General features: G+C 33.0%; 4 protein-coding genes across 10 annotated transcripts in view; 3 read left to right on the top strand and 1 right to left on the bottom strand.

Annotated features, from left to right (window-relative positions):
• The first annotated feature begins 4228 nt into the window (after positions 1 to 4228).
• Positions 4229 to 8738, top strand: LOC130810490 (protein DYAD-like). 2 transcript variants are annotated; one of them, XM_057676575.1, is made up of 8 exons: positions 4229 to 4341; positions 5135 to 5252; positions 5377 to 5480; positions 6308 to 6933; positions 7001 to 7390; positions 7499 to 7613; positions 7703 to 7786; positions 8193 to 8738. In XM_057676575.1, the coding sequence occupies exons 2-8, from the start codon at positions 5150 to 5152 to the stop codon at positions 8472 to 8474; spliced, it is 1704 nt and encodes a 567-aa protein (XP_057532558.1). In that variant the 5' UTR covers positions 4229 to 4341; positions 5135 to 5149; the 3' UTR covers positions 8475 to 8738. The 2 variants fall into 2 exon arrangements, with proteins under 2 accessions (XP_057532558.1, XP_057532557.1); XM_057676574.1 differs by lacking the exon at positions 4229 to 4341 and adding an exon at positions 4384 to 4639.
• A 656-nt stretch (positions 8739 to 9394) lies between these two features.
• LOC130810489 (BEACH domain-containing protein B) lies at positions 9395 to 50720 on the bottom strand. 6 transcript variants are annotated; one of them, XM_057676571.1, is made up of 41 exons: positions 50485 to 50720; positions 50000 to 50229; positions 47838 to 47901; positions 45592 to 45826; positions 45286 to 45462; positions 41987 to 42307; positions 38864 to 39086; positions 35058 to 35126; positions 34291 to 34731; positions 33837 to 34146; positions 31967 to 32398; positions 31708 to 31848; positions 31352 to 31501; positions 30357 to 30512; positions 30107 to 30148; positions 28860 to 29204; positions 24612 to 24785; positions 24305 to 24465; positions 23883 to 24198; positions 23368 to 23800; positions 22942 to 23278; positions 22498 to 22686; positions 22153 to 22414; positions 21881 to 22072; positions 21575 to 21793; positions 19709 to 19885; positions 18807 to 18922; positions 17418 to 17882; positions 17125 to 17338; positions 15392 to 15613; positions 14818 to 15291; positions 14427 to 14744; positions 13887 to 14339; positions 13745 to 13791; positions 13194 to 13287; positions 12757 to 12963; positions 12548 to 12673; positions 12009 to 12380; positions 11697 to 11928; positions 10570 to 11281; positions 9396 to 10058 (listed from the first exon to the last, which is right to left on the bottom strand). In XM_057676571.1, the coding sequence occupies exons 2-40, from the start codon at positions 50113 to 50115 to the stop codon at positions 10581 to 10583; spliced, it is 9723 nt and encodes a 3240-aa protein (XP_057532554.1). In that variant the 5' UTR covers positions 50116 to 50229; positions 50485 to 50720; the 3' UTR covers positions 9396 to 10058; positions 10570 to 10580. The 6 variants fall into 6 exon arrangements, with proteins under 6 accessions (XP_057532555.1, XP_057532556.1, XP_057532554.1 ...); XM_057676570.1 differs by having other exon boundaries at positions 10544 to 11281; XM_057676568.1 differs by having other exon boundaries at positions 10544 to 11281; positions 31708 to 31866.
• A 5720-nt stretch (positions 50721 to 56440) lies between these two features.
• LOC130810871 (uncharacterized) lies at positions 56441 to 57505 on the top strand. The gene is made up of 4 exons (XM_057676996.1): positions 56441 to 56728; positions 56816 to 57038; positions 57095 to 57260; positions 57313 to 57505. The coding sequence occupies exons 1-4, from the start codon at positions 56441 to 56443 to the stop codon at positions 57503 to 57505; spliced, it is 870 nt and encodes a 289-aa protein (XP_057532979.1).
• A 9836-nt stretch (positions 57506 to 67341) lies between these two features.
• The window catches only part of LOC130810491 (serine/threonine-protein kinase CTR1), a 10104-nt gene continuing 5356 nt past the window's right edge, over positions 67342 to 72089 (top strand). Inside the window, exons 1-4 of the mRNA XM_057676576.1 lie at positions 67342 to 68020; positions 68107 to 69071; positions 70840 to 71138; positions 71233 to 71377. Coding sequence (XP_057532559.1) covers positions 68208 to 69071; positions 70840 to 71138; positions 71233 to 71377 — 1308 coding nt within the window. The 5' untranslated portion in view covers positions 67342 to 68020; positions 68107 to 68207. The remainder of the gene's footprint in view (positions 68021 to 68106; positions 69072 to 70839; positions 71139 to 71232; positions 71378 to 72089) is intronic.

A 72089-nucleotide genomic window follows, 5' to 3' on the forward strand; every position in this document is an offset into this window, starting at 1 on the left:
AAAACTAGACATGATAACCTATTATCAAAAGTAAAGACCGGTTAAAAATAATAGCTAAGACCCATTCAACAACCACTATTTCTATTTTTAGCAAATTCAATATTTACTAAAAATAGATCCTAAAATAAAGGATTATTTTTAGAAAACCACACGTAAAGGATTTTTAGAAAAACTTTTTGCCAATTAACTATAATAAATAAATGCAACAAATTAATTTAAATACATTAACTAAAAAATAAAAATCAGAATTTATTAGTTAACGTAGGCTGACTTTGGTTTGGGAACAGTGCGCTGTTTCCAGAGTCCAGTTTTGCTAGAACATCCAACTTTGGAACAGTAGACCTGCTGTCTCAATTTTACATCCCAAGCGATATACTTCTTCTAACATCCCTTGAATCCTTTTGACACGTGCATTCCCATGAACTAAGCCATAGGTACTATCAACGATCACAATTAATCAGATATCGACCTGCACACAATCTCTAAACACATATTTGCTTAAGTGTAGTCATCATCAAAACTCAAGAGGTTCAACATATCGCCACCCCTTTTTCATTTTATTGTCACCCCCTCAAAATTACTTATTTGTCCCTGGAGTTTAAAAAATTACAAAATTGCCACTGCACTTAAAACTTAATTAATAAATGTAAATCACACTCAATAACACTATTAACAATTTAATGGGGAAGATTTGTCTATATATATCGAATTCTGAGATGCGTATGAAGTACGAAATCAAACACGGTACTATCTCTCTAAAAACTCTTAAAGAAGTTGTCACCCGTAATTGGTTAAATATGGCTAACGAAAGCGACTATGAATCGGATGCGGTAAGTAAATTTTTTGATTTGAATCGTTGAAAATTTTTTTAAAAAAATAAATAAATCGCACAAAACTGGGCGATTGAACCATGGTTCAGTTGCATAAAATTGGGCGACTGGACCATGATTCAATCGCACAAAACAGGGTCACTGGACCATGGTTCAATCGCACAAAACTGGACGACTGAACCATGGTCCCCATTTTTGTGCGATTTCTAATTTTTTTATTTTATTTTATTTTAATTTACGTATTTTTTTTAATTATTATTATTGTTGTTGTTGTTTTAGTTATCGTTATTTTTTTTATTATTGTTATTATTATTATTAATATTAATAATATTATTATTAATATTAATATTATTATTATTATTATTATTATTATTGTTGTTGTTGATAAATTTTTTTAAAAATTTTTTTTTCAATTTTTTATTTACGTAATTTTATTATTATTATTATTATTATTATTATTATTATTATTATTATTATTATTATTATTATTATTATTTTTATTATTATTATTATTGTTGTTGTTGTTGTTGTTGTCATTATTTTTACTTTTCGTTATTTATTTATTATTATTATTATTATTATTATTATTATTATTATTGTTGTTGTTGTTGTTGTTGTTGTTGTTGTTGTTGTCATTATTTTTACTTTTCGTTATTTATTATTATTATTATTATTATTGTTGTTGTTGTTGTTGTTGTTGTTGTTGTTGTTGTTGTTGTTGTTGTTGTCATTATTATTATTATTATTATTATTGTAGTCATTATTATTATTAGTATTTTTTTTATTAATTTTTTTTAGTATTAGTATTGTTATTAATTTTTGTTATAATTATTATTTATATTTACGTCATTAATGTAATTAATTTATATTATTTATATTTTAAATTTGCAGGAGTTTGAAAACTTTGGAGACAACGTAGACTACTCCGGTAGCTTTGTTACGGATAGGGAATTTATTTCCGTAGATGAGTTACATAGTTGGGCCGATGCGATAGCAATAACAATCGGTTTTCAATTTACACGTGCTTCTTATAAAAAGAAAGGACGTTCTAGAGTTAGTGTCTATTTAAGATGTCACCGCTATGGTAATATTAGGGGTGATGTACATAATTTAGATAATACTGCCCGACTTGGTTCTAAAACTAGAAGTTGCGGGTGTAAATTTATGATTGTAGGAAGTAGTCGTAAACTAGGAGAAAGACCTTGGACGGTAAGAGTGTGTCCTGGTGAAAAAGGAAAACATAACCACCCGTTCTTAGTGTACAGAGATGGTCATATAAGGGCGAATAGGATCAATGTAGATATTCGGGAGCACATACGACAGCTTAGTGCAACCGGAATGCAACCGGCCTTTATTATGAATTCTATTAGAGATAATTTTCCTGATTTTTATGCTAGTATGAATCATATATATAATATTAGGCAATCAATAAGGAGGGAAAAGATGGAGGGTAGGACTCCCCTTCAACACTGTCTTCATATGGCCACAGAACTTAATTACGTGGTCTAGACAGACTTGGATATCCAAGGGCAATTGAGCAAACTTTTAATTGCAAATCCTACCTCTATTCAAATGATACGTACGTGGCTGTATGTTGTGCTGATAGATACAACGTACAAAACGAACAAACAAAAGTGGCCACTATGTGAAGTGATCGGAATGACGCCAACCAATCACAACTTCTTGGTTGCGTTTTGTTTGATGCGAGATGAGGCGGCTGTGTCGTATTTGTGGGTGTTGCAGGGATTGAGAGATATTTTTGGCACTGCTCAGACTCCTAGCGTCATTGTAACCGATCGAGACGAAGATTTATCTGCAGCTATTCGTGACGTCTTCCCAGGTAAAAAGGCTTTGTTGATTCATTATTGTCGTTATATCTAATGATTATGTCTTAATTACGTTCAATGTGTCTCGCAGCCTCTTCCTGCCTAGTCCTCCTAGCAGAACCTGTTACCCCCCTCTCATGCGGGTCCCCTCTGAGTAAGGTAGGCCTAGAACTATTACCTCTCAACAATTGTCTAAAAAAACCTTTTCCTTTTCCTTGATTACTAGCCATTTTCTACAATTTTTGACAGTTTCATTAAATATAAAAAATAAATGAACATAATCAAACTTTACGTTACATTAACCAGATGAACAAAAAACAATATTGATTTTCTAAATTGACAATAATCATAAAAATAATAACAACATTAACAAAAGTAATAACATTAATAATAATCATAACAATAATAACACAAATAATAACAATAATCACAACACTAATAACAAAAAAAAATTATAAAAAACGTTAAAGGATAATATAATAACAATAATAATAACAACAACCAATATAATAATAATATAACAATAAAAATAATAAAAAAAATAATTATAACAATAACAATAATAATACAAATAAAAATAATACTAATTTTTCTAAAAAAAATAATAATAAAAAATTAAAAATGAAAAAAAAAAGAAAAAAACCAAACAACACCAATAATAAAAATAATTTTCAACACAACATACAAAGTTTATTATTAATAATAATAATAATAATTATAATAAACATATTTAAAATAATAAATTAATAATTAATAATTAAAAGAAAAAGAATAATTTAATAATAAAATTAATAACAATCACAAAAATAATTAAAAAAATAAAAATAATATCAGTAATAATAATAATAATACCAACAAAAATAAAATTAAAAATGACAATAATAATTATCAAAAACAATAAATGAATCGCCCAGATCTGGGCAATTCGTTTAATTTTTTTTTAATTAATTTAATTTCGAAAAATAAAAAATAAACACAACAACAACAATAAAAATAAAAATTGTAATAATAATTATAACAAACATATTAACATTAATAAATTTAAAATCAAAACATATAAATATATTTAATAATAAAAAACAATAAAAATCACAACAATAATAACAATAATAATAAAATTATTAAAATAACAGTACCAATAATAATAATAATAATAATAATAATAATAATAATAATAATATAATTAAAATTTATAATAATTATACAAAAACAAATGAAAAAAAAATTTTTTTAAGTTGAACCGCCCAGATTTGGGCGGTTCAACTTATATTTTTTTTTTGTTTGAAAAATTAAATTAATTACATTCGAAAAGAAATCACCTCGATTAATTGTTTGCGGATTGAACTTAGTTTTTTCTCCAACAATTTGCTTTTGTAAGTTGGTTTTTAAATGTGGTAGGAAATATTCTAGTGAGAATGTGGTATATATAGAGAATTTTATGTTCGATGGCAAAATTATTATTTTTTGATTATATAGGGGCAAATACGTAATTTTCTTAGGAGGTAGCGATAAAATGAAAAAAACGACGATATTTAAGGATTGGTTTTCCTAAACCTAAACCCACTTGAAAAAACCTCACGCCTAATATAAATCACTATCTACTTTTTAAATTTAAGAACCTTCATAATCCGCTTTCTCTCTCCTAATTCTTGCGCAAAACGTTGGATAATCCTTATTCATTCCAGGTATTCACTTTTACCGCTTCTTTTCTCTACCGTATTTTCATTCTTTTCTGCTCTTTGATTTTCCGATTCTTTCATCTATATACGATATCAAACATTGCTAGAATCACGCATTCTTATTCCTTAACATACTGGAGTTTTGTTATCGTTGATTTGTTTGATTATTAATCAATGTCGTGAATCATTATTTTGTTACCGTTGATTTGTATGATTTTCAGTGTTAATGGAGGTTTTGTTAAGTTTTACTGTGGTTTCGTTTTTGTAAAGATTAGATTATGGCCTTATGGGTTTTCAGAACAAGGTTTATTCTACACTATTTAAATTTCTGGGTTTAACGGATTTTCTTATGTATATTTTGTTTGTTTTCCTTGGGTTCAAGTTTTTGGCGTTTGTATTTCCCGATTTTCTAGGTTTAAGCTTTTACTGGGTTTAAGCAAATTTTTTTTCGTAACACTGCGTTTTGGTCGTTGCGTTTGTAAAGTATGTTTTTCTTCTTTGTTTTGCTACTTATACACCCCCAAAAATTCGTTTTATATTTTGATAAACCCTAAAATCTACTATTTTTTGTTTTTTCTTAATCTTTTTTGCAATTTTTTTTTTGAAGAGAAATGCATAACTGATTCTAAATAATGCAAAATGTATTGCGATTTTTTTTTTCTTTTTATAATCGTTTTCCCTATTTTATAGTCAATTAGTCATTAATCTTATCTATGTCGGTAATCATTTATTTTTATCAAATAAATTTTACTTGGTTTGACGTTAATGTGTTCTGAAAATCTGAGTATTTTTGCTGCAGGAAGAAAATAGAAGAATGACTCGAATGATAGTCCCAAAACAGAGTAATTTAGGAGTAGTGGGAAATGCGGTTCTTCAACGTCCTCTCCCCAACCAGATAGTATCATTCAACCCCAAACGTAATTCCTATGATTTTTTTGCTTCTTTTATCTGCTTAATTGCTTCGTTATCTTTTACTGTTGTCATGTTGGGTGATTGGGTCTACATTGTGAATATTTTTTCACTCATTATAACTTGTCTCAGAAGAATCAATCGACACTATTTTAGAGGGGACCTTCTATGAGATTGATCACGCAAAGCTACCTACTCGATCCCCTGTCATGCTCCATAATGTTCGAGCTGTTATGGTAATTAATCTTGGCCTTGGTCTAATACATTGTTTCTTTCCTGCGTTTTGTACATCATTTACTCTTTGTTTGAATAACAATTTGGGAAAGGAAATGAAAGGAAAGGAAAGATGAGAGATTTAGAGAATGATAGGGGATGTCTCCCTTGTTTGCTTAGGAGATAAAGGAAGGGAGAGGAAGAAATAGCATTATACTTCTAAATTTTTCCATATTTGAAGTGATTTGTAATCACTTCAAATCTCTCATCTTCGAACTTGGATCCAAACAAAGGAAATTATATCCTTCTAAATCCCTCGTCTTCTTTAACCCTTCAATTCCCTCGATCTAAACGAAGTATTAATGATTACAAGCAAAAATTGGAGAAATATTTAGTTTAGTATGCATTAGTATTTGTTTTCCTCTTTTGTGTTTTCTTGCAGAGTTTCATACTATGTTTTGTCCATTCTCCATCGAGCAAAAGATTTATACTTTTGATTTTGAATTTACTATACTAAAATGGCTCATGATTCATGTGTACTTCTTAATGATGTAAAATTGTATATGATATTTTCTATTAAGGGTCGGTCGAAAAGCTTTTTTGTAATTATAAGGGTTAGGTTGTAAACATCCCAGACCGTGCTTAGGTGGGAGTCTATATGGAAGTTGGTTATTGACATTGGGGTTATGGAATTTGAGTAGAGTTTTATACTTTGCAATTGCAAGATTTAGAGATGATTTAATAGTGATGTTTGTCTTAGCTATCTTGTTTTTGCTGTGTTTATATTTTCCAGAAATTTGGCCGCTGGGAGAACTGTAATAATACTTTGTGTTTGTTTAATGGTTTTAAGGTAACTGCAAAATCTGAGCTGAATGTGACAGTTAGATATCCTAGCACTCAATCTCTGGAGGCGTATTTTGGCAATTTAAATTGTATGGCTCTTAGACAAGAACTTTACCCTGCATTGGATGAAAAATTTATCATGGGACCAAAGTCTGCGCTTGAAGTTCTAAGACGTAAAATTCCTTCTCGAGATTTTGAGGAGCTCAGACACTCCATAGCCTTCTGGTTAGTCAAGTCTTCTAGCAAATTAAATCAGCTTACCCTGCCGGGAGAGAGCTATGGTACCGAGTCCAAGCAAGGGCCATGCTTTTCTAAGCTTGAAAGCAGCGGAATTAAAGGATGGGGTTTAACAAAGAAAGTTGCTTATCTTCCAAATTCTGAAGAGCTGAAAGACCATTCTGCAATGAACAGTTTGACTTTCGTAGAGAAAAATGCTTGTGTCAAAACAGAGGAAGACGATGAAACTAATGTCCAGAAGGTCATTCAATACAGTAGGAAGAGGAAGCGTGGTAGACCTCCACATTCTGAAAGCAAGAAGAGAAAAGCAATTTCCAAGTTAGATGCTATTGAGGTTAAACCTAAGATCATTGCAAACATAAAAAACGAATATGTTGAGAGATGGACTCTACAAAGGTAAACTTACAAGAACTTAGGCCAACATTCTTGACTGCTTTTACTAATTTACTACTATAAAATACAGATATGAGACAGCTGCAACAGAATTGTTGGAGGTTTTGAAGAATAATGGAGCAGTTCATGGGAATCCAATGTCCCGTACAAAGCTAAGGACTGAAGCAAGGAAAAGAATTGGTGATACAGGTCTGTTGGACCATCTGCTCAAGCACCTTGCTGGCAAAGTGGTCCCACGTGATGGAACTGATCGTGTTCGTAGGAGGTGTGATGCTGATGGTAAGATGCAGTATTGGGTTGAAAATGCTGATCTTGTTAACATCAGGAAGAAGGCTGGGGTTGAAGATCCTTACTGGATCCCACCTCCCGGGTGGAAGCTAGGAGACAACATAAACATTCCTAGTTGCATGTGTCGTCAAGAAGTAAAGATGCTTAAGGAGGAACTTAGCATCTTGAGAAGGTATACTAAAACATACTCTTTTTTTTTTTTTTTTCTGGAACCTTATATTCGAATATGTGGTGTATATTATAATCAATGTCTTTTTTTTTTTTTTTTCTGTGTAAGCAGTCAATTGGCAGAGCTGAAATGCAACAATGTAAATGAGCTGCCAATTACTGCGGTGATGCCAGATTTTACTGCTACATCCTCTGGGAGGGTTAGAGATGGAAACCTTAGCAAAAAGGTCAGTATTGAATTTCTTGATAGATGATCATATATTGATCTTTTTTTAGGAGCTGAGCCTTATACCTTTTTTTACCATTCTCATTGAAGGAAATCCTTGAGGTACTGAAGATGAAGAAATCACGTCTAGATGAGCAGGAACATCAACTTTCAAAACTGTTAATAGAACTAGAGGTCTGTGTGCTTACATAGATTCCTATGTTATTGATTTGTTTGAAATGTATTTAATATGCTTAGTTTTGTGCAATGCATTCATGTATAAACCTTTTTGCGTAATGTGTTTAATACAATCATTTGCATGTTATTGATTTGTTTGAAATGTATACCCTTAATATGCTTAATTTTGGGCTGTGAATTCATGTTTAAACCTTTTTGCATAATGTGTTTGATACAATAATTTGGATGTTGAAGGTGCTAAAAACTATTTTATAAATGCACCAAACTTTCATACTTTGTGATTCATATACTGCTCATGCTAGTAGTCTTTACTGTATAGGTACGTCTACTATATAAGTTCATCAAGATTTTGCGTACTCTATGTTATGCTAATCAGAATAAATATTTCTGCTGTTGGCTGTAGGAAGACATGAAAATGCAACCTTACACAGCAGAAGCAGCAGCGAACCAAGAGCTGAAAGAAGCCTTTGAAGATATAGCTGGTGGAGAGTTGAGTGATAGTTATTATGGAGAAGAACAAGAGAAGGAAAGCCAAGACAAGAAAGTGATTGTGAATCTGAGACCGTGCAGGCATCAGGATAACATCGACAATACATCATTGTGTGAAGCAATAGATGATTCGGTGCAGGATTTCATGGCACCAACCTCTGCTTCAGGCTCCCCTCTCTCTACAACCACTTCATAATCTGATTTTAAGCTTGTGTAAATGAGATGAAGGCTAGAAATCCTTCAAATTTTGGCCACTGTAAATGTTCCATAGAAGCTTAGTTTTGACAGGGTCTGGTCTGGTAAGTAAACTATTGGAGTATGGATGAGAACACCTATGTTTATGGTGTTGCAATTTCTGAATATTAGTAGGAGTATATATAGTTTAGTAACAACTAATTCTGCTCAATCTCACTGAGTTAAAGTTTCCTGTTTTATAATCCACTGCAGTATTCTGTCCTGATTTGTGTGCTTGTCAATTCGGTCAGTTCGATTTCAATTTAGTCATGTCGACCCAACGAGTTATAAATTTATTAGTATTTTATTTAGTCATGTCCTGATTTTTGTTTAATTAAAATATTATCTCCAATTAACGACTTCAAGAAAAAAAGCTAAAAAAACAACATTGTTGGCCTTCTGCTTTGTTGTTTTTCACGGAAGTATTTTCTTTCTCAATGCAGTCAAGACATTCCGTCATCTCTGTTAATGGTTCCTCATTTTACTTACAACTTGTTTGATAGATGGTAATAAACGGTGATTATTAACACTTGTCAAACGGGCCATGAGAGATGGTCATTAGTCATTTGGTCTTGTAGATACTCATTCTAATTTTGCTACACAGTAATTTTTGTGTACTTTATCCGTTTCATTATACTTGTTATTTTGACTTTTTACACAATGTAATGCACTATTTTGATCATGTATATATGATTAACTTTAAAAGAATATTTTTAAAGTATGTAATTTGACGATTTAAATAAACTCAAATGATAAATAGTATCAATAACCACAATATAACAAATATTTCAGAACAAATTAAGTAATAAAATTAAAGGGACAAAAGATTAAGGTTGTATGAGTAAGTTGTATGCATTGATTTGCTTGCATTACATCGTACTCCCTCAATCTTTGTGAGAAAACATCTTACAGCTTTTGACGGATTATGATTGCTTGGTTGTATTACTTCGTACTCCCTCAATCTTTGTGAGAAAACATCCAAAACTCTTAGTGTAAAAATATTTGTAGTTGAAGAAACATGACAAAAAAACATTATATATGGTAAAAAAATTAAGGGTAAAAGGAAGAAAGAAAATAAATTTGTAAATAAAATTAAAAGAAAAAGAAATAAATCCATTGCTAAAAAAAAAATAAAAGGGAGCTAATTGAGGATACACCAAAATAGAAAAGCTTTCGCCTAGGGATGAATGAGTAATTATTATTGTCCTGGGTTACTTTAAATATGTACCATTTTTTATCGCTAAAGTTTCCAAAGCCTCTGTTACAAGTATAATTTACTTATTGTTTTTGTTTACAAATATAATATATATCCTGTTTGGAATTGAAAAATTGGAGATGTCTTGAGTTCTTCGATGTTGAGTCGCTTCTAACATGACATGATTTGCTCCCTTCATTTTTCGGGAAGCGGTTTTTACTACTGTTCCAATTAAATTTATCTTTATGTATGAACACAAACTCCAAGCAAAAACGCAAATGATGGCCACCAGAGATGCAATTTTACCAGGGACAGCCAACAGTCGTCTCCAAATATTACCAGAGAAGCAACCTTGTCAATAGAGATATTAGTCAGTCCTTTCCATCCAATATTTATAACACAAAATTTCAACAGTATCTGAATCTAAAAACAACAATGTGTCAAACTAATCGGATGATCCATAATGATTTCATGATGCTAGTTGGGAAAAGTAAATTAGTAAATTGCATTTATTCCGTTCTAAAATAATTGCAATATTTGACTTTTCACGTAATCCAATATACTAATTCAATCGTTAATATCTCTAAATAAAATTATAAAAATCTGATATTAATAATCTTTGTATTGAGACTAATTAAACAAGATCCTACTTGAGTATGTTTTAAGTGATTAAGAAAAAACTAATCATAAATTAAAATGATGAATGAATAGTGCAATATTTCTAATGCTGCAAGTAATTTGAAATAGAGGAAGTATAGTACAAGTAATAATAATAATGATAATAATAATAACAGTAAAGAACCAGAAAGCTAGAATTACCAGCAAAGGGAGCATACCATAAATAAAAACAAATGTTGCTTACACTGATAGAATCTATCCTGCCATTAAGGATTTGGATTTTGTATTCCGAGGGAGGCTAGGTCTTCTCAGTTGAGGATTTTCTATAGAATACACTAGAAGGCTTCCTTCTTTTGTGCCAGCCAAAATACATTCTTCAGGAGTAACCCTGAGAGATGTTATAATCTTCCCTATTCCAGGGTATTTTTCTACTACTTCCAGGGATTTCATAGAGCGTAAAACTATTTGTCCATGATCACCTGCGCAAACCAAAAAATCACCACAAGAACTGAGTTCTACACAACTGAGGCGTCCATAAGACTCCGAACTTGCGATGTGCTTTCCATTTATTGAGTAAAGGTGCAGGCTTAAATCATCATCAGAATATAACACAATCCGCCCATGGCGTGATACGACAAGTTTTGTCAATGAACTGCCAGATGGATGGCGAAGAGACCTTACGTATCGTCCCTCTCGTAGAGTATGAAAAACACAAGTTCCATCCTTGGATCCGCTGATAACTACGTCAAGCTCCATGCTAACGTATAAGCATGTAATTATATCATCGTGTCCACACATAACATGAAAGGGTGACTCAGAAATGATATACTCTTTACGTACAATCTCATTTTGACTGCTCCGAAATCTCTTTTCCATCATTCTAGAACGACAGACTTCCCACACCATCACTGTAGTGTCATAGCTCCCAGTAGCAAGTACACTTCCTTCAGAGGTGACTACAGAAGACCAGAGGCATCATTAGCTTTATACAAACAGTGAAAACCTAAATTTAGAAGTATACTCAAATGGTTTACCATCAATTATCACTTATAAAAAACAATGATGTATCGTTGGACAAGTATTTTCAAGAAATCAAACTTTCATCATTTGTTATTTTGTTACATTACATAACAGAAATATATAAGGCTAAACATTTTCTATGGAGAGCACCAAAAGTCATTGGGGCAAACCATAAGGATGGAGATTGGAGGGAGTAGTACGTAGCAACTCAAAAGTCAGGAACGCTTAACATATTGTATACTTAATATTATAATGTTTAGACAGTTGATCCACGAGTTTGCTTTCATATCAAGTTTATGGAAGTCCACAAATTTACAATATAAAATGGGCATATAATCATCAGATGAATACCTGCAACACAGCTAACCACATCTTTATGGCGTCTGATGCTCTGAACCACTTTCCCATCAGACAAAGATACTACCTGAAAGCTATTGTCCCAATTGCCACAAGACACCAAAAAATTTTCCGTAGGTGTTTGTAAATTAGCAAAGCACTGTGATCCAAGTTGAATAGCTTCAGACAAAGCACTTCCTATTTTACGAGGAGGGAGGAGATCAGAACCAATCTCAAAGAATGGATCCTACATAAGTTGGACAAGTTATTCAGATTACAATCATTAACAATAAGCTTTAGAATTAAAAAAGTTCATGATCAACAAACCTGTGAACTAGAGAATGTGAAATTGCCACCAGACTGCAGTTGAGTTGTCAACCACATCTTAACAGACATCATGAGACCTTGATTGACTAGGATAACATTAGAGTCTAACACATTTACATATAATAGAGCAGATGGAGTATAATTGAAGCTGGAGATAATTGATGTCAAATTTATAGAGCCAGGAGCAAAACGTAAAGGCTGAGCAATTGGAATTGGGGGTCCTCTTCTTGGATGCTTCTTACGAAAAATCTGGATAGGGGTTTGGCCAAAATTTGCGATCTGATCTTCAATGGCCGATCTTTGCAATTCGTCTTCCATGCTTTCAAGGTCAACAGCACCTTCATAAGTCAAATAGTAAAAGATATTTGCCGCCTGTAACAACCAAGAATAAAAGCTGAAATAAGGATGACCAGAAAACTTTTTAGTGTCCGTCAACATCCTCATTTTCAACTCTTCCAAACAGAGTCGAAGGGAGGGGGGGGGGGGGGGGGGGTGGTGGTGTGTGGTGGTGGGAGGGATCGATTCAATGATGTATATACCTCAACTGCTGGTTTTCCTCTTTGCTTGAAGCCAAAAACTAGGTCAATCCACAGATGTAAATTTGAGCTAACAAATTCACTTTCTAGAGCCTCTCGATTTTGGTAAATAAATTCTTCTGGAGATCCCTGAATATATAAGTTTATCATAACTTTAGATTTCAAGAACAATCAGGTTTATTTGCATGTTACAAGTAACAAGAAATCAAAACCTTGGCCCACGGAGGAAGGCAAACATCACCAATAGGTTCTCCATCCTGTTTAATACCCATATGGTAGGAATTTGAATTAACAAGAAACTCAGGCATGTAAAAGAACTCAGGAATTAGTTCTTTCACATCACTCGTATTGGATAAGCAGTTGCGGAATGTGCCTTCAATGCTTTGGAATAGACGATCTGCATGATCAAATTTACCACCCTGACCAAATACATATGTAAGTTTATTAACGAAGTGGTAAAAGCAATTAATATTTGTTTCTGGCGTCAACACAAGAAACAATACAAAGATGAAATTAGTAAACAGGATGTATAATAAGTTCCAAAAAACGCTTGAACAGAAAAAAATTACAGTTCCTATAAATATGCATAGCAAAGTGATTGAACAAAAGACGCGAGTGGCCATATACAATTAGGCTGTAATCCAGATACCTGAAGATTCCGATGCAACGCAGTGAATGGTTCCAGCCTGATGAGGTAATAAAGAACAATCCCCATGCTTGAATAATGAGAACCATAGTAGAAACTGCAATGAAGGAGATCTTTCCCATGTTAGGGTTTGATTATAAGCTGTCCTTTAGAAATCAATTTACAATTATATTCTTATTTATAAAAAGCTCTCCTAAGTGTGCCTAAAGCTAGTGCCGATGGCTGGCAATGAGTTATACACTTTGATAGAGCTAGGCGAGGCGGCGAACGCCTCATGGCGCCTAAAGACGAGTTCCAGAGCCTCTAATGGTCTTAGCCTCAGAAGGTTATTTGACGCGAACAGCCGAACACCCATCATGTATTTTTCTCTTTATTTTTCTTTTCTTTTTTTATAACCATCTGGATTTTTTAGGATGCTTAATTTATTTTTAGCTTGAACCTTAGCCCCGCGCCTAGAGCCAAGGCTCTAGGGGCCCTTAGTGCCTTGGATGACCTCACACCTTTTAAGACTAAGATCATGAATTTGATTATTTTCTATCAACCGTGTATATTACCTGGGAATATCAGGATCAGAAAAATTTTGGTATCTATCCTCGAAAACCTGCAGGAGAAGTTACATGTGAAATTAAGAATCAAGAACTGCCAAATCCTTGATATTATTCATTAAGTTTCTATCTAGAGATTATATTCACAGACCTCAAATCTCTTCGGGTCCAAAGCTCCAACAGGTTTTGACAGATCCCTAAAAGTTGAAGATTTGTTGTAATCAAGTGTCTCAGAGGAATAATCAGCCAATACCCAAGGAAATATAGGATATTGTGTCAAGTCGTTATAAGACCTTCCAGCAAGTGTATTCAGAATCATAAGATATTCAAAATTGGTGATTTCTCTCCTTCTCCACCTCTCCCTGGCACTTTCAGCCATCTCTTGGGCCACACGTCTGTCGACAAAGGAGATGGGCTCAGTCCTGTCTTTAGCACTTCCCTTTGGAAACAGTAACTCATTTCTGGTGGTAACTATTAAGCTTCCAATATCTTTTGCCATTTTCTGGGAAGAAAAATTGAAGAACACTGGAGCAACAGAATTGCAGAAGAAAATCTCAATTGCAGAGTATTGAAGTAGATAGCGAGTCCAGTGCACTGCTTTAATCTACAACCAGAAGGTGAAACAATTGTAAAACCAGCATTACTGCACATAATATCAAAATTCAAAGGCAAAGATAAAAAGGCATTTTACCTTGGAGATCTCCCATCTCCGATGTCGTTTGATACCTTTCAGTTGCTTCTCCGAAAAACCAATAGAATTATGCTTCTCAATAACCAGACTGGTATCTGATGGCAATCTCAGAAATTTCAACTTCTCATCTTCATTTGGTTGATCTGATTTCTCTGAATCAGAATTCTTTAAAGAATCAAAAGTTCTGAAAACTGAGGAGCCTGCAGTGCCTTCCACCAGAAATTCAGCATAGAAATGTAAGACATTTTTCAACACTGCCAAGTGACCAGCTAGCTTTCTCTTTGGAGATACCATAATGCAGGGTACAGTCACAAGAACCTGTGTATGAACTCGAAACAAGTGAGAATATAGTATTAACATAAACTATTGTAACCATTTGGTTCACATATACCTGGCCACTATCGATTTCAAAGGCAGGTGAAGGAGTGTCTTTCCTTTCTTGAACTGCACCCTTTTGTTCATCATCTTTCATCTGCACTGATGTCAGAACATCTGGAACCTCTTCAGAGCAGATCTCCTTGGAGCATCTTGATTCATTGTCACTTTCACTGGCTTCAGGGTATACTTCTTCAGTAATTCGACGAATTCCTTTTAGCAAGAAGCGCTTCATTTGTTCTGGAATTGGTACACCGTCACCAGATTCGTTTTCACAAGTTGCAACTACAGCTTCTTTTTCAGAAGCACTGGATGAAGGGTGACATAATTTTTCATCAAAATGGTAATTTTGTCTTAACTTTTGTCTACGACGCCATGTATCTTCTGTCTTGTCAAGTTTCCAATGTCTTGTAGCACGATTTGGGAAAGGCATAGCAGACCATGGCCCTCGTTCATCGATCAAAGAACGGAAGACATGCATCCATTTTTCCTGATCAAATTAAAATTGTTAAAAAACTGACATTACAACAATGTATCCATTATGATATCAAATCAATGAAATGCGAAACATTAGACAGCAGCGTGCATACAGCAACTACTTGTTGTTCTTCATCACAAGCAAGTTGGAATGCAGCTCTCCTGCTATCATCTGAAGCAAGAATTCCTCTTAACATGATCTGCAACTCATTTTCAAATGCCTTTTTCTGGCTAGATTCTGCCATTACATTTTCATCAATCCTAGTCCGCAAGTCAGCCAGCTGTCTCAGGCGATCTGTCTTCAACGATTTAATAAATTTTGCTTCATCAGATGCCTGCAGAAATATGAAACATGTTCTCACATCAAAACGAAATCAGAAGAGGAAAACTTACTAGGAATAGATATATTCTCCCATAATTTTTGATAAATGTATGACTGTAACAATCACGAAACCGCATAAAATTTATTGCAAATTTCTTTCCTATCCAAGAAAGGTATAGATTTTTCGTATCGGCAAAGAAACTTTACAGGGAAAATTTCACAAAAGCAACTCAACTGACGACTCTCAAGTCTATCTATTATGCAATATAGAGTATAAGATAAAGAAAATCCCATCCCAACAAAGAATTACTAGTAATTTTAAATAGTTGTTTCATACACACCTCCAATGAGAAAATTAATCTTGTTAAGCCAAGCGTTAACATAAAATCACATATCAGCTTTCGGATTATTGAAAATCCTCAATGACGTTGTTCGTCTAAATTTAAACATCTCTATTCTCCAATTCTATAGTTATTCTTTTCTTTTTACTTTTATTTGAAAAAAAGAGAAATATAAGACACTGAGATGGGATTGTGAAGTTTATGGCAGTAAGGCTATAGGAGATTAATGACGTTGTGGTGAGTAATTAAATATGGGAGACAAAAGAGGATGTGGGTGGCTGCAATAGGAATAAACAGCCACCTAATAGCTTGTTGCGTGTATGTTTCCTTTCATAGCCCTTATGCAGAAAATTTTAAGACAAAAAATTTGCCATAAAAATTTGTAAGTTCAAACTTTCCCTTGGTCATTAGATCATTTTAAAAACAGGTGAGAGGCCTCACATTTGAGACTCAGAGGTTAAAGGACACTACCCAATGTGTATTCGTGTACCCTAGTTCCTATATGATATGACTTTACCGTGCTCAACTTCTGGAAACGATACAGCCTCATGAAAGTCATTGGATCACTCATGAATTCAGTGACCAGAGAAGGTCCCCTTTTCTTTAGAGAATACCAAGCTAGCACACTCTGATGCACATCACTACCGCTAATGATCATGTAATATATGGACATAAATGATATGGACTAGTGCTTGTAAGTGTTTTCTCAGATGCACATCACTAATGCGTAATGATCATGTTTCACCGAATTTTCAGCAAGAAAGTTGTGGTGCCTTTCACTACAAAGTCAATGGTGCCACGTAATAAATAATTATATAAGGCACCCTTTACCTACTACCTCCCTTTTGTAAGATGTAACAAGGAGAGAGGCGAGGATTTTAAAGAAATGCTGGCTACTCTCCTTGCCAATTAGGCTGAACCAATCATATGTGGTTGTTTAATCAAACATACTTGGAAAATTAGGCCGAACCAATCATTTTAAACCTCCACCCCTTTGCACAAGCAACAACCACCAAAAACTGCTCTCACATGAGTTGGGTGGTTGTTTAAATCTAAACTCAAAGGTTTGGAAGCAGTAGTAGATTGCATCTACTTGCAAAATAGCATCTCTAGATTTTGATTATAAAGAAGAGGTCTTTGTATAATAGAAAAAACATATATAGCGTAATTAAACAAGACCCACCGCTATAAGTACTCTGTCTTTCTGAATCAAATTGTGCACAGCACCCATTTCTGATGGTGCACTGCCAAGGTCCGATGAGTCGTCACTACTAATTATGCTAGAAGCAAGCAACGATTTGCCACAGTTGACAGTTTCTCTGATCAAGTGGGATATAACATGAAAACGATTGCCATCATCAAGCATTCCATACTGATACCTGACAGCCAGTAAAGACCTGCTCAAACATACGCAAAATGTCATAGAAATCCCAACAATTCATAAGACAAAATATTTCTGTTGTAACATGAATATACCATATGAAAAGCTGCAGCCGGTTTTTGCTATGCTCGTCATCAGCCAACAAAAGAGACGGTAAAAGTGGAACCACTTGCTGGACACCTCGAGATGCTCTCTGTAGTGATGCTCTGCAAAGATATAAGACAACCAAGCGAAAAACTACTCTTGAGCACTTTTCACCTCTTAATAACATAGCTTTGTCAACATTTTTGCTTGGTTTTCCTCCAAGTGCATTCCCAAGTCCTCCAGACACAACTACTGCAGCCATTTCAGCTGCAGGGATATTCAATGATTCAACCAAGCCACGTGCTCTTTGTCCAAAGGATGGTGCAGCAAAAGAGGTTGATTTAGGAAGTGGCTTACTGGGGCCCTTCCCATTCATCTCACTTATAACAGCCCAAAGACTGTCATACAGGATCCACCAGTGTTCATCAGCTATGATTTCTTCATTAGTTGCAGGTTGCTTGCACACTTCTGGAATTCTGATGAGGAAATCAAGCAAACGTCGTTAGCATAAAAATGATAGATGGATTTGATGCGAGTATGCAATAAGCATGCAGCAAATTCTGTGCACCGTTCAAAAGGAATAGAAATTATTCAACTGCTGGCAAGCAATCATAGAAGTAGGAATAATGCGGCTTGTAACTCTATAGAGTGCAGATATAATATCCCACTTTTGAAACTTTAAGACTTGGTTCACATTCCATTTTATTACCCCAACGCCATTAAGGGCTCCCACCTAGGGTGGGCTTTGGAAGGGTCAGATATACCGTATACGCAACCTTACTCTTATTAATGATAAAACTAACAAAGAGGTTGTTTCCGATTGACTCTTGGTAACAAAAATCATGAGCAACTTCACACATATAAGAAGTGCACATGGTTCAATGGGCCATTTCGAGACAATGTTTTCTGAATCAATGGGCCATTTCGAGACAATGTTTTCTGACTCTCTCTGCATTTACAGAGGAGAAAAAGGCTCCAACAAGTCTAAGTCTAAGAAAAGTGTGAATAGCAGTGTCCTTGACAGTGAAAAACCACAAAAGAAAACAAAATTTCTAAAATTTACTTAAATAAGAATATAAAAAAAGTGGACAAGGTTTTTGACAAAACTAAATGAAAAAACAAAAAGTGAAAGGAATAGCAACCAAGCTTCAATCACACAGCATCCGCATAGCAAAATCTAGAACAAAATCAATATACTCATGAAATCGAAAAAAATGAGCTCCGACTCAAAAAATCTTTAAAAATTTTCACACACATAGCTGGACAGAGATCAATAGGAACATATGATAAAATTGCACATAGTACAAAAAAAAATTAAGATAGAAGCTAATATATAACACTTGACAAGATTTAAACACGCATGAATTAAAAGATATAAGCGGACAACCAACCAAAATTACCTAGACGTTCTTTCAGCAGATTCTCCTTGCAATGCATCATGCAGAGCAGCACCTAGATCATTAAAACCCTCAAGTTCTAGCAGATCTGGAGAAAACTCTGAACTAGTTGCTGGAAACTAAGGGAGAAAATTAATTAATTATCAACAATATCAAATCCATAGCTAAATCATGCTAACCAAAAGGAACAATAATGCATTTATAATAGCTTAAAGTTTTGTTGATAACTTGCATTTAAGGGTTCATAAAACAGGTGCAAATATTAACATTTCATTTAAATGAATTGTATGAATCAGCGGTACAAACTAAAATCAGAAAGACAGTCTCCAGCACAAATTAGTTGTAGTGAAACAAATAGTGAGAACTACTCTTATTGGTACAAAAATGATTAACTGAAATTCATCAATGCAATGTTATATTAAATCCTAACAGTTTTTGTTGTCTACTATAAATTTGTTTCAGTATCTTTTTTTGCAAGCTTGCTAACAAAAAGCATTGAACTTAGTAGGATACTAGGATGAATTATACAGGATGGAACATAGTTACATGGAAAGTCAACGGAATGCGATCCAAAGAGCTCAAGGGGACGTTCCGGAGTACAAACCTTGTTAAAAAGGTATTGGCCTTCATTTACAAATCAAAGAAAAAAGGGAAGAAAAACTAAGATGAAACCTAGAAAACTAAAGAAAATCCACTTAAAACATTTTTTAAATGAAAAAAAAATTAATTTAATTTTGTTTTCAAATATTTTTTTATATATAATATATCTCATACCCAATCGTTCTGAAGTCAATCTAGGCTGCATTCCTTATTCCCGTTCCCCGTTCCAAATTAAATGTCGTTCTAGGTAACAATAGTATGGAGCTTGACACAACTTTATTACTTGACTCAGAAAGATTGCTTACCGGAAGCTTATGATCAATCTCAGATAGAAGAAACTCATCAATCAATCTCATGAAATACAAGGTATTATCTCGACAAGGCTGAGATGCCAAAATGTTTTCCTGATGTGACAACTCGACCAGTTTCTCTAACAAATCCTCAAAAATATCCCGCAGAAAGTAGTGGTATGATACGCCAGCCTGCAAGATATCGAGCTTATCAGGTTCATGCATGACAACTTGAGTAGACAGAACCAAACAAAATTAGGTCAGTGAGATAGGCTTAAGATACAATAAAAAACTAAGGGACTAAGAAATTGCTGGATGTTTTCGAGCATAGTTTTACTTTTACTCATTTGTGGTCCCCCTCCAATAAAAGGGGAGACAAAAAAAAGCTTTAATTGCATGAAGTTCCAAGGAATTATAATGGATTTAAACTCAAGGTGATTCAATTAAATAAAGACCAATCTATAACAGTTTAAAAACTGTTACGTGCAAATTGAAAACATGTATTCGAAATCAACAGCTAGAGCACTCAAAGACAACCAAGTTATCTCATGAACCATTAAACTAATAATTGATACTTTAGATACATAACTAAGAGAACTTTGAATTCTACGTCAATATAGATGTTTAAAATCGCTTATTTCCTTGCAAATAACAAGGTCCTAAGAATTAGATTTTCAAGTATAACTAAAAATATATTTAAAACCCCTTTAAGAAGAATGATGAAGTGGACAAGGTTTTCGGTTTGTCAATTCACACAATAATTGCCACAGTTTAGGATGTTGTAAAGGCAGGATTTAGCTTGTGCAACACTATGACCATTACCACAATCGTGACTGGAGTCTATTAGTTTAGGGAGCCAGAGAACAGAGTCCACAGTAAAGATGTACAAAAAATACACTAGTTACATTTCAGAATGTTTAGTACGGTTTCACAAAGATTAAGAAACGTAGATGACCCTTACGAAATAGGTTTTTGGTGGGGTAGAGGATTGAACAGACAAGACAAAATAAATAACGAAGGCCATCAATTGGATAGAATTCAGGACAGAAATGAGGAAAACCCCTTTGAAACAAATAGACAATTATTGAATAAATCTCATATCATCAAGAAAGCTCTCAAAATCACTTGATGAACCCTAATAATACACCAGGAAAAAAAACAGAGCAATTGATTTTTTATTACTCCCATTAAAATTTTTAAATACGAACTTAAGATAGAAGCACTTCTTGCACCTGAAATGCCTGCAGGCGCTCAAAATTGATCTAACTTAAAAAAATACTAATAGAATATCATCAATTTCTTATCCAAATGGGAGATAAGTATTGAAAAGAAAGAAAAGACATTCAAGAAGCACGTGAGATGTTTATTAGCAGGGAAAAATAGGAAGGTAAGGAATGAAAACATCCAAGCCAACATTTCACATTAAATGTAGCTTAGAGAGCTTCAATATATCCTGAAGGATAAAGCTAAATATTGCCCTTGAAAAATGAATCATGGAATGAATGGAAGGAGAGGATGAGCTTGTACTATTTCAAACCCTCTAAAAATATCAAAACATAGACCAAAAATATTTTTAGGAAGACGGTCACCCTTCTATTGTATAAATGCAGAAATGAATTTATTTTCCATTTGTGTAAACTTCATCATGGATTGAATGAGCAGCAGAGAGGGGTGAAAACAATGTTGTTCAATTCAACGAACTATATGTTTTGCAATTAGTAACTGGTAACTCTGGTAGAAAAAATTATAAACACCATTTAATGTAAAACTAACGCATTGAGAAAGTTAAAGAACAGACCTGACTGTTATTACAATCATATTTGAAGAAAGAAAGAAATAAACATTGAAATATAAAACAAAGGACAAAGAATGCAGGACCACCTTGTCAAAATGCATGAGTATGAAATTAACTGTTTCCTCCAAATGCTGCCAACCACCTTTGATAGAAGTTAAACAATAGCAAAGAACAACACAGAATAATGCTCTCACAGAATTTTGTTCGATAATTTTGCTTTCACTTTGATCAACTGTATCAAGTTTATATTGCTTCACCACTTCAAGCTCCATTGAAGCTGCCAACCAAGCAGTCCATCCATACTCCTACATAGGCAGAAATTATATTATTAGTGAATGTGTAAGCCTATAAATAAATGCCTGGATAAAAAAAGAAAAGCGAAAGAAAAGTACCATCAATGATTCAATATTAGACAGACTTGAGTCAAGAAGATCAAGGAGATCTGTAATTATTTTGACACGGGCAGATACATCTTTGCAACCGGACATAAATTTGAAAATCAGAACCAAAATCTGAGGAACAAAGAACTGACAACTATTTCCCTTGTTTTTTTGTCGTTCGGGTTGAATCTGTTTCTGCAATACCTATAAAGTACAAATACATGCCATAGATCAGTCAAAAAGAAGCAAGAAAATTAAACAAAAAAGTATCAACAAACAGTAACCTGCTTTGGGCTGGCACCACCAAGGAGAACATCAAACAGAGTGGCACATAAATGTTCTGTTAGAGGAAAACTAAACAGTCTATCAGAAATGGCAAAAGAAATTGGCTGTATTCTTGAATGGGTCCTCCTATTGATTTCAGACAGAGATTTAGATCTTCCAACAGTGAGATTAAAAATCTTCAGTCCTTTCCTTTCAGCTGGAATGCCAACTAAAAGCCTACCAATGAATTGCAAGCTAAGTAGTCTTATTGGCTCGCGTCCTCTGATACAAGGGAAAGAACATTCATGAAACTGAAGTATTACCTCACAAATGACATCTCAGAAGATTTGGTAAATATATCATACCTCTGCAAAAGATTTATGAATACATGACACCCACCAATGGAGTTCACCTGTTCAACAAATGATGCCATAAGTGATTTCTGAGAGATAGCACGTATAACCATATGGAGAACATCCTCAACACATGCCATATCCTGGCTTGTCTCAAAAAAGGCAATAAGTGCTTTAACATCTGGTTCATCGATACTTTGCCTGCGAATTGTGAGAATAATTTAGGCATTTCAAGATAATTAATTTGAAGAGTGGGAGTAAAAAAGCAGCAATACTATATATAATAGAACCAGGCACATGAATAAACCAACCCCTTCCTGAACCTCGCTCCAACAAAAAGAATAAACTAGACTACACAATAAAAGCATGGGTTGCCAGAGAAAAGGTTGTTCTTCAAATGAATTGGCCGGATATATCTAACCAACTTAGTCATACTGCAAAAGAAAATCCTCCTACCTAAGACTCATTTCACCAAGGCTTAGCAAAAGAAGACGAATCTTATGTATTTCTTCCTTACTAGGTCTCCGTCCAACAGCTTTTATTGTTAGAGGGTGCAAGGGAGGCCTCCCTCCACCAGATGAACGGCATTTTGCATTATCCCAATAAAACAGGCGTATAATATCCAGGACACGTGGTAGCCTGCACAGGCTCTTCAGCAGCCTTGGATCATTATCGAACTGCTGGATTAAAAACATATATAGTTCTCGCTGAACTTTGTAATCGGTGAACACCCATACACGAGGATTAAGAAATATGGCTGCTATAGCATCTTTTATGAGAAAGTCCGACAAGCCTGGATCCAAAAATACTTGTTCAAAAATATAAACTAGTCGAGTAAAAGGCAGCTCAAAATTCATGGAAGAAAGGGAATGGTGTAATTACCACAATTTGAAATAACATTGAACAAATGTTTCAAAGCTGAAAGAGTTTCCAAATTCAATTGCTCAGATGGAACTGATTGCAACAGGAACCCCAAAATCGGAAATCCAGAAACAAGATTCATTTGTTGTTGATTTGCGACATTTTCATCTAGAACAGAGGCTATAAGTTCAATAACTTCTGCTGTGAGACGCTCTTTTTTGATAGATATAAGCAATGGACTTCTGTCATCAACTTGTTCTTCATTTTTATACCAGTGAGATTGAGTAAACAGAGGAAAAAATACAGATATGCCTCCGACACAGTAAATGATCTGTTGTAGCAAACGCCGAGAACAAAGTTGCGTGCCTGCCAAAACGGTAGCTTCAAACTGGTTCCTTTCAACAACATGCTCCATTTGGGGTGCAACATTGTACAACAATCTTTTGTTACTTGCCTGTCAAATAAAACACAGGTGAAGTTTGTAGCGAACACTGGCAACTTTTGTCCTTTGGAACAAAATACAGATAGAAAAAAACCTGTGCATTGAGTCCAAAAACTATTTTGGGTGCAAGACCATCTTTTGCATCAAAAATTCCACCAGGCAAGGGATTATCAGATGACAGTGCATAATCATTATCAAGAAATGAGTACATGTAACTTGGACCCAAGGAATAGATACCCACTACTTGCTCCAGAGTGATGGCGTCATTAAATAGATAGATTGGGCCCACCTGACCAAGAAATGGTGAGATATCTTTCGTGGACACAGAAGCATTTTCTTCATCGTTGAAAGGAAGAAGAATCTTAGCACCAATTGCACATTTTGTCAAGGGATCATGAACTTTTGGATATCTGGAGAGTAACATAAGAACGAGAAGATACCATGAGTGAGAGAAAAGAATAATATTCCTTCTTTGACAGAAACCCACATAGATATGAAACAAATTTAAAGAATCACCTGCATCTTTCAGAAGATACAATATTGCCATCCAGATAACATCTTAACTGGCTTCCCCCGGAGAATGCTCTGCCAATACTATGAGTTATGCAAAGATAATGCCATTTCTTCTTATTGAGACTGACATTAAGTGATACGCCATGTCTCTTCTGGTTAACAGTCTGAAGTGGATATCGGGAAAAGAAAATTAATTAATAGTGCAATCCAGACAGCCAAAACACTCAATAATGCATGCAATAAGAACTAAACCAAAAATTTAAAAAGCAAAAATCAGAAAGACATGGTAACAGTTCAATCAAAAAATTACCTCATAAATGAGCTTGTCCTTGGAAAGTACAGAAAAGCAACCTCTCCCATTTTCAGTAAGGAAGGAAAAGATTCCCATAGTTCCACTTCTGGGAAAGTTCTCTACCCTAAGCCAACAAGAGAAAGTAAAGCCCCTGTTAAGAGGCCACTGCAAAGGCGTTCTGAGTATGATTCCCTGCCCATTAATAAAATGTAAAAATGTCAGGCTAAAACATCAAGGCCATCGTCCCATAAAATAATATAAAGAACTACATACCCTACCCATAAAATTAAATAAAAAGTACAAGGTTCAGATAAATACACGTTAAAAAATTACAGTAAAAATAAGTATATCCAAATATGCCAATTGCCCTTTTTCAACAATAGAGAAAGAATGCAAACTTCTTTTGGTCACAAAGAAACCAATTAACTTGAAAGTTGAAACAAAAACATATGACAGTTTTATTTTCAGGTAAATAGGATACAGGACACCAAAACATAAATTCTACCATGAAAAGTATACAAGAAATTACTTCCAACACATTGCCCAGTTAGTTTACGAAGAAGTGATAGGTCAAAGAATTCATTTAACACCTAAAATACGCAAGCCAAGTTTCTCTACATGTTTCCACCAACTTTTACATATCTTGATAACATGATCAAATAGTTAATTTAGCAACACAACCACCTGATAGGAATGTGGAGAACAAGCCAAATGAAAGTCCCCTACAAAACAGCCTGAACGAAATAGAGTAGACTGCAGTAAATTGACAGAAGACAGACCTTCAATCAAAGTCTTTAGACCTTCGTATAGCTAAGTTTCATAATTTATAGTTTCATAATTCAGTCAGATTCACATTAACAAAAATAAAGGCAAAAGCAGCAACGCACCCTATAATAGGGACATGAAGAAAATAGTAAATATATCTTTACGTAAGATTCAAGCCTTCATGTACTTTTCTAATGGGCTACATTGAAGAAACCCCTCTTTACACTCCATTACAGTTTACAAGATAAGGCAAGCTGTGAATTGTGTTATGCTTACCTTATTTAATTTTGGTAGGTTAAGTTTGATTGAATGAAATTTATTTTAACTCATTTGTTTTTCACTAGTTTGGGATGATTGGTGTAGGTAGATGCAATCTTTTTCTTTTGGTTCTCGTTATTCCTTAAAATATTCTTTTAGCATAAATAGTAGTGAATTGATACAAGATTCATATTAGTTGTTGAATTTTTTCTTTGTTGGAGTTTCAAAGAAGATAAAAATAGCCTTTTGACTTTATGTCTCGATCCAAGGGCCTCAGTCGCCACAAGATCCTTATCTTCTTCGATAAGGGTATGGTCTATTGTTTTCCATCCCTCCCCAAAATCTGATCATAGCTTTTATGACAGGATTTACCGAGTATGAAGATGATGATGAATTTGACGAGCAAAGTCTAGTAGTGACATAGTGTAAAAATGTGGTAATGGACGCGATCGCGGTAATAGAACGGTGATGCAGTAACGGGAGTGATACGGCCTAAAATGCGGGTTTTTTACACCTTTACAATGCGGGGATATCAGTTTGTTTATATTGAAAACCTTTACAAGGCGGCCACTGCGAAGCGTGCGACCTTGTTTTTACACTATGAGTAGAGGTGCAAGTTTGTTTTAAAGAAGCCGTATTTCTCTAGGTTCGATACCAATGAGTAACTACGACTACTCGTTGTTTACTTTGTTGTTGAAGACAATAGAAGTTACATGTTGAATTAGTAGATGTGATAGTTTGGGTAAGTTCACTATGAAACATATAAAAAGCCAAAAATCGAGCTTTCTAAAGGAAGTTGGTAGCACTTATTAGCGCTGATATGAAGGCAGGCAATTACATGCTTCAGAGTTTATGGTCGGGATGTATCACAGAAGGCCTGATGATCTTAAGTTAAGTGGAACCAAAGTCGAGATGACACTCAGAGATATATAGTAGGACATAGCTGCATCAAAGTGAGGTAGGTATCCGAGGTTAAGGTATAGCAACGCATAATTTTTACTTGGTTAAAAGTCAATCTAGGAAGATCTGGTCTAATCTACATTTGAAAGTGTCAAGTACTTTGAATTTTGAATGTGACTTTTTCGTAGCAACTAAGCCAATTTAAAAAAAGTGGTCCATGCAGTTGTTAGATCGACTTCAAAAGTCATTTTTTCTTTTGATAGAGAAAAATTTTATTAATGAAGAAACTTCGATAGTACATTATAGGATAGAGATCCTTTGAAGGGCGGTTATCTAACTACATTAGCATGTTCCAATCTCCTCCACATAACTTGTTTAAAGACCAATGTTGAAAAAGGCCATTAGCCTTAGCCCATAACAAAGCTAAAAATTTCTCCTTATCCCAAATTAATTTAAGGACAAGAATCAATTGTTAAAAATCCACATATTTCTTTCCAACCAGATAAACCATAGAATTGCATACCACATCCATAATTCATTGAGGCCTCTATAAACAACAAAAATTAGTAAGTAAGAAATCCCTAATTCATCTCGGAGCAAACCACTCTTCCCCGCCAATCATAAAAAGCCAAGTCCAAAGACCCTTCGCAGAACTACAGTGCATAATATGATGATCATTATTTTCTCCATCCATCAAACACATAATGCATCTATGTGGATTTAACGACTAATTAGATCTCCTAGTCTGTAAATTCTCCATCATATTATGATTCGCCAAAACAACCAACCAAACAAAGGCTCTAACTTAACAAGGAATTTTGTTTTCCAAATCAATTTGGCTGTCAAAAAGAAAGAAGATGTTGGAGAAGGGGAAACAAGGCAGGAATAAAATGAGGCATAGGAAAAAATTTTTGATGGATTGAGACCAAATCCAAGTGTCTAGTAGAGAAAGAAGTTCTTCAAACAAGACACTTGATTAATTCTCACGTTAACTAAATCACAGATAGAAGATGTTAATAAGCACATTAAGGATAAACATGTTGAATTGTTAAATTAACTCCCATATTTTCTTTTTTTCGGAAAGTTCAAGATGTAAATGTGGAAGTTTAAGCGGAAGTTGTCAAAGAGGTGACTCCGATTGGACGTTTCATTGAAGATGTCCAAGAAGAAAGTGTATTTAATCATGATGCATTTATGAAAGTAGTTTATAACATTCTTGTTGTTGCACATGTTGAACATTGGAGCAATACTTTGATACACTTACTCATCGAAATTCCTTCCTAGTTTCATGATGGTTGACAACATAAGAGAAGAAAATCCTAAAGAGACTACAAAAGAAGAGATCAAAAAGAGAATTATACATGTTCGCAATTATACATGTTTTAAGATATGATATTGATGGAGCCATGTAGGAGAGATTCAATTCCATTTTCTAAGCTATTCATGTATACCTCTACAATATTTGATTTTTTTTCTAGGGGGGAGTATGCACCGATTCACATGGGTGCATAGCAAAGAAGTCAAGATGGATAATCTAATGAACATGTAGAGCTGGTTGATGAAGAGGAGCTAGTAGCGTGTGCAACCGACAACTCATCAACCATGACCTGAAAACTCTTCAAGTACACTATAGGGTCCAAGTACAAGTGAACCACCGCACGTTGCCCATAAAATAGGCAGCATCAGTGACAGCTTGTTGTCCAAGCACCTAGGCTAACAACACGTCACCTAATTTGTGAGACGCAGTCATGTACGCATGTAAATCCATTGGCGGGCAGATGACTCGTCAAAGCCATATGAAGACTGGTCAAAACAAGCACTACACTAGTTTTGTTTGAACAAAACAGCGAATTATGTACTTGCACATGTTAGCTTGGACCATTAGTGTTTATTACCTATCATATCAATAGTATTAAATGATTATGGGGATGTAAATCTATGTTAAAGTTGATTAGTATAAATACATTGTTTTAGGTTTGTAAAATGTATTTTTAATTACAGAATGTATCATCAATGCTAAAACATTAACAAGAGACATTTACAGACTAAAACTTGTAAAATGCTAAATCAGGTTATCTAATTACAGAATTAGCTTGTCCGAAGATACCACTATAAAGAATTTGTATATTTTTAATGAGAAGAATTGCGAATAATCATCTTGTCATATATGAAATTTAGCCATCATTCAGAGAAAAATAAGTTAAACGGTTTAAGCACTTCATCTCTCTTCTCCCTTTGATTACCCTCTTTCAGGACTAGACTACAGCACATAGCATATAGTGAGTTAGTGACCAGTAAGCATGCACCAAAAATAATAAAAATGTGAGGACATAGAAAACTGACCGAGTCACTGCCAACGAGGTCGAAAAATGAAGTTGGTCCTTTTTCATTCAGCATTGCCAAAATGCAAGTCATTAATAAAGAACAATACTGCTGATGCTTCCCAACTTTTTCACTTCTAAGAAGCATAAATATTTTGCGGATATCCTTCCCTGATATACTATGGCAACCAATCACTTGAATAAGCTGGGCAATTCTCAAGATGACATTATTGTTGTCTTCTTGTGAGAACCAATCAAGCAGAAAATTGAGCATTCCAGCACTCACACAGGATGCTCGATTGGATATGGAATCCCTCAGTAGCTGAAGAAAAATATTAAGCCCCTCTAGCTGCATGGAATCACTGCTCTGCCAGTCACAAGTTAACATTATCAGGAAAACAAGACCATAGTAACACTCCACAAAAAGTCCTCCAACTGATGATAGGCATTAGAGTACGAAGGATAGAGCGAAGAGGTAAACACTGAATCAAAATTGATATCAACATATTCAAATAAACCTATTCGTAGGGAAGAACACTTTGCAACTTCAAACTGTAAATATAAGATTCCCCTTCTCCTAAGGATAATTTAAAAATTTAGACCCTTAACATAGGATGTTTAGTCACCTACAGCCTTGTTTTAATTTTTGTTTTTTCAGGGTTAATTACTTCCAATTGAAAAATTGTACACTCATATTATGACTTTAAACCTTTGATTAAATTCCGAAAGTTGAATACGCAATCTAATTCACTAGCGTCAAATATATACCATAATATGCCCAAATCTCAAGAATAGAAATTTTGTAATCAAAGAAAACCAATAGAAAAGCTAATGGAGGTAGTAATATATACTCCCTCTGTCCCTCTCATTTTATACCACTTTCCATTTTACTTTGTCTCATTGATTTAGTACCCTTTCCTATTTTGGCAAAGATCCCACTCATTCTTTTAATCTCATCCACAAACTGTTCTCCCTCCATCTTGACCACTCATTTTTATTCTCCGCTTGTTTTTGTTTCATTCTCCTACCCAATTTCCCTTTCCACTAAATTACCCATTTTACAAAGGTGCAAAATGAGAGGACAGGGACAGATGGAGTGTATATCTATGGGGTTTAAAAGGCATTAATTCACATTAAGGAAATAAGCAGAATAAGTGCCTCGTTTGAAAACTTAGTTCATAAACTTTCTTTTCTCTTCAATATGAACAGCCAAATATAAATAAGAATTCTAAGATCAAAAAATTATTCCAGCCAAGCTAGAATGCAAACCTCTTGTAGGAGACTCAAATAGAGAATTATTGCATCTTCATTCTGCAAAAAGTAGAAGAAAAACTGATCATACGGAAAGCATAAAAAGGAAAAGCTCAAGGAATGAAAAATACAAACAAAAAAGTCTGGTAATGGTAACTTATAAAGAAGTAAAGATATTAGAGCCATATGTCCCTACTTCCATATAAATTGTCAATAAACCCACATCATCATACAGCAGCAAAAGACTAAAAAGGAAAAGATTGCATACTTTTATCGAAGGGTTTCCTTTTACATCAAACTTGCCATCCACAACCATGTCAAGTATTGAATTTAAAAGGTACTCACTAGCATGTCCATGAAAGTAATCCAGCAACAAACTTTGCAAAGTCTGATAACCCTTCCCCACAAGATCTCTGAACAAGGCCTAAAGGGAACAAACATGTAGAAGAAGTTAAATGACAAGCAAAAGCACCAAAAGAAAATTAATTTCCTTTTTAGTTTTGGAATAAATCCATCAAAATAAAACAGGATAGTAAAAGCATATATCTACTCAAATTCTATTGGAATGTTTCTAGAATAATAGAAAATATTATCAATACCACCTCAAAAGAAGAGCTATTTCCTTAACCAAGAAATCAAAAACAAATAAGGCCATTTCCATCCAAGGACAAAACTAAACAAAGCCAAAGGTTTAAGGGATGTTTGGTTCTTAGCTTTTTGCTTAGCTTTTTTGGTTGGTGTTTGGCTTTTGGCTTGTTGGTTGATTAAACAGCCAAAAAAAAATTTGGTAAATGGCTTTTAAAGAAGCTGTGGCTTTTAAGCCAAAATGAAAAAGCTGCTAAAGCTAGCTTTTTTGGTTGACTTTTAGCTTGTTGGCCCAATTTTTTTCTCTAATAAACAACCAACAGCCAATACTCAAATTTATCAAACATCTCCACAAAGCCAACAAAAACAGCCCAAAATTTCCAGTTGGTCAAACCAGCTTGGCCAACAGCCAACAACCAAATACCCCCTTTATAGTTTTAACACAGTTCAATTCTTCCAAGCCAAAGACTAGAGTTTTTCAAACCTTAAAACCTCTAACATTCAAACAAGGTTTGAAACAGAAAAAAAAAAATAAAAGATAAAACAAATGACAAGAATAATCAAGGAACATAAGGGAAAATTTAACAAATCAATAACAATTTGCAAACATGAAAATTATAAATCATGCACTTTCTTATGACCAACTTAACGCCTCAACAAGCTAAGTGAGGTTCATACCTTTGAAACATCATTATTGGAAAGCAGACTCGTCAGCGTTTGGAGCACATCAAGGATCAATCTCTCCGCATTCACGGTATCCACAACTCCATTGAGTAAGGAAACAACATGAACAAAACATTCTGCATCGCGAAACAGTTCCTGATAGTGCTGAACACAAAATTTGGCAAGATAGAGACATCAGGCCAATATGGGATTAAAGGATCAGAACGGTATAAGACATCTAAGGTAAAAGAAAAGAGAGACAAGCGTGATAGTGATAGAACAAATCAGTGTTGCACAAAACAAAAAAAACACTGTTATAGAGTGATTTTAAAAACAGCAAACAAAACGAACTGAGGAATATAGAAGAATACCACTTGATCCATCCGCAACATCTCTCTCATGCCGGTCAAAAGCTCAATTGACACTTCAGTAAAATCATTTTCCATCTCTTTCACCTGAGTAAAAGTTTGCAAGTACCGAGAACACAGCTGCAACTTTGCTGTTTGATCATCCTGAGATATAGAAGCCACCTGCTCTTAGAAAAGCAGACCCGGGCATTGTGATAAATAAATTATCAGGGAAACATTACTCATAGCAAAAAAAATCAGAAAAACAAAGTTAGAAAATCACCTTCATCAGATTGAGAATATATCCAAGCATAAGACTTCTTAAATCCTTATACCAGAATAAATCAAACAAACAATTGATGCACTCTACATTATGTAACAACAAAAATTTTGCATCATCTGCAGTACAAAAGTATGCCTTCAAGAGCTCCACAGATGCTCCCATTCGCCGATTCAATTTGTGTAATGATGAAGTGTTACCACCTTCAGATGGGGTATCCTCCATAATTATCTCTTTTTCAGTAGAGGTTGTGTCTTGAGCTTGAATGCAAGCAACTTTGAGCAATCGGGTCATTGCATTAAGCTCCTTGAAAGATACAAGTGTTTTTTCTGGTGCACGTTGCAATATTTGAAGCAGACTGTTTGAAAGCAAAGTCGCAATCTCCCAATTGCTAGCAGAATGCTCAAGCGCATCTAACAAAGCTGAGCACTCTGGCTGTCATTCAGGAGAAAAGAAATATTAGCATGCATTGGTGGACAGCTTTTGAGTAAATTTTTGTCAAATCCAAAGTTTACCACTTAAAAGTACTAAAAGCAGAGTATAGATATATAAAAAAAAGCAGTAACATATGCACAAAAGATCTTATAAATTATAATTTAAAATATGCATATAAAGGGGTAAAGCACCAAGTCCTTAATAATTTTTTTTATGAAGCTCATCAATTTCTAAACCCTCTCTGGCATTAGCCTTCCACATGATAGACATACTGAAATTCCAGGAACAAGTACTCGGGTCCACAAAGACCACACTACCGGACTAAGGGAACAGAGTAAGACAAATCATTCAGAAGTATAGTGCAATATATTTCCATTCATTTGTTTTCCAACTTCAAGAGGGACTATCCTCAAATTAAGGAAAAAGAGAAAATTAGAATATAAAGACATTAACTGAACAAAATTTTACGAATTCAATACTTTTCCCAGAATTAGGAATTTAAAAAGTAAGTAACATGATATAAAATATGAAGCTAAGAACAGCACATTCAATCTAACAGAATCATCTCATACAATCAGAGATAACAAAAGAGCATCTCAATCAAGACTAAACGCACTTCAAATAATGCAAATCTACAACTATAATGGGCACGCCGAAAACTAATTTCAATACTCAATAGTTACTAGTATAAAATAAAACTTCCCCGTTATGTTACATAACACCCGATATTATGTAACCTGTTTGAGAGTTGTCGCAACGTCAAATCCCGTTATATAACGGTGCATGACTTTGCATGGCAAAAACTCCGCGTTGACCTTTATGTTACGTGTAACACCCGTTATTTTACCGTTACATTGATAATTCACCGTTACAACGTTATTTGTCTCCCCATTAAAATTCCAAGGGTACCCATTAACTTTAACTATTACTGATCAATTAAATTATAGTTACACATAATTTTAGTCGTTAAACTAAATTAATTAATAAGTTAGTTGAACTTCAAAAAAAATAATAAGTTGATTAATTATCCACCAAAAGTACCTCATATGGTGAAACTATATAGTTGCACTATATGAAGTACTTTTGGTGGATAATTAATCAACTTATTATTTTTTTTAAGTTAATTAACTTATTAGTTAATTTTTGTTTAATGGCTAAAATTATGTGTAACTATAGTCTACTGGCATAATATTGCATAATAATAGTAGTTCAAGTATTCAACGAAAGAAAGCAATTTTAAGTTCAAGAAACTCCTTGTATGATTTTTTTTCAAAAATTCACACTGCATAAGCTGCAATTAGCGTTATTACTTCGTTATAGTCATTTTCCGCTACACCGTGACCATTTTTGCAAATGAATCAGCAACCGCATTTTTTTTCCATGGTTACAAAAGGCCCAAGTTAACAAAAAAATATAAAAAGGCTAAGAACGAACTCACCAAATTATGTGCATTCTCCGAAAGAGTTGCAGATAACTCAACAAATGAGATAATTTCCAATTGGAGATTTACTGCTACGGGAACTTGTAATTGATTATTATTTCCACTGGAGATAGATGATAAGTAAGAAAGGTTCGTTGCAGAGCAATCAACAAAAAAGTCTTGTGAAGCTGCTCCAAAAAAGAAGTTCTCTGAGAAGACAAGTTCCCAAATTCGTTCTGTTCGTAACACTTCAAGCAACATTGGTAAGGAAATCAAAGCCTGCCTTAATGCTCGCAGAACTTGATGCTGTAAGATCCATACAAACGTTCTACAGGCAAAGGATAGTCATAAATAAATTACTAAAAACAAAAAATAGAGAATACCAGGAATCAAAACAGTAAATTATGGTTGACATTATTGACAGCACCTCCATTCCAAAAACAAAAGAAAACATAATTGGATCAGTAGTAACCTTAAATAAGTAGGTAGGTCATCTTGATTTGAGTAAGCCTTGATGCAAGGAAAGACAATCAGAAAAACCCTTAGGATCCATCTAACTGAAATTTCGGAAAACAATGAAGAAACTGGCAATCTTTCAACACTGTCACATTTAGTGTCTTCTAAAGCAACAATGAACGAACATAAACTCTGACTCAATGTCAATGCATAATGATGCCAATATTTGATAAATTCTCCTGCAGACAATGCTATTGAAGACTCTTTTCTCCATACTTTCTCATCAATTTTATGCTTTGAAGTGGAAGCTAAATTTCCCAAATCATCTTCAACACAAAGTTCCTCCTTCCGTTGCTCAAAATCATATAGTGCAAAAGCAGGAGTGCAGAAGCTGTTTGCAAATTTATGCACTCTTCCATCCTCACACAAGAATTGCAAGTTGTTCACATTTCCAAAACTGGGTACTCGTTAAGGAAACAATAGCTAGTCACACAAGAGTCAAGACTACAAGAGAGGTGACTGGAGTAATACGAGATGACTAATATAACTAAAACCTGGATAAATATACAGCTCAAGGCAGCAAACAACAAACCTCACATTTCTTAGCATACAGAAACACATCTTACTACGTAAGCACAACTGTGATCAATGGATACACTATTTAAATGCGTAGAGAAAAATCCACAAAATTCAATTGGTATACTTTTCAAATTCAACAAGTACAGCCATAACACATTGCTTTGCATTAATGTAATAAGAGATTTTGAAAAGTATGAAGGATACACTGCTTCTCTAAGAACCTCCAAAGAAAGAACATGAAGCTGAAATAAGGTCAGTAGAATATTTTCATACCTGCAAATTAAATCACATTAATTAGAGACTGCCACGCTGATGACATAACAAAATAAATTCCACAGGTCCCTCAATCAAACACCACAACATTTACATTACCACACAGCCACAACGCAATTACGACTGAGACTGCATTGTTGCACTATGCTATATTATATTGGCCACGTTTACTGTTACTCATTTTATAATATTTTAATAAAATACACCGCCTGATAAATTCTAAAAATTTCACGATATGGGAGTGCAGACAATATGGTGGATTGTAAAAGTAAGAATAATATATGATGGACTGCGAGAGTTAAGTGATACAGAAGAGTGTGCAACAAGTTAGTAAGTACTATTATCACTGGGAAAAGGGAGGAAAATCAAATAAGAAAAAAGAGTCTCATCAGATATGGTGCAAAAAATCAGAAAATACAAGCTGATCTCAGAAAAGAAATAGATTAAGAAAACAGCAAACTAGTTTTCAAATTTGTTCTTTCAATAGTCATCGCTGTTGATGCATCACCTGGCATTTTCTATCTTTCTATTTCTGTTTATCTTCCTAGGAACGTTCATCAACCATGCATAAACAATCTTTCATCCAATAAACTAATCGGAATGAATCCCGTCGGATTTAGTAAGAAAACTCGTACAACCCTGCTTGTCCGATATGATTAAGATTACTATCTTCCTGATCACAAACCTGTTTGTGAAGTCAAAAGCAAGGTGCAGCTGCTCCAACTCCCTTATGACAAGGGATTCTTTTACATGTCCGCATGACCATCAAGCCACAGGTTAGAAGCTATCCATAGTGGACAAGAGGAAGTTCTATTCTCATTGGCATTCAATTCATATCATATAACATAAGATGATTGATTTTCTTTCTTTCTTCAACTCACTAGTTGTTTTCAAATTTGATTTAAGTATTTTATTTTTTCTTCTACACATACATCTGTTCTACATATAAGAAATCAATGACACCATACAAAAATTATGAAACCATTCTCCTTTCCTGATTTTACTGAACTTAAATGTTTTTATGTAATGTTTATTATAAATTCAACAATTTTCGGGACGAGAAAACAAGCCCAAAGTATCAACTTGTCGTGAGGAACTGGAGCTGGCAGTAAGAACATTTTGTACAATCTCAGGAGCACAACCAGACCTTTGGAGTTTGGAATCCATTTTACACCTAATTGAGTCATTGGCTAATACTCAATATACATTCAACACATAAGAAACTCAAGTGATGTCAGAAACATGAGAGCATCTCTACTAAGTTCTTTTAACAACAAACCATCTGTGTTTAAATAATAACTCTCATACAAAAACTCTTCCTTGCAAGCAAAGCTAAAGCTCTTTATTTTAGTTTCTTCAACATTGTGCTAGAACTAGGCCCACTCTGTTCAACTTTACTCAACACAACTATTTGTTAGTAATGTAATGAAAACCTTCAACTATGTGAAATAAAATAAGCATCTTCTTTTTATTCTTTAATCTAATAGCTTTACATCTGAAGAGCGAGTTATGACTTTAAAGACAAATAGATTGCAGTTTAGTATGTCTATATTCTTACTTCTAAATGGCTTAGTGAAACTTATTTCAGGAAAAATGTTTTCAAAAAGGGCTAATTAGCAGTAATTCAAGTTCAATTCACTGCTAAAATAAGTTTCAATAATTTCATATAAATTGAGATATGCTAAATAGAACACAACCTCGATCCACTAGTAGTGATTGTTTAAGAAAGTTTTTTCACGTTAAATATATTATTGTAATCATTTATTTGGGGGGAAACTTAATTCAGAGTCACACACCTGTATAAAGGAAGATTATGTTTTCACACGGCTGATACTATAACCTAGAAAAAGTTAGAGTATGGGAGTGCAATGGAGAGAAGCATGAAGAAACAGATGGGATTTAAGAGAAAATGTTGATAAAAGTTGACAATATTTTTACATTTTTCAGTAGAAAGAGCCTGACGAATCAAGGTCTCTATGTTTTATATCATGTGCATAATGCAAGTATAGAGATCTCATGTACATTGCGGATGCAAAAAATTTAACATTCCCTTAATTGATAACCTTCAATCAAACATTTGCATGTATGTTATGATGTGCATAAGTTCAGACAAAAGGGTGCTACAGCAGACTCAAGGCCTGATAGTGCCTCTAAACTTTGCGGAAAGAACCAAACACTCCTGATGAACTTTCCTTATTCTTTGCATGAAAATTGAAATAGAATCAACAGACATATAGATCAATCAGATACAGCTAACAATATTAAATAAATTAAACTCGGAAGTTAATGTCAATCAGAAAAAAAAAATTACAGATTAAACCGGGTGATAAAACAGGGTGAGGGAAAACTACAATCAAAAACATAAAAGCAATGGGAACTAAAAAACAACACCAACACAATGGATGTCCTGTTTAGACAAGCCAGGTTGTAAAGCATGAGTTCATGAGTCCAAATTAATAAATTTCAAGGATATTTACACTCTTCCTCAAACATATAATGTCAGGCAGGGAGAACGTCTAAGTAAATCAAGTAAGCAAAGATTTTTGTATAAGTATATTCCTATATTCCCTTTAGCTTTTCCTGTTTTTCCAGATACAAGAAAGTTCAGTTGATTATAGATTTGAATTAATCAACTGAATACCAAAAATCTCGAAGCCAATACGAAAACAAAAGTGGTGTAATATCATGGATCATCTCTACTAATTGCACTCCTCCATTTACTGAACATTTATTCAACAAGTAACCCATAATTTATTGCAATTAAACTATTCAGTTACATTGTCCCTTAGTTTCAACGGTGCCAAAGATTTAAAGTTTTTGTTTCGGATTATAATGAACTAAGGTAAACTCATTAAATCATGTGCGATTCTTATTTATCTGATGTGAAGTTGCAAATGATGTTTGCTATCAAGAATCAATCAGAAACCACCTCTTTGTATCACTAACAAGAGTATAACAAGGGTAATGTTGCCTACATCCAGCCTCCTCCCAAAAAAATTCACCCTAGGTGAGAACCAACTAATGGCATAGGGGAAACGAAATGTTATTTTATGCTAGTATGCTACATAACATTTAAGTGAAGCATTCTCTTTGCCATCTCTACATCCCTAATAGCTATCATTACTTAGAAAATCATTCATAGCCTTTGCTTGTCCAGCTAGCTTTCCCCTTCTAATCCTCCCATTACCCTTCATCTAAACCCTTTTACCCAAATATCATGAGTGTGCCCAATAAGTATCCTAATAATATACACAACACAAAGTAAAGACCACATTGTTTTCATGAATCCTTCCCCTAACGTAAATAAATTGCTCTCCCTCCGTTCTTTTTTGTTCTTCTCATTAACATTTTGCACAGTTTTCAAAGTAAATTTTGGGTCTTAATATCTCTTAATACGCATAGTAAAAAATTATAAAAAACACATAATAAAAAGATATACATTAAAACGAATCTAACGAGATCACACATGGATATATTTTATCTTCTAAATATGTCTCAAAAACATTAATCAAATTTCTCTCTCCTTAAGGTGGAATATTCCAAACGGGAAGAACATTAGAGAATGGAGGGAGTATGAGATTAAAATGGAAACAGTCAAGTTTATTAAGACAAATAAGCAGAGGGATTAATGACCACCAACTCCATTCACAGAAACTCATAATAGTTCTTCCAAAAATCGATGGCAAAAAACAGTAAAAATCAAAGAAAGAGGAAACAGATGAATTTTTTCAGTCTACCTTTGTTTCATCAAAACATTGGTTGTTTGTGATGCCAATGCATTGGGCGATGGAAGACCAAGCCCATCTAATAAAACTTCAAGTCCTCCAATGCTTCTAAAATGATTCTGGGCACGAGAATTTTCAGATAAGGCTGAATGAAGAGCTCTTAAGGTTAAATAACGAAGTGACAGATTCGTCCACTGTTCTTTTATGCTAAACCTTCTCATGACACGAAGCAACTCTGAAATAGCATAACTGAATGTTATACAATTTGAACTTGAAAGCAAGAGACACATGCTTTAATGATACAGCCAATAGTAAACAATAGGACAAGAAGCTACTTATTATAACTTGTAGAATGTGGACTAAAGCATCTACTAATTAGAACATTTGCAAGACTGACATATGCATTCAAAAGGAACAAGGGCGCATAATTTTATAGCCATTAGTTATTGTTGCTTTAAGTGGAAAATCCAGCTAGAAGTTTAGACCTAGGCAAATTCAACATTTGAGTTTTGGAAGATACAAGAGGCATAAAATCTTGTGGTGCTAAGCTTTATTCAGTATTTTGTGCATGATTTGATTGCACGGAATTATAGAATGTACATCTTCTAGAAAGACATGTTTCTTTGAGGAAGCAAAGGTGTTTAACACTTCAAATACAGTTAAGGGCTGCCTGGATTGGGAGAACTAGGGGGAAATAGTAGAGGAGTGAATAAAAATATTTTATTAAAATGTCTGGATTCAAAGGAAAATTTACTAAAGTAATGTAATAACCCCCATTTATAGAGTAAATATTTCCCCTAGCCTCCACTAGGGTATATATTTCTCCATCTTCATCCTTATCTTGTATTATTGTCTTCTTTCATAAGCCTCCTCCTCTTCTTCCCATTCTTCATCTTTCTCTATCCTTTGATTTTTCATGTTCCTCTCATCCTCCATCTTTTTCTCTCCACCATTTTCTAAAACAATAGTGTTGATTATTTACCAATTGCTTGCCTCTCCATTCTTTAATTTTCTTCATCAAACATCAATCCATTCCTCCCTCCTTTTCCTCAATTTCTTCTGGTTCAATATTCAATTTGTTGCTAGTCTTCCCTCTACCTCTTCTATTTGTTCCATGAGTTGCGGACTTGAGTGGAAAGTGATTATGGAAAATTAGATCATAAACATTGTAAATAAAAAGAAATAGAAGTTTTATTTGGTTTGTTGTTATAAATTTCGAAATTTTAGATTTTGACTGATTTTTTTGTGTAGTGATATTGTTTATCTTCAGATATTGCAAAAGAAATTCAGATTTTTTTTTACTCTTATTCCCCCTTCTACTATTAATGTTTTCCAGGGTAAAAAACACCACACAATATCAAGTTTTCCTCCAACTATTATTTCCTTCATTATTTACTCCCACTTCTTCATCCATAACTATTAAGCCAAAAAATAATCTTTGGATTACAGGCAAGGGCTTAGCAGAAGTAACTCTTTCTTTGCACGTCCTTCTCAGATGTATCATGTAACTACTATTGAAGTTTTATATCTTTATTTCCCTCATTTTTCAGAGGACTTAAATTCCTCTCCCTGTTCTTTCAAAAAAAAAATCCTCTCCCTGCGTAACTCTTCTAAAATACAGAATGAAGTGTTCTTTTATAAAAGGATAGAATAACCAAAATGACACATGGCATACTAACACCACGCTAGTTTTATTTTTACGGTAGTCATTGCCAGCTACAATAAATATTACTATGTTGCTCAAAATTGACTTGGGACTTGGGACTTGGGACTTGGGACTTGAGTGTGGAAACTGGAATGGAGTGTTGCACAGGAAATTTTAAAATCAAAAAACATGGAAGTGTAAATTTTGTGTATGGACTGTTTCAAAACAATTAGCTTAGAAAATATCAAAAAGAAACCAAAAATGAGCACTGTGGGGAATAGCACGTGTAAATGATCATAAAGAAAAGAAACGTTTACACAGGAAATTGCAAACAGAAGGCACAAAAGTTTATAATCCAAGGAGTGTTGTTCACAAGATTCTAACCCACCAGTAATTGATTGTTTTTGAGGAGAGATACAGGCAAAAAGGCAGTAAAAGAATGAGAAATGACAAGGCTTTAATAAACAACAGACAGCTAACCATCACCGCCCAAAAATCGCACCCGCAGTACTTGTGTGGATCCAGGTTTAATCCCTATATTAGAGAATATTCTAATCAAGTTCGTGTTAGAACCTAACAAAAAACACTCTTGTCCATTTTCACCTTGCAAGATCTGACCAAATACAGGTCATAGTAAGTTAACACAGGTACAGAAGAGCAAAGGATGCCCAAAAATCATAGATTCGTCATACAAGGTTCATGACCAAGCAAAGCCAGAATGAGTGGTTGACTTTTATAACTATTTTATAAATTTAAAAGATTTTTGACCAATACAATGCACGAAAAAATTTAAATATAATAAAATTAAATCATTAAACAATATATTCATAACTCACAAGAAAACTTTTACAGTGTTTTCTAAATTCACATTGAATCGAATGGTATATTTAAATTTTCATGACATTAGTTGTACAGTTCAGCATGAACTATTCACAAAAAACCGAATTCTTACTTATTTTTTGATCACTTTTGATCTAGTTAGGTGGTGAACTCGTGATGTTAGATTGGAATCTATTTTTTGAGGGAATAATTAGGAATCTACTTTAAAACTATAGCATACACCCTCCATTACACTTTTCCTTTTTATGAGTTCCATTATGTTGTTTACACCCTTGTGCTGTACCTATTACTTGTTTCTTCCCCTCTCTCCTTGTCCCCACAGTCCTGCTAGAGCAACTCTTAAGATCATTAGGGAAATAAGAGAGTACATAAATATCTATTTGGTATTGACAAGAAATAAGACGTAAAATATCAAAGTACAATGTTCAAAGAATGGAGACCATCTGCTGGTTATCAATCTCTTAATGTCTTCTATATATATCTACAATCTACATCCATTTCCACAAGTTTAAGCACAAATAGCAGGCTCGCACAAGAGCCACCATGGGAATTATACTGTGATGTGGAACAACATAAGGTGTGTATACTTGTCCATTATGTATGAACATAAAAATCCTTTAACAAAAAAAGGAAGAATATGCCTACCCTACCTACTAACCAATTGAGACCACCAGCTTCCATAACTGACACAATGGCTGTCTGCTTCCATAAGTGCATTTTTCCACGATGAACTTTAAAAGTGCTGGATGGATCTATCATTGACGCACTACCACTTGGTAATGATAGTATAATTTTGCGGTAAAGATTTGCCATCTCATAAGCATCTGAATTCAAGTCCATGAAGCTGCAAAGTATTGACACCACATGTATAAGTAGCTTCTGCAACAGCTCAAATGTATCCAGAACAACATCAGGCAAAGTGTCATCTCCAGAAAGAGTTCCAGCAATTGCCTTCAATTGGACAACAGTTGCTGAAAGAGTACAATTAAATATGTCAGCATACAACCTTGATAACAAAACAGAGAGAATACAATCAGAGAACTCTACTAAATGAAACAGAGCTAAATACCACAATTACTAACAAAATACAGGTCAAAAGAATAACCAGAAAATTTTTAAAGAACAAATACAACGGTATTCTAAAACAAGAGGTCATAGCATTTCTCATTTCTGTAGCTGACCACAAAATTAGGAGTTCTATTAAACTGAATGTTCAGACCAAGGGATTAAACATTTACAAGTGGAGAAGTCAGTTGCTAAAAGATGTGATCATAACTATGCCTCATTGCTCACTAAACCTTGGCAAATTGAATTCTATTTCTGACACCAACAATTTGAACCACCAACAGTACACATCATGTCAATAATAAATGGATCAAACAAAAACACCACTCAAAAATAAATGAAAATATTATGTAACAGACTTATTACATATTCTATAGTGAAGACAATCGAAAAAACAAAATGTTCAGATAAAGGGGACGAGATGAGCATCCGTTATTTGTAAAATTAACAATGGGGTGATTAGAATAACAGTCTTATCCCCAATGTGAAGGCGAGATGTGATTTCATTTCAAGTGATTGCTCAAGGTTGGCATCTTGAAACTTCTATTAGATGCACAAGAATATCATTATCAAAAATATAAAGTTGCACTAAGAAAAAACACACATAAGGCCTTTACTTAAGAATTGAGGAGATGAAATCCATATGATGGATAAAAAACACAAATATCCCTTTTCACCAAGTTTAGTACTTTGAGAAGTGTGTCAATCCCACAATTTCAGCCTTCATAAACATGAAACCATGGCCTCTTCAGCAAAATCTACTGCCACAAACTCTAAATTTCCAAAGTACCAAGTTGTAAAACCATTCACACCAACAAGATCAACTCTGCATAATGAACCAATCACCCTTCACACCCGATATGCTTCATTGTGAAACTAAAAACAATAACCCCCCCAATCCCGAGAAAGGGAAAGAAAATTGTATTTCCTTCTTCGAGCACTCCTCTTGCTCGAATGAGCAGCTGGTCGAGCAGCCACTGTGTTGCTCTTCTCTTGTTTCTTTGTTTGAGCAACCCACTTCCCATGCCTTTTGCCTCGTTCAAGGCATGATTCCACACCCTTTGTAGAGCCTCTTGTTGCCTTAGTTGAAGCCTCTTTGCTTTCCCTAACGCACCCCATTCGCTCTACGTTCAACACACTCAACGCACTCAACTCCCTCACACACTCATCGTTGCTTACAACATAACGTGTCTGGTCTTGAGTTATCAATGCTAAATTGATTATTACTCCCTCTGTCCCTCACATTTTGCACCTATTTCTATTTTAGTCCGTCCCACTGAATTTACACTCTTTCATTTTTTAGCATATGTCCCACCACATAATCCCACCTATAATCTTACTCTTTCATACATTAACTCTTTTTAATAACCCCATTATAACTTAATCTCTCCCTCCCCATTTATTCGTACATTTCCGCATTTCTATTTGTCTCTCTCCCTTCCTTTACTTTTGTTACTGCAAAATTACTTAGTGTTCTTCAAAAATTCATTTTTAAGAACCCTCATTTTCTTCTGGTTTTTTTGGTTCTTTAAGATTTTGGGTTCTTTAAGAACCCTAATTCTTTCTCTTTTACATTATTTATAATCTTATGGGTCCTTTTAAGATTTTTTTGAATTCGGGTTTCTTTTGGTTTTTGTTATTTGTTCTTCCCTTTCATGAAGATTTGTTCTGTATTCTTGAGATATGTTCTGTTTTTGAGTTTTATTTGTTCCTTTTCATCAACATCAAGTTTGATTTGGGTTATATTTATGTTCCTGAGATTTGTTCTTGAGATCGGATCCTTAATCTTTTTCTTATATCAGTTCTTCATCTTGGTTATGAGATTTGAACTGTTCTAGAGATCTTTTGGTTTAGGTTTGTTATTTTTATTGTTCTTCAATTTTTTGAGTTTAATTCTTCATTTTCGTTCTTCATTTTCTGATTCTAGGAAAAGTTCTTCATTTTTGTTCTTCATCTTTTTGCAATTAGTTCTTCATTTTGTTTAGAGATCTATTATGTTCTTAAGATGTTGTACTTGAGGTTCTGATTTTGTATGTTGGTTAAATATCTTATCTGTTTTTTAGATTTGTACATGAGATTTGTTCTTGAGATGAGATCTTAATTTTTTTTGAGATTAGTTCTTCATTAGTGTTTTAGATTAGTTTCATTTTTGCCTATTAAAGTTTAGAAGTTTTATGTATACTTTATGTCATTTAAATTTATTTCTTTCTCTATTTAAATTAATCATAAAAGGCAAAACCCTTTCCAAACACCCTTTCCACTAAATCCCTCCAGAGGGAGTATCGTATAACAAAAATAATGTACAATTAATAGAGAAAATTAATGACATGCGGGAGGTGGAAAGTTAGTGATCCTAATTCCCAACTACAAAGGAGCACCTCTTAACCCTATTTCTAATTAAATAAAATTTATAAAAGCCAAAACAATAGACAAAAAAGTAGGCTTTTTCCATTGAGCTACCATGAAACTTTTTATATATACAATACAAAACCTTAAAACTTGAAAATTTAAAAAGCTAGACACATATTGAACACCATATACAAAGCAAGTAAGAAACTAAGTATTAAAACTAATATAACTTCAAGAGAAAGGTTGTATATGTCTTATCCCGCTTACCGCACCTAGGATGGAGCCACTTCAAAACTCTTATAAAAAGATAATAACTTGTATTTTGTAATATCCTAAGGGATGAAGCATATGACCAGATATGTAAATATCTTTCACATCACCTAAACGCAAATTTACATTATGTATAAAATCATAATATAATAGAACTACAGAAGCCATTCCGTATCTCCAGCAAGAAAGCACAATGGGTGATGGCAAAATTACAAGAGTGACATAGTAGAACGCATAAAAAGTTCATTGTTACAATTCAAAATACCTTTAATTAACCCAATAAGCTTTTGTATCCCACCATGGTAGCCTAAAACTCTGCAGTTATGCACAGAACGGACAACAATCATCAAAGCTTCAAGAACAGGTATCCCTTCTGAAGTAATCTTCAAACTTGTCGCGACAATTAAAGGATCAGAAGTAGACTTCAAAGATCCAGTGTCTACTGCATTCACAGACTGAGGGTAAGTACGATAATATTTCAAAAAAGCAGCATACAAAAATTTCAAAATCCTCTTTCCAAAATTGGAGATAGAATCATTTTATTATGAAGACAATGAAAGATATAACTTACACTCGGTGACAATGGAAATCATTTGTGCTATTTCATTAATAAGAGCTACTATAAACTCGGTTGGATGTCCAACAAAACAGCCAACAACTGTGTCACCAGATTGAAAGAAATGCTCAACATTTGAGACGGTAGACAAGGTCTCCTCAGTACATTCTCCAGTGATTATAGGCTCCCACTTGTTGTGCACATCAAGAAACTGCTTGAGGAATACATAAAATAACTTTCTCTTTTCCACCTAGTATAAGCAATAAATTAATATTAGCTTTTTTGTTAAAGATAGAGCTTCAACTGAATAAAACAATGATTAAACAAGAAATAATACATCTATTCCGATGTTTTTTTCATACATTCATCGCCAACAAAATTATGGTTAAGGATAAAGTTAGTTTAAAAAAAGATGAATCATTCAAGAGGTGAGCCAATATTAGACAAGCCCCACAATATTCATAGTATGGAAAATTCGTGTAGCGGAAGAAAGTTAAGATGTCAAGCATCCCCATCATAGAGACACAAATAGGAAAATTATTTAATAATATATCATAAATAACTAGAGGGTAATAATGTGAAAAGCATCAAAGGTATATGTCTATGTTGGTGTATTGTTCCTTCGATTTAAGACATATATTCCAACTTTCAACCTTTTATGCTTGGCCCCTCCAACAAAGAACATTTTGGTTACAAAATTTCCTTTCAAATCAAATACATTCATCACCAAAATCATTATCACGCAGAGATGACTTTCATATCCAATAATCAACTTTATAAAGTACATGAATTGTCATATTGTAACATAAAGGGTGGTTGGTAAATAATGTGGTTAGTAAGATAAAGACAGTGGATAATTAGGCTATGCTACTAAGGATTGAGAAGTTAAGCCTGAACTATGTGTGTGTCCAAATGTTGGGCTATTTTATAAAAGAATCTCATGAATTTGATCTTAGTTTTATAAAGCATGAGGCACACTAAGGCTTAAGGGTTAACACCTCGCTTTAGGTGCACCTTGGTGCCCTTTCTTAGTTTTAAGAGGCGCAAAGCGCATAGAGGCACTAAAGGTCCTTTTTCTATAGCGTAAGGTGCAAAGCGAAGGCGCTGGCTTTTTGTATGCAAGGCGCACAATTTCGCTAAAAAGCTCCAAAATCAATTTTAAAACATATTTAATAGTTAAAAATTAAAACAACATGAAATTCATAGTATAATAACATAAAAGTAAGGTAAACACTACTTTAGCACATAAAGTCATACGATAACTCGATAAATCAATATCATAGTCTTGAGTTAACAAAAGAAATAAAAAAAAATTAAAAAAAAATAAAAAGTATTAGTTCTTGATGCTTGAAATGTATTGTGACAGAATTAGTCAAACACTTAAAATCTAAAAATCAGAATCATACGTCGACCGGTGAAGATGGTGCCACTTTAAGGTTATTCTTGTTTTTACGTTTCTCATTCCCTATTTTTGCTTTAGGGCAAGAAAAGGGAAGGGGTACATGTTTGCTTTCCATTCAATAAACAACTAAGAATTGAGATTATTTTAGTAATATTAGGCGAAGATATGCTATTTATCAAAAATCACAACAGGCATGCACGAGGGATGCAAGGCCCAATAAGGTGCACCTATAAAGAGCTTCGTGTATTGCGTTTCACCAAGACTTAAGGAGGCGTTTAAGTAGTCACCTCTTAGCGCCTCACACCGAGGTGAGCTTTTTAGAACACATTGTGCTTTTGGGGAAAAGGCATATACTAAAACACTTAATGTTTGTTAACACATATATCCTAGCATGCCCCGTGCATTTTTTGTTGCGTCTTTAAGCCTCCTATGGGCCTTTTGTTGTACATCTTACTTGGAATGAAAAGTCATTCATTTCCCACGCTTGGTGCCATTGCGTGCCCCATAAGCGCTTTTCAAATCTAAGATTTTTGTTAAAAATGAAAAGTCACATATCCATACATATCAGGGTGTTGAAGATACGACACAAGTACTTGAGGTGAAATTCAAAATCCAACTAACATAGTTAATAGGTAAATATATCTGAAAGACACCAAGGCCTCAATGGGACAACAAAAGTATAGCCAACATTCATTTTATCACATCAATCAAGTAAATGCAAGTAGACGTTTAATGATACAAATGCATCAATCACACTTGAAAAATCAACAATGTCTCACAACAGCACAGCATAGACATGATAAGAGTAGCAAGCCCAAAATTCTAACTGTCGAGAAAAAAAAATACTCATTGTGTGCACCTTATCCACGGTATATTCGAATTTCTCCCAGATGTCTTTTAGTATAGATTCACCGCCAAGCTCACTAGAAAAGAGAAACAAGAAAATTTAAAAAGTTATATCAAGTCTTCAAGCTCAAAGAAACTTTCACAAGATCTAAAACTCTAGAGATGTAACCTGGAGATGTAAAATCCTAGTTTTTAGAACATGGCAATAAGAAATTTTGTCAGTGGTATTACTAATTTACTACAAATAGGTGCAAACTCCTATAATATCGAATGGTAGGAGGAAAAAATAAACACAAAGGTTAAAGTGGCCAAAAATTACTATATCATCCAAATAGGTTAATTTTTAAAGAGGCGGTGAGGTATGACAAAAGGCATAGGAGACATGTTTCTAGGAGCAGAATACCAAAGCAAGCATCCTGTTATTTTGTTTCTTCAACTTTCTTGCTGCAAAATAAATAATCTCCCTAAAAATGTAGAGACAAAGCCTCTATGAAATTATATCAATTAAATGGCATCACCCAACCCCTTATATCCCAATCTAAGCATAATTCTCATTAAAAGCATTGGGTAATTTCTAAAGTATAATGTGGGGTACTATTATGAAGTATAATAATTAGGATATAAGACATTGTTGATAAATAGCTCACTTTTGTAACCTATTTGCAAAAATATGTAATATTGGGGTGTTTAGCAATGAGCTTTTTTGTTGGCTCTTTGATTGGCTTTTAGCTTTCGGCTTTTGGCCTTTTGGTTGATTAAATAACCAAAACGTGTTTGGTAAATGGCTTTTAAGCCAAAACCAAAAAAGCTACTCCTAGTAGCTGTTTTCATTGGCTTTTGACCTACTTTTCTCTAATAAACAGCCAACAACTAGTAAATAATGTTTACCAAACATCTACTTAAAAGTGGACTTATCAGCCAATATTAGCCAACCCATTATTGAAAATGATTTTTCTTGGCTTTATCAAATTCACCAAAAAAAAAGTACCCCATATACTATCTCTGAATGATAAATAATACTTGCACCATTGTCACCTTTGGTAATATTTACAAATCGTGTTTGACCTTAAATGGTTAATGATGCATAAGAAAACACTTGGTAACGTAAGATCTTATTAAATTCGTCTTGATGTCTAGTCATAATATCAACATTTTATAATTTTTAATCTTAGATAATTGAATATAATTACAATCAAAATTCAACGTTGGAAAATACAAAAGTTCAAAGTAGTGCAAATATTAATAAACGAAGGAAAAATCATTTGATTGGGATAAGTGAAACATATCTTTGTCAAAGGAAGCTTTCAAACAATACAATAAGTACCATAGTCAATTGAGAAAAGACTAAATATTCTTAATTGGGCTTAAATGAGAACACTACAATTTTACTTATCATGAAATCATAATCCATATCATGCTAAATGTTTGTACCAAAAGTTAAAAATATCCATATAATTGCAATAGCTCTAAATCCCATAAATCAAGGCTTAATTGCTGCAATGCGGTGTATATAAAAAGATTATTCCTCTCTATCCAAATGTCCCAACCACTTTTTCTAAGATCTAGTTTTACAAAATCTAGAAGACTTAGAACTTCATATTCAGTCCTACGTTATAGACGCTCTCTGCTTAAGTATATTAGTTCAAAGGACCGCCAGATTCAAGAGTTGACCAATAAAATCAGGGACGGTCATAGTTTTAAACCCTAATAGAGCCTATAAAAACCATGATATATAGAATTTGCTCACTTGATACTTGACAAAAAGTAACAGATCATGGCACAAGTAACATATCGATGATCCAAAACACTACTCTTTTCACCTAATAAGAGTTCTGACATCCCTAAACACAGAGACCCCAAACATTTTTTTTTGTTTGCAAGATCTACTCCCAATGGTTCCTTTATTTTGTTGTCCATACTAAGGATCAATTAGCAATAACACCACAATAACTTTAACTAATGGAGAAAGGTCTTTCATTGTTGTTGTATTGCAAACCCAAATCAATCTATAATGAAATTATTACACCTACAACTTAAACTCTAGACTTCTAGTATAGTAAGGAAATAAAATACACAAACGCTTGATCATTGGCATCATCACACATACAATGAAGCTCTAGTTTGGTACCATCCAAAACAAATATGCAAAGAGATAAATCAAGAGAAGTACAATACCTAAAGCGAACATTCTGAGCAGGGAGAGTAAAACGCTCCGATTGCAAAGTAAAACCTGACTGGTTGCTTCCTGATGAACCTCTAATGAGATTCGCCACACCCTTCACAATGTGCATCTTTTCCTCCCCAAACTATCAATATGCTAGTCTTAGTTATGACTCCTGAAGCCAACAACACCTGCACAACTTCTCAAACCACCTCATTTTCTTTCACTCATGCTCAATTTTCAGCTACATTCGGCAAAAAAAAAAATCATCATCAGAAACACTCACTAATTACAACAATAATTAATACCTTCCAATTTTTCCTCAAGTATATAGATTGATCAAATGATTCTACTCAAGCATTGGTATAACTATGAAGTAGTTATGTATAACTCAACAATTAATTCAAATATAATTTAGAAGTAGTACGACTTTGGGATTCAGCATTCAAAAATTAACAAAATGAAATGAAATATAAGAAAATTTTGAAGTGCTGCAAACCTAAGAATTAATGGAGAAAGAAGATGAATCGCAGCCCGATCTATAGCTGTTGTGATGGTGTTATAGTTTAGAGCTTTAATGGCATCACTGAAGGATCGACAACAGAAGGAAAAAAGGGAAACGTCCTAACAGGGATGAATTAGATTATTTTTTTTATTTAATAAACTACTGAAATGAAAAGGAAAGGGTGCGATCTGGGTTTTTGGTTTTGAGTCGTAAAGTCATCGTGTTCGGGATTCGCAATTCAATTTTCAGCTGGTCTAGGCCGAGACCCTCTCAAAAGATTTAAGAGTAGGTCGGTTCAATTTGCGTGTATGTTAATTTCACATGTTTTTTCTCGTTTATTCCATGTTTTGAGTATTTTTCAATTTTAATCTTAAAGGTATTAATTTTGACATAAAAAGGTATTAATTTCAACTTAAAGTAAACTTTAAACAGAACAATTAATATAAAAAATTTCAATTTTGATCTATTTGTGATCAATTTTGACGTTAAAACTAATCAATTTCTACCTTAATATGGTTCTATTTCACAAGTTAATAAAATGGTATTATTTATCATTCTATGGATGAATTGTAAACAACAAATGAATGATCAATAACACTATCAATAATAGTGTTAAAATATTGTACAATACAAATACTTTTATTCAATACATGATGGTTTAAATAGAACATAAGAGTACTTGTACTCTTTAATCATCGATCAAATTGAATATGTTAATAGTTAAATTATGACACATAAATTGACAATTGATGTTTTATAATCTAACTCAATGTTGAACGTATAAGCTTCAATTATCGTTTTCAAAATAAGTATTTCAAAGTCTATAAAGATATTGTATAGGTTTTAGTTCAAATTGAATATGTTAATAATTAAATTATGACATAATTTAACAATGATGTTTTATAATTTAACTCAATTTTGAACTTTTAATCTTCAATTATCATTTTAAAAATAAGGATTCAAATTGTATAGAAATATTGTATAGCATTTAGTTCAAATTTAATATGCTAATAGTTTTAACACTATTATTGATAGTTTTATTGACAATTCAATTTGTTGTTTGAAATTCATCCATAGAATGATAGAATAATATTATTCATATAACTTTGTTCTAAAATTGTGAAACGGAACCATATGTAGGTAGAAATTGATCATTTTAAAGTCAAAATTATCACTTATAGGTTCAAATTGAAATTTTTTTACTTTAATTAATATGTTTAAGTATTACTTTACGTTGAAATTGATACTTTTAAAGTCAAGTTGATATCTTTAACAAAATTGATAAATGCCTAGAAAATGGAAAAAACAAGGGAAAACGTGTGATGTTGTTACACGGGCGAATTTGATCGGCCCACTCTTGGTCTCAATTTGAGATGGTCTCGGCCAAGTTTTGGTGTTCAATTTTTACGTCAATTGAATCCAAACTTTAGGCTCTCTTAGAGTAATCACAATTAAGGTTAAAAAAATCATTAAATTTTATTTTCATAATTTTTTAACCACATTAAAAAATTCAATCATATTATACAACGTCAAGTGTTATAATTAAAGAGAATTTATCAAATGAAACTAATTTATTGGCTAAAGAAAAATGAAATGACATTTAATTTTGACCAATACCACTATAATTAAAGTATCTTTGACTAACATTTATTTACAGTTAAATTAAGTAAATTAGAGAATATAATATACTTCATAGTATATTGTTGACATCATATCATATCATACATCATACTAAAAAGTTTGAAAAATTCCAAATGTCACCGCCTGGAATACACGGACACGCCACTGAACCTGCGTATCGCGTGTCGGACACGGACACGAAAAATCCGTGTCCGACACGCCAAATGAAGTGTCCAATTATTTTAATATTTTTCCGGACATGCGGACACGGCAAGGAGTCAAGGACACGTTTTTTTAAGAAAAAAATAAAATAAAAATCATTTTTTATTTCTACATGGTATTGCCCCACCTCCATTCCCATTTTTTTTATATCCTCTTGGAATATTTGTTAATTGTTATTTGTTAATGTTAAATTGTTAATGTGTTATTTGTTAATCTTAAATTCTTAATCTTAGTGTTTGTAATTTGAATTTTGGAAAGTTGAAAAATTATGAGTTTTATGTTTTTAAAGTGTTTATTTACATATATCAAATGAAAGATTGTAAAATTATCTTTAATTTGATATATTTATTATATTATCATTTTCGTGTCCCCGTGTCCGCCATTTTTAAGTTGGCATTTTCCCGTACCTGTGTCGTGTCCGTTTTAGTGCAACCTAGGTCACCGCTAAGGAGAGTTTGCCAAATGGAACTCATTTATTGGCTAAAAAAATGACATGATATTTAATCTTGATCAATATTTCTAGTTTCTACCATTAAAATTTTTTTGACTAGCGTATATTTATAGTTAAAGTTAGTAAATTAGAGAATATAATACTTCTATATGCATAATATTGTTAACATCATATCATATCATATATTACAGTAAACTTGGAAATTCCAAGTGCCACCCCTAATGAGAGTTGCCAAATAAACTCATTTTGACTATAGACTAATGACATGTCGTTTGGTCTTGACCAAGATCTCCACCATTAAAGTATCTTTGATTAGTATTTATTTAGAGTTAAATTGGAAATTCCAAGTGTCACACCTAATGAGAGTTGCCAAATAAACTTATTTTGACTATAGAATAATGACATGTAGTTTGATCTTGACCAAGATCTAAAGTATCTTTGACTAGTATTTATTTATAGTTAATTTGAGTAAATTATTAAATAGAATATACTGCATAATATATTTTTGATAATTTTCCGAATTACAGTGTTAATTTATACATATAAATGTCAAATTGAGTATTTCTATAGTAGAATATCTTTGGCTTTATTTTTAATATCATATGTTTATATATGTCGATGCTAAATAAACCGTGCCTATTAAAGTACCTTTGACTAGTATTTATTTATAGTTAATTTGAGTAAATTGTTAAATAGAATATACTGCATAATATATTTTTGATAATTTCCCGAATTACAGTGTTAATTTATACATATAAATGTCAAATTGAGTATTTCTATAGTAGAATATCTTTGGCTTTATTTTTAATATCATATGTTTATATATGTCGATGGTAAATAAACCGTGCATTACACGGATTTCTACACTAGTTTCACAATGTTCCTAATTCCAAAAATTATCACTATTTTGGAATAATTTTCTCTCCCATTCTTTTTATAAAATACTACAGAAAAAACTATCTTGTATTGCCTATTTGCTGTAAATAATTTCTACTAGGAGTATTGATTATTTCTATATATACTATTTTATTTGATAGCTCACTTACCACATTTATAAATTATTCATAGCTTTGGATTTCTTCATTAACTCTACCCGATACAAAATAATTAAATTTATATATCTATTGATCAATTTTGTTAGATTTATGCTTCTTTAGTTTAATTTGGTGATTTTATTATGGTTGAGTTTTGTTTAGATTTGTTATTTGATTTTTTGGGTAATTTGTGAATTCAAGTGTGGATTTTATGAACAACTTGGTTGATTGGTATAGAAAACAAAACGAATTAGGGCTCAAAGAGGAATTTGTCGTTGAGGATTGGCAATTTTCTTTCCCCGGTAAACAAAGAAAATTTAAATAAAATAAGATTATTTAATAACTTAATTCCAAAAATAAGCTTCGTGAAAACTTATTTCCCAAAATAAGCGTCCGTACATCCAAGCTTAGCCTCGGAAACATTCACTGTTACTAACAGCGAAACATTGAAAAAAAAAAAAAAATAAAAGGGATCAGTAGCTGTTACTAACAGCGACATAAGGAGTTGACCAGTCAACTCCTTAAGTCGCTATTAGTAACAGCGAATTTAAGGTTAACTGGTAACTCCTTCATCTCGTCGGCTGGAATAAGGAAGTAACAGAAAACTGAAAACTTAAAACGCATTAAGTCGCTGTTACTAACAGCGACTTAAATATATATATATATATATATATATATATATATATATATATATATATATATATATATATATATATATATACATATATATATATATATACATATATATATATATATATACATATATATATATATATACATATATATATATATACATATATATATATATATACATATATATATATATATATATACATATATATATATATACATATATATATATATATACATATATATATATATATATATAATATATATATATATATATATATATATATATGTATATATATATATATATATACATATATATATATATATACATATATATATATATATATATATTAAGTCGCTGTTAGTAACAGCGAATGATCCCGAGGCTAGGCTTGAATGTACGGACGCTTATTTTGGGAATTAAATTTTTACGGAGTTTATTTTGGGAAAAAGATTGTTCAATTGTCTTATTTTTTTCAAATTTTCGTAAATAAATCCTCATTTCTTCTTTATATTGTACAACTTGTTTGATTTATGCTCTTTTTGTTTAATTTGATTATTTGAAAACTTGGTTGATTGGTATAGAAAACAGAACGTATTAAAGCTGAACGAGAAATTTGTCGCTAAAGATTTGCTAGCACCTGACAAGTTGAGCTCAAAGTCAAGGGAATAATTTCATTTTATTTGTTAGGTCTTTTTACTTTTTTACTTTACTATATGCGATATCGAACTAGTATACCATAAGCGCATTCTGATAGAAGTTTTGAGCGCACACAAAATTTGTAGTTAGACCTAAATAAATATTATATTGTATTAAGTGAATACAAATATTTGATTACATCATAATTTGTACAAGAATATTTTTGGTGGGACACTTGTCCCACACCTATACACTTCTCACTTATGTTTTTATGTGAGCTCATGTTTCACTATATCTTTCACATCTCTCATTATAAGGTGTACCTTTCTTGTGCACATCACTGGTGCACTCCCCCCCTTGACTCTAATAAGCCAAACAATCTATTTATACTAAAATGTGGGGAATTACATGTAAATAATTTAGCCCAAAAAATTTACCCTCCAAATTGGGGTACTACATTTCTGACCACCCCCCTAAGGTAATGTTTTAAGTGGAAATAAAAACTTTTCTCATTTATCAGTTGGATCTGATCTCTATCTTCTACTTGCGCTCCTGATTCTCGCTCTTCTACTTGCGCTCCTGATTCAACTGGTATGTTCTATTTCTTTTTTAATTCTATTTTTAAATTTTCATATTTTTCCAATCTAATGAGATCTGTAACAAAAATTCGATCGTATCACTGATATTCTGTTGAATTGAAATCAGCCTCAAACAATTCAAAATTCCATTGTTCGACTGTTCATGACCGCTATAATTGAATCAAATTAGAAACTGGTATTAATGGTTTGTTGCGCCATGTTTAACGATTCAAAGCCAAATGTTGTTTTGAATGGCAATTTTTTGTATCAATGGCCCAATTGGAAATCAGAACTTTTGGAATCCAAGATTAACTAGATCGATCTTTTTAGTAATATTGATTTACAAATTAACAAGACATATTGACAATAAACTACTAACTGTGTAATTTTGTTGTTGTTGTTATGATTTGCAAAAGATGCTAAAATAATTTTACAAGTAGTTAAATCAAATTTTACCGATTATTTTAGAAATCTAAATTTTAAATTGAATTATTTGTGCTTTGAAAATATTTATTGGTTTTCATCATTTTTCTAAATATTTATTTTTATGCAGCCATGCCTCGTATGCCGCTCTCTAAACACCAAAAGGCCATTGTTTTACTTATTTATATTATTAAATTAAGGAATATGATCATGACGTTTATCATTTCTTACTTTGAATTACTTAAAGTTTCAAGAAAAAAAATGTTCATTCGCCAAAAGAAGCTTAATGCTAGGTATGAGAAATGTTAATGAATTTCTTAGAGATGAACTAAGTTGTTTTGATCAACTTAGGATGGATAGGAGTACTTTTTACAAATTATGTGATTTGCTTAAAAATCATGGTGGTTTGAAGGAGTCAAAAAATATGTTTGCTGAAGAGAGGGTTGCAATATTCTTAAACATGTTGGGCCATGATCAAAAGCAAAGGTTGCTTGTTAGACGTTTACGAAGATCAAAAGAGACAATTACTAGAAACTTCCGACAAATATTGAGATGTGTTTTGAGATTGCATAACATCCTATTGAAAACTCCTGAACCTATCCCTGAGGATAGCAACGATGAGAGATGGAAGTGGTTTAAGGTACAAATTTGTGGGTTATATAGTTTGTGTTTTAGGTTTTATATGAGTTTATTTAATAACGATACATTTTTGTGTGGTAACTTGTAGAAATGTCTAAGGGCTTTAGATGGAACATTCATTGACTTGAGAGTTCAAGAGATTGACAAGCCTCGGTACCAATCAAGAAAAGGTGACATTTCAACTAATGTATTGACAGCTTGTTCAGTAGATATGGAGTTTACCTATGTTTTACCGGGTTGGGAAGGCTCTGCAGCTGATAGTAGAATCCTAAAGGATGCCCTTCTAAGAACTCATTCAATTAAGATTCCTCGTGACTTAAGTTATGAATGTAGATTAATAATGAGCTTTTTTGACCAATTTTCTTAGGAACTTATTACCTAGTTTATGTTGGATATACAAATGGAGAAGACTTTTTGGCACCATATAGGGGTCAAAGGTATCATTTAAAAGAATGGAAAGATGGTTACAAACTAAGAACATCACTAGAGTATTTCAACATGAAACACTCGGCTACGAGAAATGTAATTGAAAGGTACGGTGCTTTGGTTTGCTAAGATGAGATGGACAATACTTCGCAATTCTAGCTTCTATGAAGCTGAAACACATGCAGATATTATATCTTCATGTTGTCTTCTCCATAACCTTATTCGTAGAGAAATGAAGTTTGATCCACTTGAGCCTTTGTTAGATATTGATTATGGAAGACAATTCATGAATGGTGATGATGATGGCGACAATATCGATGTAGTTGAATCATCTATTGCTTGGACCCTTTAGAGAGACAATCTTGCTCATCAAATGTTTGAAAATTGGCGGCTTCGTAGGGGAGCACAATCAACTACAACTTAACTATGTTTTATATTCAACAATCTATGTTTCATGTTATGGTGAAATTGAATGTGAATGTGTTGTGAACTTTTGATACTTATGGACATTTTAATAGTTTGATATTTCCTTAATTTTATCAAAATATACTATTAAGCAGGGACCGTGGTTATTATTATTTCCTTGATATTTCTACATGTACAGACCCATTATATTAGTATAAAATTCAGCAATCTATGTTATTATTATGAACATCTTATGAACACAGTGCAATGAGTGCAAGCAGAGCAAGTGGTTGTGACATTCGGGAATTTAAAATAAATAAAATCATTTTGGGCTTTAAACTAATTAGAAAATTTACCATGAATCAAGTAAGTTAAGTAGGTTATTATAATAATAATAATAATAATAACAATAATAATAATAATAATAATAATAATAATAATAATAATATATAGAAAAAAAAAAGAAAAGATCTAGTGCGGCAAGGCTAAGCTAGGTGGCATATGTTCCACTTAGTTTTTATTTAGATGGCATGATTATATAGTTCTTATCCTAAATTTTTTTCTTGGCCATGAAGGAAGAATTAGAATAATAAAAATCTTTAGCCTATAAATAATGTAAAGCTCTCGTGGGTAAAAACAAAAGAAGAAGGAAATCAGAAAATTATTTCACAAATATAATCTAATTCCTAAAAAAAAAAAAATTCTACAACAAAGGAATTTAATTAATAGTGAAATTATTAAAGGTATAAATTCTTACATATATTTATTTACATAAAATTATGCCCAAAAATTTTATATGTGTTTAGTATATATAAATTAAATTTTCTGCAAATTTTGGTGAGTTAATTCGTTGTAATTTAATTTATATGATTTATTCATTGAAATTGCCAAAAACCGCATAATCTGGAATAATATAAATTAAAATAGTAAACATTAATATTTTTTTTTAACGAAAAGTATTCTGTACATATATATATGAAATATAAGTTATGTATTAATTTCTTGAAATATAGTTGAGTATAAATATTATTATTAATTTTTGCTAAAAAAAACGCATAAATAAGGAAAATCATAAATTGGATTACCATTTCTTGATTATATTATATATTGCCATACTTTTACAAAATTAATCTTTTCAATCAAAAACCTCCTGAAGTTAAACATTTGAGATACAATTGTATTGGGTATTGTTAAATTTTGACTAAAATGTGTAAGTTGAGTCTTGATCAAAATTGGAGACTCGTAATATTGGGTAATTTGAAATTCTTGAATCGACTGTGAGATTTTAAAGGTTAGAATGCTAGCATAACTCTTGGTTAAGCTGCGGTCTTAGGAGGAGAGGTAATAAGTTACATATTAGTATAGTAGTATCGAACGCTCTCTAGTGATGTTGTGATCTTGTAATGCTTCAGGAGACGATATCATCGAAGAACCCTTCTAGTTGATAGCTGGATTCGTTACCTTGAAGCGACATCGTTTGTGAGTAGTAACAGTCCCTTAAAAGGGGTCTGGCCAGACTACAATTTGTAAAAATGTTTTATTAAAGTTTGTGAAATTTATATGATTGAAATAAATTGTTTATGAATAATTATGCTGATATTGATATGGTCAGTGGATCGAGCTTACGAGCTGGTCATTGACGGAGTAGTGAGACATTGTCTCCTATTTCCCTGTTTTGAGGTGAATTGTCATTCAAATATTGACTAGCCTCACCCGAGAGTGACATAGTCTTAGAGCTATGGATGTTCCTCTCAACTAGTCTCCCTATGCGCACATAGATTTAGGGAACTGATGTTGCTTTTAAACCATTGTTTTGAATTGCTGTGTTGTATTGTTTTGGATTGTTACTTCTCATTCAGTTTAATCTGATTCCCTGTTGTTTCCATCTTTTAGTCAATTACAGATCGAATCCGGTCGGGAACAATTGGGTTAGCAATGTTGATGAGGGTGCCAAGGATGTCCTTTTGAGCTGAGCCCGTGGGAGTTTATAGTTTGTATTAGGAATTTGTTAAATGTATATTAGTTCTGATTATGTTGGTTATATTGGACTCCAAGTGAATTGTATGATTACTTTATGTTTAGGTTAGATGTTTGGTTTGAGATTTAGCTGAGTTAGTTACACTAAAGAGCTGGTGATTCCTTTGCTCAGGTTTTGGAGATGCAATTTAAGTTTCTTGGAAAATGAACCCCGTGATGACCCTGTTTACCCAGTCAACGGTAAGCTGGGTTGTTACAGTGGTGACAAGAATACTCAAAGGAGATGGACATATGAAGAAGATCGACTTTGGGTGAAACTGTTGGTGGAAATGTTTACTGGGGGAAAATGGAAAGCTGAGAGTGATTTTAGAAGTGGTTATTTGGTGCATTTGGAGAAGCTGTTTGCTGCGAGCATGCCTGAAACTGAGCTAAAAGTCTCCAATATTGATTCAAGGCTATTTGAGTACCAAAAAGGTAGCGGGTTCGGATGGGATGAGAACCAAAAAATGGTAACTGGTGACCGTAAGCTATTTGAGGATTGGGATAAGGTAATTGATTCACAACTACTACTGTTTTCATCACATATGTTTAACATCAATAAGATAATTATGAGGAACAGAAGTATCACATAATATTCGGATGGGCCAAAGTCTCTTATAGTGTTTTCCATTTGCTTTCAATAATTGTCTTTAACATCAATAAGAGAAGTATCAAGAATACAAATTTTCTTCCAAGATATTTAACCATCTTACTGTAACACCCTCAGAATAGGTCGAACTTTTGAAAACACCTTTAATGAAAACATGAACCAAAACCTACTCATGGGAGTGTTACCGCCACATCTATTTCTAATAAAATAGATGTAAGGCTTAACGACTAAGAAATAACTTAATAACTTTAAATCCAAAAGAGGGTTCACAACATAAGAGAAGACTGAAACGCAATCTATGTCCATATAAAATTTAAACAACTTAAGGTAAAATTTAAACTGAAATACGACTCTAACAAAAGCTATGTTTCTAGGTGATCCTCACTCCACGATTCCCACGCAATCAATAACCTGCAACATAAGAATGCAAGAAAAACAAGGGAAAAACTCCCAAAATCAGGAAATTGAGTAATTCCAACTCCATCCCGTAAAACGATTAAGTTTGAAAATGATTTAAGAAAATAAAATATAATTAAATTGAAAATAATTTTAGAAAAATAACATATAGTTGAGTTAAATAGAAAAAAATTTGAGAAAACAATATATATAATATCACATAAACCAATTTATTAAATTGATAATTAATAATGACAAACACATAATCAATTTTTAATTTGAGGGAACGAGAACGCCAGTAGGCCGAGGCTTTACCCCTATACCTACTTCAACAAGAGGTCGTCACCCCAAATAATTCAAGGCCAGCAGAGTAGTCTCAGGGAACCCTAGTGTGCACACCCCTTCTACTTGGATCACAACAAATAGAAGGAAGACCAAACATCATATCAAGTATCAGAAATAATAATACCTGTCGGCAGCTATACTAACCAAACAGGGCAACCTGTTCATCACCCTTATACTTGGATCACAACAAATATAAGAGCTTCATTTCCCTCGTGTTACACTTTACGTGATTTAATATATTTTAATAATTAGTTGCGAGCACACAAACTTAAAATCAAACATACATTATACATTTTATTTTATGATCATAAATTTTTCCCAATAAATATATATCTCAGGAATATCCAACTGAAATCTCATTTTCCAAATCACCATTCTAACATCAATTGGTGGCAATAGGAATTAATATCATAAATATTTCTCTTCCAATTTAAATCGTATCCAATTCGTTATCAAAATAATAATATAAATTTTATCGAAATAAAAATTATAAATTCAAGTTTGACAAAAAATAATAGTAAATATAATTTGAGAATATATTAAGCATAACATCATATAAAATAATGTCATATCAAATCATGCACCCATTTAAACACATTAATTATCACTTAGCACATAATACTAACGGGATAGTCCTAATTAGATGGACATTGAGAATTACCTTGTCACGCGATCCTAGACAACGTACGCTCCTAATAATCTCTGTCTACGAATCCGCTGTCTTTAATATCGAAATCTTGCGTTTTCTTGACTGAATTTTAAGCAATTGGAAGATAAAGGAAGTAATTTGTAGGAGAAGAAGGGATTGTGAGTAATAATGTGAATGAAATTAAGGGTAATTGGTTTAATTTATAAGAGGTAAGTGAAGTTGGTTATAAGGTTTAGAGGAAGGAGTGGGAAGAAGAGTGGTGGGAAGAGTGGGAAGTTATTGTTAATGGCGTGGGAAGTTATTGTTAATGGTGTGGGAGGTTATTGTTAATGGTGTGGGAGGTTATTGTTAACGGTAGGTTATGTTTTTATTTTTTTATTTTTTTTTATTTTTTTTTCTGAAATTTATTCATTATTATTATTATTATTATTTTAAAAAAACGGTTGTTACACTTATTTCTTGTTTTGTTAGTTATTTACCTCTTCAACAATCTTTGTATTCTTATTGATTATAGCTTCATTTGAATGGTTGAGCTCTATATGACTGTATGATGATTATCTTATCATTACAGAGTCACAAAGATGCAAAAGGCATGTTTCGAAAGCCTTTTCCATTTTATGATGATTTGGAGTTGATTTATTCCAAAGATAGGACGACGAATTGAAAAGCTATAATTCCAGCTGATCGGGATGATGAAGAGACAATGCTCGAAGATACAACATCAAGTAAAGGCGGAGAAGTGCCTAGCGAAGTATCGACGACTAATAAGAGAGTTGTAGATGAAGGTTCTTCAAAGGACAAAGCCAAAAAAATGTGCGTAAAAATAAAGAGATACAAAGTGTGCAAAAAAATTTGGAAATTATGTTGGAGAAGATGATAGAAGGCAACAACGCACAAATTGAGAAGTTGGTTTCAATGTTGGAAGCTCCAAAGAATTGTAAATCCGGTTTGCGTGAAAAACTAGGGAAAATTCTTGGCAATTCTAGAGCTCAAGCACTATTGTTGTTGAAGAAGATGACGGAGGATGATATTGTGATATTTCGTGATTTGCAAGATGAAGATGAAAAATATGATTTTCTTATGATGATTTTAGATCAAGTGTAAAGCAATTTGTTGTTATAAACTTTTGTAAGTGGTTGAAAAATGCTACTGTATTCACTTTTGAATATATCAAGCACTTACTTCCTTTGTACCAAGCCATTTCATTACACCAATATTAGTTCTCTAGTGCAAGTACCAAACCAAGGAAATTTTGTTCCATAAACTATCGCCCCTTGTACTAAGTCTTATGTACTCTCTTTTATCCCATATAAAATACCCAATAACTTTTTAAAAGGATTCCAAGCAATCCCGTAGAGTTTAGTTTTCCCACAATTCTGTTAGAAAGGCTAATCAGAAAAATCTAAAAGATGATAAGAAGTAATAGTTAGAATATATTAGAATATAGTAGAAGGAAGGTGTGAAGTAAAAAAAAGAAATATCTAAATAAAATTCTAGCTTAACTACTAAAATGTTACATAGCAAGTATAAATAGAATATTATGACACTTGCATCTGATAGATGATAGAGCAAGAAGCTCTCACCAAAACAAAGGATTGAGGCATGAGCTCAAATCCCAAAATATTCCCACAAAAAATAGATAGATTGATAAGTGAGAGATGAGCTCACATAAAAACATAAGTGAAGAGTGTATAGGTGTAGAACAAGTGTCCCACCAAAAATATTATTATACAAATTATAATATAATCAAATATTTATATTCAGTAAATATAATACGATATTTATTTGGGGCCAACTATAATTTCACTGCGCCCCAAAACTTCTACCAAAATCTCCATTAGAGGTAAATTTAGCACTCTGTATATTTTATTGCCTTCGCTTTATAAATTAATGAATTGATGTATGACAAATTACATTGCACTATGCCACAAGGTGATAAAGTAGTTTGATAGATGAATTGATGTGTGTTTTTAAGACCCTCTTTTTTCAAATATTAACTCATATTTGACTCAATTTGGTGACCTTTTCTTGCAAAATTTTGATATCAACATCCCCTACAGTTCTTGCAAAAATATGGTATCAAAATAATGTGCTTTTCTTGGATATCGATCAATAAAAGAACAAAATGGTGAGAAAAGATTATTAGAATCGAGATTCTATCTAGGATCGATGAGGAGGCAGGATCGAAATCGGTAGAATGAAATCGTAGAATCGTATGATCCTACAAATCATTAATATGCTCTAGTAATGGATTATGAATTATATTTGTTATTTTTTCTAAAGATTTAAGGTGTAAATCAAAATCTATTTGACTTCATTTATTAAGTTATGAAAAATAACACTTTTAATAATCATTTAAACTACAAATCAAGAAAAACTTGAATTTATATTCATATTGTCATAATAATTTTACATATATTTATATATAAGTGAAATCTAGATTATAAAATGATTTTTTACGATTGAGATTACCCTTGTAGGATCGGATCATTAGAATCATAAGTTCATGGAATCGTGTTATGATTATACCTCTTAAATTCTTGTGATACATAGGATCGTACGATTCCACCAATTTTAAGATCCTACCTACGATCCGGATCAATCGCCTATTTTTGGGTTATAAAATCGTAGAAAACATAGATCAGAATCGAAATTCTAATAGGACTTGGGAAACATTTTTGTGGGCAGGAAATACAAAAACTCTATGAATCCACAAATTCCTTCTTGATTGAAGATTGTCAAATTGGTTGAATTCTTGGCTTTTGGGTAGTTTGTGATATATGGTCATAGCTTTTTGCTTCTTGTCACTTGGCCATTGCTTTGCTCATACTTAACTGGGTGAAATATATATCCGCAAGCAAGAACAATAATTAAGGTCCTTGGATGATTTTCTAAAGCAGTAATCAATTTATTACATACTCACCACCCAAACATAACTAACTCAAAAGCTCTAGGTGCCGAATTGTACGTGGCGGGCCGGAGAAACGAGGACAAACTAATTTGTATTCAAATCAAAGCAATGCCAATCAGACCCTTTTGAGATGCCTATATTGATTGCAAAAGCGGTTACAAATATTTTTGGAAGGGAAATTCCACGTGGTAATTATAAATTATTCATTTTTTTACGTGGTAAATAAATATTTTTTTAATCCATGTTCTTAACATAATGCTATTCTCGAACATATTTCGTAATTTTGTTGAAATGACTACTTAATTTAACAAAAAATTTAACATTTTATCTATCACATGAAAAAGTTGAAAAGCTTAGGGTCACCACACGTGGATATATTCTCTATCTCGTTGAAAAACCAAAAATTCAGGGCAAGCACATGAAATTTTCCTATTTAGAAAGACTAAGTCAGTGTCGTTTAACAATTTTTAAGCCCTAGGCAAAACATAAAAAGGGCCCGGCCCTTGTATAGGTAAAATTTCGGTTCTTTTTTCTCCAACAATGCATCATATAATTTATCTTTTTTTCCATCACATCAATATGTTAAATAAATGTACGAATTTAAGATCATATAATGATAAGGAACTTATGCACAAACTAATTTTTAATAATAGGAATTAACTCTAGACACCTTCAAAATTTGAACTCTGGGCGGTTACACCTAAAAACTACTTCGGAGACGACCTTCGACTAAATGCATGTGGTTTATCTACATATGATAATATACCAGTTTTAATCCAGAAAACTCATATTCCCAGTTGAAAACCCCATGACAATGCATCTTGTATTAAAAATAAAAGTCAAATCAAGAGATGTACTTATTGTTACTAATGGACGTTAGGGTTATGAGAAGTATATGAACTGAGAAAATCAAATAAGTTTGACAAAAAGCAATGTTGTGAACTAAGAAACAGATCTAAAGAACAAAGAAAAAGACCATTGATTTACATCTGTTAGATTTGACTCTTACAAACCAACTATACTGATCTTCTAATCATAGTCCAATCAAATCTATTTCCACTCATAACAAATATTTATTAACCGATAAAACTAGGTTGTGCTGAATATAAAGGAGCATCAATGTTCTTGTTGTATTTGAGAACAAATCAGCAAATCAATTTTATTGCAAAATTAAGGAAAGTTGTCTCCAAAGTTAAAATCATCAACCCAATATTCCGCATAAGGTAGAGTTCGAAGAAAATAGGATAGCGGACAAATTATTTTTGTGCCCCCTCTAAGGAGTGGGCAAGGAGAAAAGCGCGCATTCGGAATATCCCTCAAAGAATATATTCCTGCAAAGAGAAGTATGTATAACATACAACGCGCCTGGAAAACACCTACAACTTACAACATAGATTAAAAGGCATATATGACTAAAAGAGAGAAAAAGAGATACTCTGAAAAACGCTCAGAAATCTAAAACATGGATACAATGCCTCCAACTATTTCTATTCCTAGTCAGATCTTCGAAAAGCTGCGACTCCCTAAGTCGATTTTTATGAAGTAAAAATTGATATTTTTACTCAAAATGGAGAAAATTGAATATATAAAGTAAAAATTGATATGTTTTTTATAATTAAGACTTTAAGAGCAGCTATAACATGAGCAAGAAGCTGGTAGCTAGTGAGCAACCAAATGTTTAGCTGTCTCATCATTTGAAGTAAACATTTCAAATTCAGAAGAAGCTGGTAGTGACAAATACTTGTTTGAGCAATTATATCACTTGGGTACTCTCAGTTTGAGTTGAAGTTAAGTACACTGCAAGTGGACAAATTAACTTGCATTAGCTTCATGATTTAGAGCCACTCATATCTAACTTTCCTAGATCTAAAATAAGACTATGTAAATGAACATTCTTCAACTAAACTAAATAAGTTATATTTTTACGGAAAAAGTGTTTGGTAAATTTGAATCGAATTAAAATTAAGTTAGGAGAAAAAACTTTTATTTATTCATCATTTTACTATTTTTATCCCTTAATTAAAAATGTTATTTAGTTAGCCATTACATACTTAAAACTTTTTCAAATGATCTGAACTTTTTTCTCATGTATACAAATGTATGATTTAAAGTTTCACTTAATTGCTTAATAAATCATTAATTTGTTCATATTTATTCTTTTTTTTTTAAAGCTATCAAAATATAATTGTGTTTTTTGGATATTGGTTATGTGCATTATTAAAGAGTAAGAAATTAAGGATAACGTTTAGTGTTATTGTTATTAATTATTTGGTTAAAACATGGAATAACAATCAATTAAGTTAATGCCCATTTTTTAATAAAATTATAATTGTTGCGAGGTAAGTTATGATTTTCATAAGTTTGTCTTTTCACTGCAATAAGAATCGAAGTCAATTTAAGTCTCGACTTCTTATTTTCAATTCGATTACTTGAATTATTACATGTTGATCATATCTAACAAACGCTTTTCATCTCATTTACTTTTATCTTACATATACCCACCTGTTTTAATCTCAACTATAATTCAACAAGTTAACTTTTTCAAATAGATACAAAATCATAAAACAAAGACAATATTATTTTCAAGTTTATATAAGATGACAAAAATTAAGTTTAGATGAGTATTGAACTTAGCTAGAAAGACCAAAGAGTTTGGTTGTTAGAATAAACTAAATCCAAATATAAAAATAGAAGGTCTAGAACATAACTTGATTTAATAATAGCCAATTAAAATAAAGTTTTACACTATTAATAGTATGAAATACTTAATGTGACAACTACTTCAAACCCAATTTTCAATGTCTCCAAAAACCAATAAGCAAGATAATGAAAAAAAAACAAAAAAAAGTTATCCTATCAAATGTGTTTCTTCCTTAAAAAAGCATATAAGGAATAAAGGAACCTCCAAATTAAAATATTTTGCTTTGCATACATACATAACGTCCCCATACAAGTCACATTACACCAACGCCACCTTCATTTAATTCTCTCACTAGAATATATAAAACTATCTTTCTCTCTCTAAAACCCTCCATTCCCGTAAACTCAAAAACCGCCATTTCTCTCCCTTTGATCTCTCCTCAAATATACCACTTTCTGCTCCACTTTTTCTCACTCTTTCCATTTTCCTGATCTTTCCTGCAACAATTTGATATTTTATATGCTATTTGATGCTTAATACACTTTCTCTTTTCTTTCGTTGATCATTTCTTACACTTTGGTATATTATTGATTATTGTTGTTGAAGTTTTCTGCAATCGATCGAGAGTTTTGAAGGTGTTAATGTTTGCTTGATGCAGTGTTTAATCTACTCTTCAAAATTCGTCTGTCATTAATCAAGATGATCCGAGCTATCTTATCGAAGACGTGATCGATTCTTTTAGTTATATAGATCTAGTTGTTTGTAGATCGATACAGGTTTACACAAGTAGTCTCAACGTCTCTTTTTGTTGTTAATGATACCAAGGTTTTCGATCCTGGTTAATTCAAGATGATTCGTGCTATTTTATCTAAGACGTGACCACATTTTGCTCCGGTACTAATTCGTTTAGTGTTGCTTTTTAAATTGATTTGCTGAGTAATAATAATATGGTTATGTATTAATTTCTTTATTTATTTCAGATATTTTTCAGTACAGAAGGGTTTTTGATCAAATTTGGGAAGCGCAAAGCATAGAGATTTGAATTTCTCTCTCCTCCCGTGAGTTGAAAAGGTTGAGCAAGATGCCTCACAGAACAACTTACTTTTTCCCTCGTCAATTCCCTGATAATAGGGGAAATTTTCCTCCAATTGCACCCACAACTGCAGCAACAATACCAGCAGTTTCAGCAGAAAATAATCACGAGAAGAGGCAGCTGCTCAAAAAAGATTTCGACGTCGTCAACAAAAGCAGCTCTTCTGTAACTGAAAGTGATACAGTGAACAAAGATTTGTTTGCGAAGAAAATCACGGGTGGCAACAATACTATCAATAATAATAATAATAATAATAATAATACTAATAATAATAGTAATAATAATAATAATAATAGTAAGTTAGCCGCCTTTTACAGCTGGATTGCAGCAGAGAACAACAAGATTATCAAGAATAAGAAAAAGAGTAGCTCCGCCATTGATGATGTCATTAAGTCGAACTTGACGTATGATGAGCATGAGCTTTTATTGCCTCCGGAGCCGGAATCTGTTCCTACTCCGCCAGATGCGGTGGTGGTTCCTCAAACTGTGCAGATTGCGGAAGAGAAGGTGTGTGGGTTGTATCGAGGTTCATCGTTGGCACGGCTTTCAAGCTGTGGGAGTAGCTATGGTGCTGGGAGTTTTTTCTCCAGTGAAGTGCAAGAAACTCGATCGACCATTCAGAGTTCAATGACTGAAAGGGTAGGTGTGGAGGAAGAGGAGGAGAGAGAAAAGGAGATGCAACAGAGTTTGGCGGAGAAAGCAAGGGAGAGTTACTATTTGCAGCTTACCTTGACAAAGAGGCTTGCTCCTCATGCAGCTCTTGGGAATGAACCCACTATGTTTTTGTTTGAAAGTGGGTTAGATGGTTATGGATCGGGTTCTGATGCTGAGGCCCTTTCTTATCGGTTATGGGTACTTTTCTTTCCCTGATTAATATTTCATATCTAATTTTGGTTGATTTATTGGTCATTCAACTTAGTACTAAGTTCATGAATGTTTGATTTTTTTGCATCATGAATCACTCTCGAATCTCTACAATTTTTTCATGATGTTAAAGTAAACAAGTTGAGGGCACTGCGGTATTAGAGTAATTGTTAATCCCTATCCCTTCTATTTTGCTCTACTCTCCATTTCAATTTGTCTACTCATTCTTCACTCTTTCTTTATTTGATAATAATTCTATTTTACTTCTTTTATTCTCATTCACAGAATATTCTTTATTCATCTTAACCTTTCATCTCCATCTTTCGCTTGTTTTTTTTTATCATGTTCTCCCAACTTAATTTTTCTCTCGCTAAAACTCACTCATTTTGCACTAGGAGCAAAATTAAATTAGAGGGACAAGGAGAGTATTATTACCTCCTATACACTTTTATGGTTCTATTTAATTTTTTTATACTATATATCAATTACTCTTAGTTTTTATTTTATTTTTAAATTAAAAAATAGTCAAGTAGATATTGTTTAATTCTTTTCGATATTTTATTTTTATCAATAATTTATAATTTTTAAATAAACACAATTTAAGATATTTATAATTAAACATGTACATTGACAAAAATGTAAAAACCCAAATAGATAATTATAGTGAAAATGAGGAAGTATATTTGTAAACATTGCTTTATTGTTTTTCACGTGTCCAATTTATTCTTTTGACATATTAATATTAGTCCTTGAGTTTAATTAAAATTTATAAAAATGTGATATTATGAAATATGCAAAATTTCATTTCAAAATGTTATTTCTTCTACATGAAAAATAAGATGTAAGATAAATATTGCTTGATTAATGAGAGAGATTCATGAAAAATAAGATGTAAGATTTGCTTGATTAATAAGGGTACTTACAGCAAGTAGCATGCTCTGTATGAAGCCGTTCAAATAATTTACATTTATGGAAAGTGTACTTTGGTAATAGTCTTGTAGTGAACTTTTTGGGTGATAGAGACTGGACATAGAATTAAGTTTGAAACATGGGAAATTCTTATTTGGGACAGATTATGGAATGGACTTGTAGTACCATCAATTGTGTTTTCGGGGTCCAGTCACCCATTTTTCTAGTGGGTCTTTTCCAGGTGCAATAAAAGTGTAATTTTCAAGTGAGACAATCATGAGATCTAGGTCTGTGTTTTTACAACAGAATATTCTCACATCTGGGCCATGTACATTGATTGATGTATGAATGCAGCAGTAGAAAAAGAAATCACTCCTTAATTTGGGCCCTATATTGAGATGCCTACTTCTGTGTTAAATAGCATACAGCCTTGGACAAAATTGTACTCCTACTTCAATGTCCATTTTGCGGGTTCTCTTAATTTGTCACATTTCTTTTATGTTTCACACGTTCTCATCCACATATATCTTTCTCTTTTAATACTATGGACACAATTTAAAATATTGTCTTATCCTCCATTAAAATATTGTCTTATCCTCAAACAACTAAATTACTCTTTAATTGCCAATCCCCTAGGTAGCAATCTAAGGGGGGTGGAGGAGTATATGCTATTGAATTCATGTATATGAAAAGTTCAGGACTCAACTTTTGAACACCATGATAGTTAAAACATAATACATGTTCTTATCCAGATGTCTACTCCAAGCCTATAGAGAATGCATTTGATAGATTTTAATTCTTCACCACTTATGTGGAACAAAAAAGTATTTTTTTTGCTGTCATGTAGGTTAGTGGGTGCTTGTCATATACTGACAAAATATCGGATGGATTTTACGGCATATTGGGGATGAACCCTCATGTCTGGGTGATGTGCAATGATAACAAGGAAGCTAAACGGATTCCGTCATTGATGTCTTTGAAATCTGTTTCACCTCATGATACATCAATGGAGGTAGTAATTGTTGATAAACACGGTGATTCTAGACTTAGGGAGCTTCAGAATAAAGCACAAGAACTATCCAGTACTTCGCAGAATACCTTAGTACTGGTGGAGCAGCTTGGCAAACTTGTCTCCATTCACATGGGGTAAGTATCAAGATTTCACTCTACTTAGCACCTTGAAGTAACAGTTTTGTGATCTCTCCTCTGTATTGAATATTACAATATTTTTGGCATGAAGGGGTAATTTTCCTGTGGAACAAGGTGATCTACACATGCGCTGGAGAGTGGTTAGCAAAAGACTGAAGGAGCTTCACAAGTGTATAGTTCTTCCCATTGGTAGTCTTTCTTCAGGGCTTTGTAGGCATCGTGCAATACTTTTCAAGGTGATTCAGATTTATCTTCATACTAATCTAAATTTGCTTAAAAGTTCGAGCAACGCTGAAATTGAAGAGTTTCTAACATTTCTGTATCTGTTTTGATTTAAACAATGCATCAATTTCTCACGATAAGATGATGGCATAGGATATAAACTAATTATTGTTTGCTGGCTTTTCACGTAACCGCCTGCCTGTCAAGAACTAGTTTATTTTTTTGAGCATATGTATTACATTTGTATAATAGCAAGAATATCTGCTGGTGAAGGTAATGTATGAGGAGTTTGAACAATAGAACATCAAAACACCATGTTCAAAGAGTGACCAAGCATACCTATGTATTTGTATTCTGAAATGTTTGATGGCTTTTAGCCTACTTATGCAGTTATGCACTCACCTACCAGCAACAATTATCGGCTAAGTTTGTTATTGTCAAATTAAGATGTTAGGTAATAGCAGAAATCTAATATACAATTCAGAAAGTCTGCAAAGTAAGTGCCACCTGTTATCAGTATGCGATCCGTAAGGTAGGTAATTACAAAATGGAAATCCAGTAGCAAATTGCAACATCTTTTTGTCGCATTGTTTAGGAATAAGGGGTTCTAGGCTTTTAGTTCCCCTAGTCCCCTCCCAGAAAAAACCTGAAAAACCTGCTTTTGCAATGATTTTATACATTTTCATAGTTTGGGATATGTCCCTATCTATGCAGATTACAGAGTAA

This window comes from Amaranthus tricolor, chromosome 4 (genome assembly GCF_026212465.1).
Source record: "Amaranthus tricolor cultivar Red isolate AtriRed21 chromosome 4, ASM2621246v1, whole genome shotgun sequence".
Lineage (NCBI taxonomy): Eukaryota > Viridiplantae > Streptophyta > Magnoliopsida > Caryophyllales > Amaranthaceae > Amaranthus > Amaranthus tricolor.

What these genes read in the sequence shown, in the direction of transcription:
- LOC130810490 (XM_057676574.1), top strand. An exon ending in GAGAGATGGACTCTACAAAG is followed by an intron (nt 6,934 to 7,000) that starts GTAAACTTACAA and finishes TATAAAATACAG; the next exon opens with ATATGAGACAGCTGCAACAG. An exon ending in ATGGAAACCTTAGCAAAAAG is followed by an intron (nt 7,614 to 7,702) that starts GTCAGTATTGAA and finishes TTCTCATTGAAG; the next exon opens with GAAATCCTTGAGGTACTGAA.
- LOC130810489 (XM_057676568.1), bottom strand. Translation starts at nt 50,115, where the DNA reads ATGCACATTGTGAAGGGTGTGGCGAATCTCATTAGAGGTTCATCAGGA. An exon ending in GATTTCCATTGTCACCGAGT is followed by an intron (nt 45,463 to 45,591) that starts GTAAGTTATATC and finishes CTGTGAATGCAG; the next exon opens with TAGACACTGGATCTTTGAAG. An exon ending in TGTGGTTAGCTGTGTTGCAG is followed by an intron (nt 11,282 to 11,696) that starts GTATTCATCTGA and finishes GGTCTTCTGTAG; the next exon opens with TCACCTCTGAAGGAAGTGTA.
- LOC130810871 (XM_057676996.1), top strand. Translation starts at nt 56,441, where the DNA reads ATGGATAGGAGTACTTTTTACAAATTATGTGATTTGCTTAAAAATCAT. An exon ending in TCATTCAATTAAGATTCCTC is followed by an intron (nt 57,039 to 57,094) that starts GTGACTTAAGTT and finishes CAATTTTCTTAG; the next exon opens with GAACTTATTACCTAGTTTAT. An exon ending in ACGAGAAATGTAATTGAAAG is followed by an intron (nt 57,261 to 57,312) that starts GTACGGTGCTTT and finishes TCGCAATTCTAG; the next exon opens with CTTCTATGAAGCTGAAACAC.